The sequence below is a fragment of the Nicotiana tomentosiformis genome, chromosome 5 (assembly GCF_000390325.3).
Source record: "Nicotiana tomentosiformis chromosome 5, ASM39032v3, whole genome shotgun sequence".
Lineage (NCBI taxonomy): Eukaryota > Viridiplantae > Streptophyta > Magnoliopsida > Solanales > Solanaceae > Nicotiana > Nicotiana tomentosiformis.
This window is the reverse complement of record NC_090816.1, coordinates 128,912,668-128,984,756: the sequence shown is the minus strand read 5'-3', so window position 1 is coordinate 128,984,756 and position 72,089 is coordinate 128,912,668. Positions and strand designations below refer to the sequence as shown.

The 72,089-nt window shown below is 38.7% G+C and overlaps 1 protein-coding gene across 2 annotated transcripts; it reads right to left on the bottom strand.

The window, feature by feature from the left end:
• Positions 1–37,878: 37,878 nt before the first annotated feature.
• LOC104116256 (probable glucan 1,3-beta-glucosidase A) lies at positions 37,879–43,268 on the bottom strand. 2 transcript variants are annotated; one of them, XM_009627077.4, is made up of 11 exons: positions 43,013–43,268; positions 42,817–42,836; positions 42,585–42,700; positions 42,369–42,488; positions 41,412–41,597; positions 40,601–40,756; positions 40,120–40,289; positions 39,876–40,031; positions 38,901–39,253; positions 38,554–38,739; positions 37,879–38,180 (listed from the first exon to the last, which is right to left on the bottom strand). In XM_009627077.4, the coding sequence occupies exons 3-11, from the start codon at positions 42,588–42,590 to the stop codon at positions 38,092–38,094; spliced, it is 1,422 nt and encodes a 473-aa protein (XP_009625372.1). In that variant the 5' UTR covers positions 42,591–42,700; positions 42,817–42,836; positions 43,013–43,268; the 3' UTR covers positions 37,879–38,091. The 2 variants fall into 2 exon arrangements, with proteins under 2 accessions (XP_009625372.1, XP_009625369.1); XM_009627074.4 differs by having other exon boundaries at positions 42,817–43,268.
• Between the last annotated feature and the right edge of the window lie 28,821 nt (positions 43,269–72,089).

Sequence of the window (72,089 nt, the reverse complement as noted above, 5' to 3'; positions counted from 1 at the left end):
AAAACTACGATTATCTCAATAAGTATTAGAAATGGGTGTGCTTACCTCATATGAAAATTTAAGTTAATACAAAGGATATACTTCTACAATTTATTTTTGTTTATTATCTTCAACACTTCCACGAAGTTCGTGTATGTGTCTTATTATTTTTCATGGGCCATAATTAACTTTTATTTGCTCCGGCACCTTTCGAAAAGTTTAAACGGTTAGAAAGAGCAAAATTTTACTTGCATAATTATATACATCTTCAACAAGAAAGAATTAAGAAACAAAAAACTGAAGTTGATCCCATATATAGTGAAAAGCTTGTTAGCTGTTGTCCAAGCTGTCGAGATGCATTAATCACATGCAACAAGAAAAGAATATCATCTAATGAATCTACAAAGAGATCAAATATTTTTCATATAGGACATGTACAAAGTTGTATGATCTTTCATTATCGAATTCTTAGTTTCTGATTAGAATCAAAAGAGAATAAAATCTAATTAAGTCACAATTAGTACATATTTCACATTGAAAAGAAATGACTAACTACCAAATCCTCAGATCCTTTCTTATATACGGACCAAAATATATTAGTGGTAGGCTGGTAGCTAAGTTTTGTAGTTGCAATAGAAGAAATTATATACGATTTAGATTTATAGGATCAGAAAAGAATATAGCCATGTTGAGAACAAGATGAAGAACAAAATTCCAATTCATATGGCTGGATATTGGAAACGACTTCTTGAAGGGGAAAGGGAAAAGTGTATAGTCGGTACACGAAGCAGGGAAAGAGTTGCACTCCAAGGGATTATAATGTAGATAACCTTACTCAAGGGTTAGTGACTGATTCCGCGGCTCGAACCCGTAATCTATATTAAAAAAGCGGAGTTAAGATTTTAACTTTATGGGTTCTGAATTCCAAAACGATGACTTAAGTGTTAACAAATGGGTTCTAAACTTAATATTTATACACATTTAATAAATTTCTCAACACAAATATACTATTTGAGTAAAGGTTATTGGGTTCGGCCGAACCCGTAGCCAGGCTTCTAGCTCCGCTTCTAATTATAGCTAGTCAGTACGGAGAAAATTATATTGTTGCTCCAAAATCCCTTTTCTAAGGGAAAAGAAACGAGTGAAAAATGTGATATAATGTTCGGATAGTGCTCTCTTATTTGGATTTTTTTTTTCCATGAGCTGTTTTTATTCCTTGTGTCGTTAAAATGAAGGGAAAAAAGACAACCCAAATAAAAAAGGAAGAAGAAGAGAGTAAGAAAGCTAGATTTGTCATATAGAAGAGGGACGCATATGCTCATATCAATCAGTATCGTCAATAATTATCTCTTTTTTCCTTGTTTAATAATTTGTGTTTCCCATCCTTTTAGTCTTATATACTATCTGCAATACTATTCTTTAGATATTGCATATAACACTATCCTTTTCAATTTATTATCCGTTGAGATCTTGTAAACTAGTACTACCATTGATAGAGAAATTAACATCTAACTTTGGAAGAATAGAAAACTAGTATTTGGGCGAATAAAATTAAAGCCAGAAAAGAAAGGAAAGGGGAGAAGAGAGAAGATATTCATAGCTGTATTTGTACAATGTTTTAGAATATATCATCACGATACGTACGTTTCGCGTGTACTCTATATTAATAAGAATACTTTTTTAAAAATAATTAAATAACATTCAAATCATATATTTGAGTCACAAAATAAATATTAAGTAAAAATTGATGCAAGTTCTTAAAAATCATAAATATTGATCAGAAAATTGACACACATTATATTCATTATTTATGATCTTATCTAATAATATTTATTTAAGTTACAAATTAAAGTCAAGGTGTACAAAATTTTATTATGAGTAATTTGTAATTACAATATCTTTTGGATATTTCTTTTGTTTTAATGACCATATATAATATAAATGTCATTGTTAGATATGTAAGAACCAATAAAGATTGACAATTAAGTTATTTAGTTAGGTATTACTTATAACTGTAATTCCTTGGACGTCCTAGAAATATAATTATGGTACTGAAATTCTAGAAAAAGGTTTATATAAGGTAAAATTTTTATTTAAATTTAAAGTCCTAAAAATTAGGATTTCTTATATATTAAAAATTTAATAAGTAAAAATTTTAATTGATTTTAAAGTCCTAAATATAAAAAAAATAACTTAAATTATAATTTTATCCTATATAAAATCTATTTTTAAAGCGCGTGTAGCCCATTACCAATAAGTATAAATTCTTAAAACTATATAAATATTGTTAAACTATGTATACGTGGCTTGCAATTGTTAAATGTAATTTTAAAAGTGTTTATGTAAGTTGATGTTGAGTTAAAGAGTGTAAAATTTGAGGATATTGAGATAATATATGTCTAATTATTATAGTATTTATTTCTATGACCACCTATACATCTATAATTAAGAAACAGATTACCTAATATAAACCCTTTTTAGAATTTAATTACCATAATTTTACTCTTTCAAGGGATAAAAAATAATTAAGGTGAAATTATTACTTCAACTTTGATCAATTTTTACTTTCATGTTGCTGAGTAATATGTCTAGGTTTAATTTGTCCAGTAGAATTAGGATTTTCTATGTAGTTTAAACTTTAAATAAGAAAGTTTTTAATGCACAAAATTTTATTGATCTAAAACTCCTAATATTACAAAAACTTAAATGAGTACATAAACTAAAAATAATTATTTGTATTCTAGGGGGAAAATAACAAATTCATACTTGATTCAAAATTCTAAATATTATTTTTATTTGTCTTAATCGAACACGCTAGTCTTTTCTTTGCTTTACCTATTGCAGGTAACTAAGAATCCAATGATCACATGGGATTTGTCTTCTGAATTTGACAGTGAAGAGTATCACTTAATTCAAAATTGAATTCTATTGGGAATTAATTGTGTTACTCTTTTTCTAATTGGCTACAAATAAATATTAGGACTTCCTACACATTTAATAAGCAATATAGTCAAGACTAACTCGAAGAATTATCAAAATAAAATCTTAAATTCTTTAACACGATCTCTCCAATCATCAGCTACAAACTCATTTCTACCTTCACTTTGGAAGTATTGGCTTTAGGCATTTTTTCAACTTATAGCTTTGGGGCATAAACAGGAATTTAGGAAGATTTTTAATTTTTTTGTGAATTAATATTCACGCCATCTTCATGAATTCGGGTAACGGGTTCCGAATCACCTAAAATTTTATGGGCCCATAAAAACGACCTAAGGAACAACATTCATTGTTTTGTCATGATTATTCCACCTTTTTGACATTTTAGGGCCATACAACAGGAATTTAGAATGATTTTCGATTTGTGTGCTAATGTCCATGTCATCTTCATGAATGTATAATGGTTTGGGGGACGTCGATTCCTTGGATTTTCTGGCTTCCCTTTCCCTTCAACTACCCACTGCTAGTCCACAGCAATGAAAGTACGATTGATTCCATCGCTTGAACGAAAATCGCTTCTTGTTTTTTTCTCCTTTCTAACTTGTGTGTGCCTATCAAAAACGACCTAATGAACAATAGTCATTTCTTCTCCATGACCGTTTCTCATTTTTTGGTGTTTTAGAGCAATTAAAAAGGAATTCAGGACGTTTTCAATTTTTCATGTGCTAATTTTCACGCCATCTTCATGAACTTGGGCGACGGGCTCTGAATCACCTAAAATTTTGTGGGGCCATAAAAAATGGCCTAATGAACAATAGTCATCGCTTCGCTAAGACTGTTCATCATTTTTTGGCACTTTAGGGTCATAAAACTGGAATTCCGCACGATTCTCAGATTTTCGTGTGCTATAGCCCACGCCATATGCATGTATCCGAGCGACCAGACCCGAATCGCCTAAAAACATTTTGAACAATAAAAAGGGACCTAAGAAACAATATTCATCGCTTCGACATGATCGTTGCTCATTTTTTGGCATTTTAGGGCCAAAAAATTAGAATTTCGCCTGATTTCCATATTTTCGTGTGTTATATAACACATGCCATATGCATGCATCCGGGCAACCAAACTCGAATCGCCTAAAATTTTGTCGGCCCATAAAAAATGACCTAAGAAACAATAGTCATTGATTCGCCATGACCATTCCTTATTTTTTGGCATTTTAGGGACCTAAATCTAGAGTTCCGCCCAATTTTCAGATATTCGTGTGTTATAGCCCATGCCATCTGCATTCATCCGGGCGACCGAACCTCAATCGCCTAAAATTTTGCCGACCCATCAAAAACGACCTAAGAAAATATAGTCATCGTTTCGCCATGACGGTTCTTCGGATTTTCGTGTGTTATAGCCCACGATATTTGCATGCATCGGGAGACTGAACCCCAATCGCCTAAAGTTTTGTCAGCATATAAAAATGGCATTAGGAACAATAGTCGCCGCTTCTCATGAACGTTTCTCGTTTTTGGCATTTTAGGGCCATAAAATTGAAATTCCGCCTGATTCTAAATTCTCGTGTGCTATAGCCCACGCCATCTGCATGCATCCGGGCGACGGGACCTGAATCGCCTAAAATTTTGTCGACCCATCAAAAACCACCTAAAAATAATAGTCATCGCTTCGCCATGACCTTTCCTCGTGTTTTGGCATTTTAGGGCCATAAAATTAAAATTCCGCCCGATTCCTGGATTTTAGTATGATTTAGCCCACTCCATTGGCATGCATCCGGGTGACAAGACCTCAATCACCTAAAAGTTTTTGGCCCATAAAAAATGACCTAAGGAACAATAGTCATCGCTTCGCCATGACCGTTCCTCGTATTTTGGCATTTTAGGAGTCATAAAATTGGAATTTTGCCCGATTTCTAGATTATCGTGTGCTATAGCTCACGCCATCTACATGCATCCGGGCGACCAGACCCGAATCGCTTAAAATTTTGTCGGCCCATCAAAAATAACATAAAGAGCAATAGTCATCGCTTCGCCATGGTCGTTCCTCGTTTTTGACGTTTTTAGGACCAAAAAACTCGAATTCGGCCCGATTTTTAAATTTTCATTTGCTATAACCCACGCCATTTATATGCATCTGGGCGACCAGACCTGAATCGCCTAATCGTTTGTCGGCCCACCTAAGGAACTATAGTCATTGCTTTGCCATGACTTTTTTGGCTTTTTAGGGTCATAAAACTAGAATTCCGTCTGATTTCTAGATTTCGTGTGTTATAGCCCACGCCATCAGCATGCATCTAGGAGACCAGATTCGAATCGCCTAAAACATTATCGGCCATAAGAATGACCTAAGGAACAATAGTAATCGCTTCGCTATGAACGTTCCTCGCTTTTTGGCGTTTTAGGACCATAAAATTAGAATTCCGGCCGATTCCTAAATTTTCGTGTGTTATAGACCACGCCATCTGCATGCATCCAGGCAACCAAACCCGAATCGCCTAAAACATTACCGCCCTATTCCCAGATTTTTATGTGCTATAGCCCACGCCATCTGCATGTATTTAGGCGACCGAACCTGAATCGCCTAAAATTTTGTCGTCCCATCAAAAATAACCTAAGGAACTATAGTCATCCCTTTGCCATGACCGTTTATCGTTTTTCGCGTTTTAAGGCATTAAAATTGGGATCCCACCCAATTCCTAGATTTTCGTATGCTAGCCCACGCCATCTGCATGCAAGCAAGCAATCGGCCCCGAATGGCCTAAAATTTTTGTCGGCCCATCAAAAACGGCCTAAGGAGCAATAGCCATCGCTTCACGATGATCGTTCATCGTTTTTTGGCGTTTTAGGGCAATTAAATTGAAATTCCACCCAATTCTTATATTTTCATGTGCTAGATCCCACACCGTATGCATGCATCCAGGCGACCGATCCCGAATCGCCTAAAAGTTTATCGGCCCATCTAAAACGACCTAAGAAAAAATAGTCATCGTTTCGCTATGACCATTCCTTGTTTTTTGGCATTTTAGGGCCATAAAACTGAAATTCCGCCCGATTTCCAGTTTTTCGTGTGATATAGCCCACACCATCTGCATGCATCGGGGCGACCAAACTTGAATCGTCTAAAATTTTCGGCCCATTAAAAACGACCTAAGGAACAATAGTCATTACTTTACCATGACTGTTCCTCGATTGTTTGCATTTTAGGGCGATAAAATTGAAATGCTATCTGATTCCTAAATTTTCGTGTTCTATAACTCATGCCATCTGCATGCATCCGGGCGACCACATCCGGATTGCCTAAAATTTGTCGGCCCATAAAACACGACCTAAGAAAATATATTCATCGCTTCGCCATAACCGTTCCTCGTTTTTTTGGCATTTTAGGGCTGTAAAACTGGAATTTTGCCTAATTCCTAGATTTTCATGCGCTATAAGCCCAACCCATCTACATGCCTCCTGGAGACCGGACTCGAATCGGCTAAAATTATGCCGGGCCATCAAAAAATAACCTAAGGAACAATAGTCATCGCTTCGCAAGGACCGTTCCTTGGTATTTGGCGTATTAAAGCCATAAAACTGGAATTTTGCCCGATTCTCAAATTTTAGCGTGCTATAGCCCACGCCATCTGTATGCATCCAGGTAGGGGTGTTCGTCGGTTGGTACAACACGGTATTTAGATAGTTCGGTTTAGTATTTTCGGTATTCGATTTCTTAAAATGCTATACAAATACAATACCTAATTAAATTCGGTATGGTTCGATTTTTCTCCTTTCGATTTTGATTTATTCGGTTTTAATACTAACTAGTGCATAAAGCAATAGATTATAATATTCTTAATTAAAGTACTCAAAAGTACAAAACTAAAAATATTTGTTAACAACAGTTTTGTCCAAAGCTAACAAATATCAACCCAGAGCGAGAAAATTGTACATAAAGGAATAAATTTGATTATTAGAAATGTCTTGTTATTTGCTTAGAGTTAATTGATGAACTTAAAGAATAAAGAAAAGTAAAATTTTATATTTTTAGATTTATGTAATACTTAATAATATGTGTATTATATAATATAATATAATATATATTTTGGTACGATATCGGTATTTCGGTATTTTATTTTAAAATACCAAATACCATATCTAATACCATTTTTTTTAAAACTTAAATCAAATACCATACCGAATACCAAAATACTGAATACCAAATACCAAAATTTTCGGTTTCGGTATGATAATTCGATATTTACCAAATTATGCACATCCCTACATCCGGACGACCAGACCCGAATCGTCTCAAAATTTTGGCCCATCAAACACGACCTAAGGAACAATAGTCATCGCTTTACCATGACCGTTCCTCAGGTTTTTGCGTTTTAGGACCATAAAACTAGAATATTGCCCGATTTCTAGATTTTTGTGTTCAATAGCCCACGCCATCTGCACACATTCGGGCAACCGGACCCGAATCGCCTAAAATCTTTTCTACGCTTAAAAAACGACCTAAGGAACTATACTCATCGCTTCGCCATGACCGTTCCTCGATTTTTGGCATTTTAAGTCTATAAAACTAGAAATCCGCCAGATCCTAGATATTCGTGTGCCCACACCATCTACATGCATCCGGGCGACCGGACCCGCATCGCATAATATTTTGTCGGCCAATAACAAATGACCTAAGAAATAATATTCATCGCTTCGCCATGACCGTTTCTTGGTCTTTGGCGTTTAGGGCCATAAAACTAGAATTTTGCCAGATTCCTAGATTTTCGTGTGTTATAACGCATGCCATTTGCATGCATCCGGGCCATAAAACTGAAAGTCCACCCGATTCCTAGATTTTTGTGTGCTATACCCCGCACCTTCTGTATGCATTTGGGCAACTAGACCTAAATCACCTAAAATTTTGTTGGTCCATCAAAAACGATCTAAGGAACAGTAGTCATCACTTTGCCATGATCGTTCTTCGGTTTTTGGCATTTTAGGGCCATAAAACTAGAATTTCAGCTGATTCCCAGATTTTGGTGTGCTATCACGCCATCGGCATGCATCTTGTTGACCGTACCTGAATCACCTAAAATTTTGCAAACTCATCAAAAATGACATAAGGAACTATAGTCATCACTTCACCATGATCATTCCTCATTTTTTGGCATTTCAGGGCCACAAAATAAGAATTTCGCCCGATTCCTAGATTTAAGTATGTTATAGTCCACGCCATCTGCATGCATCCGGGTGACCGGACCTGAAGCGCCTAAAATTTTGTCTGCCCATCGAAAACGACCTTAGGAACAATAGTCATTGCTTCGCCATGACTGTTCCTTATTTTTTGGCATTTTAGGACCATAAAACAGTAATTTTGCTCGATTCCTAGATTTTTGTCTACTATAGCACACGGCATATGCATGCATCCGACATCGCCTAAAATTTTATCGTCCCATAAAAAATGACCTAAGGAACTATAGCCATCGCTTCGCCATGACCGTTCCCCATATTTTGGCATTTAGGGCCATAAAATTGGGATTCCGTTCAATTCCCAAATTTTCGTGTGATATAGCCTACCTCATCTGCATGTATCCAGGCGATAGGACCTTAATCGCCTAAATTTTTGTCGGCCCATCAAAAACAACCTAAGGAACAATAGTTATCGCTTCGCCATGGCCGTTCATCATTTTTTAGCATTTTAAGGCGATAAAACTAGAATTCGACCTGATTTTAAAATTTCCATCTACTATATCCCACTCCATCTGCCTGCATCTGGAGACCAGACCCGAATCGCCTAAAATTTTATCGACCCATCAAAAGCGAACTAAGGAATTAAAGTCACCACTTCGCCATGACTTTTCCTCGTCTTTTGGCGTATTAGGGCTATAAAATTAGAATTCCGCCTGATTCCAAAATTTTTATAGCCCACGCCATCTACATGCATCCGGGTGACCGGACTCGAATCGCTTAATATTTTGTCAGACGATAAAAAATAACCTAAAGAACAATAGTTATCGCTTCGCCTTAGCCATTCTTCATTTTTTTGGTGTTTTAGAGCCATAAAACTGAAATTCGACCCGATTTTCAATTTTTCGAATGTTATACTATACCCAAATTGCCTAAAATTATGCCACCCGAAAGATCGTGTGCAATAACCCATACTATCTACATGCATCCGGGCGACCGGATCCGAATCACCTAAAATTTTTCCATCCCATAAAAAACGATCTAAGGAATAACAATCATCTCTTCGCAATGACCGTTCCTCATTTTTGGCATTTTAGGGCCATAAAACTTAAATTTTGCCTGATTCCCAAATTTTTGTGTGTTATAGCTCACACCATTGTTATGTATTCGGGCTACAAGATTCGAATCGCCTAAACAATTTCCGGCCCATAAAAAATAACCTAAGGAACAATAGTCATTGCTTCGTCATGACCGTTCCTCATTTGTTGGCATTTTAGGGGCCATAAAATTGGAATTCTTCCAGATTTTCAGATTGTCGTGTGCTATGTAGCTAACTTCATCTGTATCCATCCGGGATACCATATCGAAATCGCCTAAAATTTTATCGTCCCATAAAAAATGACCTAAAGAGCCATAGTCATCCCTTCGCCATAGTCGTTCATCGTTTTTTGATGTTTTAGGACCATAAAAATGGAATTCGACCGATTTTCAAAGTCTCATTGCCTATAGCCCACGCCATGTGCATGCATCTAGGTGACTAGACCCGAATCACCTAAAATATTGTCGGCCCATAAAAAATGACCTAAGAAACTATAGTCATCGCTTCGCCGTGACCTTTTTGGCTTTTTAGGGCCATAAAATTAGAATTTCGTCCGATTTCTAAATTTTCGTATGCAGCCCATGCCATTTGCATGCCATTCGGGAGACCGGACGCGAATCGCCTAACATTTTGCCAACCCATACAAATGATTAAGGAACAATAGTCATCGCTTCACCATGGTAGTTCCTCGCTTTTTGGCGTTTTAGGACCATTAAAATGGAATTCCGCCTGATTCTCAAATTTTCGTGTGCTATAGCCCACGTCATATGCATGCATCTGGGCAATCAGACCCGAATCGCCTAAAACTTTACCGCCCTATTCCCAGATTTTCGTGTGCTATAGCCCATGCCATCTGCATGCATATGAGCGACCAAACCCGAATCGCCTAAACTCTTGCCGGTCCATCAAAAAATGACCTAAGGAACTATAGTCATCCCTTCGCTATGATCGTTTTTTTTTGTTTTTTGGTGTTTTGGGGTATTAAAATTAGGATTCCGCTCAATTCCTATATTTTTTATGTGTTATAACCCACGACTTATGCATGCATGCAGGCGATCGACCCCGAATCGCCTAAACGTTTGTCGGTCCATAAAAAATGACCTAAGGAATAATAATCATCGCTTCACCGTGGGCGTTTCTCATTTTTTGGCATTTTACGGCCATTATATAAAAATTTATCCCAGTTTCGATATATTCGTGTGCTAGAGCCCACGCGATCTGCAAACATCCGGGATATAACACTCTATAAATTCGTACTAGGTGTGGACATGTTAAATGAGTATTAAGGTGGAATCTTGGATATATGAAGTCCTATCGGGTTGAGTATGGGTGAAAAGAGTTGTTTTGGAATCCAGATGGAGAGTGAGGTATATAAGATTCTATAGAATCAACTAAGTTTATGGAAGGTCTGTCTTCTAGAAGGATTTCATAAATATCAGTTGGGAATTTGGGAAATGTAATACATGAAAGTGGTAGCCCTTTGAAATAGCTTTCCAACGATATATTATGGAGCCCGAACGGATTTTTAAGAGAAAGGTTGTGTGCATTTTACTGGTCAATGCATAGTATGCGCGCCCAGGTGTGCGCCCGAATGGTCTCGTGCGCGGCCGCACACTTGTGGCAGTGCTATTGCCATGATGCGCGTCCAGGTGCGTGGTTGGGCGTTCAGGTGTGCAGGAGTGCATCCGGGGGGTAATTTCTAAAGCCCTACTTCGTCCCCCACACCCCAAAACACAAAATTTGCTCTAGAAAGGGAAGCTCTCAAGAACCTAACTCCTCAAAGGTCCCTCCACCATCCAAGGTAAGTTCTAATGGTTATTCTAAGTTACTTTCAGTTTCCGAACACCTTATTAACATGGGTAAACCATCCAAATCATTATATAGACATCATGGTTGAGAAAAGAAACCCTAGAACTCGAATTCAAGAGGATCTAACTTCAAAAAGGTAATATCTTCCATCTTTACTTGATTATAATATTGGATTAATGAATATAGACTCTAGTTCATGAGATATGAGTTGATGGGTTTGATAGAAAAGCATAAGGTTATAGGTTTGGGTTGTTGATTATTGGTTAATGGTGTTGTTTATCTTATGGGTGATGAAAAATGGTATTGATTATAACAATTTGAGATTTTAGTATTATCTAGGAGCAAAAGAATGGGTTGTTGGGTTTATAAACACCATTAATAAGGATTATGAAGCTTTATGCCTACCAGGTGTTTGATAAAAGGCCTAAGTGGCCAAAGCATGAGCATTATTGCTAATATGGAATCCCTTTGACTTGTATTGATATAGATTAAAGTTGAAAGGGTTGGCGAATGTTGTATTACGCTCAAGAGCAGGAAGTTAAAGTATGCGAGTCTAACTCTCTATGTTTGGGAATGTTAATGATTCTCCCTACACTATATTTCTTTTACGACGTTACTAATTTCCACAGAAGTATAGTTAAGCCTAGTTCCTTGAATAGTTGCAGAACTTCTATTATCCAGCTCCATAGCTCATTCATGAATTTCATTCTGAACGTTGTGAGCTCAGTGCGTAATCAATATAGACTTGGGTTTGATTCCCATGAGTCTCAGTCTAGATTACTCAGTATGTCATAAGCATTTGAAGTTTCTGTTTTCATAATCAGTTCAACAATACATGTCTCAGTCTAGTCCTATTCAGTATTCCAGTATCATGTAACTCAATATGATTCAGTATTTTAGCATCACATATTGCAGTATGATTCTCAGTTCCTAAATTTAAATCCCTGAATGTTGGACACATGCATTTGGGCTTGAGGTCGTAGTTTATATGCTTTATGCATATTTGGGCATAAGGCTGTAGTTTATGCTTTATGCACGTTTGGGCCAGAGGCCGTATCTTATTCAGATAAACAGGTTGTTCATCATTCAGAAGAGGGAGTATTCATATCCTTACTTCCTTTGTTCAGCTCAGTTATCAGTTATCATTTCAGTTATCAGTTATCATTTCAGTTATCAGTTATCATTTTAGTTATTTGTTATCAGTTCAATTATCAGTTATCAGTTATCATTTCAGTTATTAGTTATTGTTTCAGTTTCAATAGTTATCATTTCAGTTATCAATTATCAATTCTCAGTTATCAGCTTAGTTTCAGTTTCAACATTTATAATTCTTTCTTTCAGGTTCTTTACATACCAGTGCAATTCAAATGTACTAACATCTCTTTTGCCCGGGGCCTACATCTCACGATACAGGTAATGATTTACAGGTTGATGATTTAGAGCGCTAGGATTATCGTACTAGCTTTTTGGTGATCCCCAGTTCTTTTGGGGCATTATCATTACCTTACAGCCTTCAATATTTTCAAACAGTCAGTATTTTCAGTACTTTATTAGAGGCTTCATAGACTAGTAACAGTTAGACAGAGTCACATGCTTGTCATGTTAAGCAATGTTGGCTACAAATATACTTCAGACTTATGTTAGTGTTCCTGCATATTAATTTATATCATTCAAACTTTCAGTGTATCAACATGTATTAGTTTATCTTCCGCTTTCAGTATGATATGATATCACATGTTGATTCAGCCAGTCAGATGGTTCGCTCGGTCACAGTAGTCAAGCACCGGGTGTCGTGTTACGTCCAGCCCAGGTTCGGGGCGTGACAAAACTTGGTATAACAGCACTAGCCTTTATATGTATGTCTCGGCCATGCATATAAACGGTTAACTACCATGACATTCAGGACTGTCTTATTTCCTTCTACTCTAGATCGTGTCATGAAGTTTAGAGAAATAGGCAAGCTTTTCTTCCTATCGAATTCCAGACGTATCGAATGCCCAAGTGACGGGCAAGAAAAACCCAAGGTTCTAGAAAGGATGATTGCCCATTGGGGTATAATTATGGAGTACAAGTTGGTAACAAATGAGACTTGAGAGGATGTTGAAAGTGTGATGCAATGGATAGTAATATAGATTAGAGCATAATCTTATCAGAATGTACAAAAGCAGTTATCATGTTTTATGGTTATCAGTTTACCTCAGTTACCAGTTATACAGTCTTTCAGTTAATAGGTTTATGGTTATTCAGTACACTAATATTCAGTAATTTAGTTACCAGATCTCCAATTTTTAATGTATCCAAATAAATATGACTTGTGAGTATACAGTGATACCTATGGGTACTAAAAGAAAATGTAAGTAACGGTGATTATAGAAAAATCTTCGCATATTTTAGGTCCGCATTAAGACCCAAGACTCACTGGACAGTGCATGAAGTGATTTATCAGATGATAGTATACTCTGAAGGACAAGTTTGTGTATGGTAGTGTATCCATATATATTTTACCTCATGAAATAATTTCAATTTTAATTCTTGGAAATGGAGCCACAGGTTGGATGATGATAGTTCAGATGTCAAACCCCATGGTGTAACAGGTTAAGAATTTAATCGCAGCGGGCATAGAATTGATCACTATAGTTTTGAACAGAAAAGATCCTAAGGGCAAAACACCTAGGAGTCTGAAACATTTGTTACTATCAAATATGTGTTTTTCGCACGACTCATGCATATGACTAGAATAATATGATGTACTAAATGAGAACCAAAAGCAAACGTTATTGAATTTTTGGGAATGATTTTAAGTTGTTTAGATTTATTCAAATCAGAATTAGAAAGTACCACGCTAGTGAATTACTGTAAGAAAATGCTATTATTGTGAGATAAAATATAAGACAGTTCCCCCATAGGTTATGTGACTAAGTGTTTACCCCAGATGTTTATAGTCTGATATGATTTTTAAGTGTATAGAAAGTTTGGGGTTAGATATTCCAATTTCATTTAAGAAAGATGAACTTTCCCTAAGTGTGATCCATGAACATAGATAATAAATAAAAAGATAAGTATGCGACCGTAGAACAGGATCGGATGGTGAGGGAAGTTAGAAATAACCTTATGCTTCACTTTAGTTATTCAAAGCAGAACAAGAAAACATGATGCTAGCTTGTGGTTAGTGAAAGAATAGTAAGTAAGTTATGAGTAGATACAATGAATTAACAATTTCAACAGAGCTAATAAAGTTAGGATTTTATTTGCTTAGTCAGCTTAACACTAGTGAGTGGGTAACAGTTTGAAACATCAAACACATGTTATAAACTAAAGAGTTTAAGTTAAACCCGAAGTACAGTGCCAGTGGAAGAAAAACAATCAGCAAGGCAGCGAGAGAGCAAACTACAAAAGAATAGCCTTTAAGAGTAATCAAAAAGGGGTCTTCCTAAGATTGACAATGTGAGTAGATTTAAATCATTAATATTGTGTATGATAGTTATGAATACATTAGCTTTCCGTTTATGTAAATAATTTAGTTTTTCCTAGTAAGAAAGATTGCTTAGAAATACGTCGGAAGATGAGTCGGCATTGATGTAAAGTGCAAGGAATTAGAGAAGACAAGAAAAGTTGTTCGGATCCCAACAAAAGAGAAGGATCTGCAAGTATATGACCTTAACCTTTGGTCTAAGGGGGAGATGTGAAAACAGTTAGTAATTCCAGATGGAGATTTGAAACTCACATAGTTAACATGGGATATAAAAACTATAAAATCATGCCTAGCAGTGTATCATGAGGGTACTGTCATTGCACGAGACTCTAATCTTCAGAGTATTGGTCAAAGAGTTAGATCGCAACAATACTATAGTGTTTTCAGGAAGTACCTTAAAAGATAATCAAGTATGAGAAGTGTAACGACCCGACAAGCCGTTTTGAGCTCTAGCACGTCGTTTGGTGGTTTGAGTCCTTGAGTAGCTTCCATTCAGTTATTATTACTTATGCATGTGGTCGGAATTGAATTTCGAGGAGTTCAGGATTGATTTGGAAAGAATATTCTAATTTCGAGAGCTTTAAGTTGGAAGGATTGACTAAGATTTGACTTTTGAGTAAACGACCTCAGAATTGGGATTTGAAGGTTCCAACAGGTTCATATGATGATTTTGGTCTTAGTAGCATGTCCGGATATTGAATTGGATGTCCATAGGTCATTTCAGCGTCAATTGGCGAAAGTTGGAAATTGGATAATTTTTGGAAAGATTGACTGGGAGTGAAATTTTTGATATTGGGGTCGGATTTTGATTCCGAAAGTGAGAATGGATCTGTAATGTCAATTATGACTTGTGTGTAAAATTTTAGGTCAATCGGACTTGATTTGATAGGTTTCGGCGTCGAATGTAGAAGTTTGAAGTTTTAAAGTTCATTAAGCTTGAATTGGGGTTCTTTTAAGAAGCGGGACCGCACCTGCGGAGTGGGCAACGCAGAAGAGGGGGTGCAAATGTGCATAAGGGTCGCAGAAGTGGACGACGACCTAGATTTGGGTTCTCGTAGGTGCGAGACTTAGAGCCGCAGAAGCGGCTGTCACAGAAGCGACCTTCTGGACCGCAGAATCGAAATTTTTAGTTGGGCAGTGAGGTTATAAAAATGGGATTTGGCCCATTTTTCCTTCATTCTTCACTTAGGTCTCACGAGTCATGAGCAAGTCTAGTAGAGTCCTGCGAATCAGTACGGAGATGTCTGTATATATCTTCGAGAGGCTATAGAGCTGTTAGGAGCATTTCTCTTCTTGATTTCCTCATCGTGTGGTTTGATTCCATTGAGGCTTGTGCCTTTGTTTCCCTTCTTACTTAATCTTATGCAACGTGAAGCATTTGTTATCAATTGGGCGTTGAGGAATTGTAGTGGTACTGTAGACGTGGTGCATGATGTTTTTCTCTGCGTGTTCGGGCAAGCTACTATCGTCACCTTGTAGAAGGATGTTCTATCATTTCAGTTTGGTATCGGTACTTTCTATGGTTTCGAGACTGTGCATGGATTGCTACGATGTCTATGCGTTGTTATCACACAATATTGGTGTAATAGTAAAGTGCTTGATTAAGTGATGAGGCAGTGAATGACTAGAAAGGAGGATTTCTCAGTGCATAATTTAAAGGTTCAACATTTAATTCCAATACAGGAAAGGCAATCGGACTATTTTGATGTTCAGGTTTTGGTTGATGGAGTAACGAGACTTGACGTTTTCGAGCGTGAAGGAATTTTTATTTTGATGCGGTGTTGTCGTCCTTGTTTGAATGCATTAAGGTTCGCCGGTGGTATGGTCTTCTTGATTTTGCCTTCGGGGCAGGTGTTGTGAGATGGTGCCTGGGGGCGGTTTCCAGAGATAGCGCTATGCAGCGGTTCGGGATCTAAGAGATTCTATTGTTGATGGCTCGATAAGGATGATCTTCCATGAGGTTTAGAATTGGTAGCAATTCCTTAGTTCAGGTGCTACAGATATGGAATTGGTATAAGGCCGTAGTTGGGCATCAAAGTATGAGGGAGGAATGGCGGGAAGTGTCACGCAGTGGTTGAATTTCTAGCAGGTCAAGTATGAAACAACATAGGTCGAGGAATTACTTAAAGTAGATGGTTTAACCGAAGTAAGAGTGGTAGATTAGCATATGGATTCTGTGGTAGGCTAGCCGCGTGCCTTTAGAAAGTGTAGAACGGTTTGGTAGTCGTGATGGAAGGTGATTTGGTCTACATATTTTATTTGGAATGATGGTTACGGTACGAAGAAAGATTGAATATGGCAGAAAGGAGCTTCTTGAAATGAAGAAGAGTGTGAAGATTTGATTATCGTTTCTAATGCGATATGATTTGAGTTGGGAAGGTATAGTTGAACTTTCAGTTGATTTCAATGGGGAAGGAACAAATTTATATGGTTGGTGGGCGAGCATGGGCTCAGGAGAATTTACTGATTACGTGGTAGTTATACCCAGTACAGCGTCGTTGGAAGATGTCGGCATGGAATACCACAGGTGGACTATCTCATATGGACAGGTCAGTGGTGGTGTGGTTTAATGAAGTTTCTACGAAGAGTCCTACGTACTACGAAGCGAAAGATTGAGTATACGATTATGGATAATAATTCGGGATGTTCATGAAAACTTTAGTAACAAACTACAAGAAATTTGACAGGTAAACGGTACGGGATCATGGTAAATGATATGGAGGAATCATTGTGGGCTCTACATTAAGTGATGATAGTTCTAAGTGGGGGAGCCCCACCGTCTACGATTGGATCGCGTGGTTGTCGGCTTGTGCAGCTTCTGGTTATCGGCGCATTGAAGGCGTCATATGAGATCTTAGTCATTGTTTGAGGTAGATTATTTCCTGAGCAGCTTGTACTTGGTGAGATGAGATTATTGGACTTGAATAGTGCAATCAGATTTATACAAGGTACATTAAAGGGAAAATATCATTATTCAGTTCAGAATGAGGTAATGGTTCTTGTCAGGATGAGGTACTCTATGAATTATTGATTCGGTAGGTGGTTATGAGTTTCTACACGTCTTTTTCATCGTGGATGTATTGCGAGAGTTGGAACAAGATTTATATACATCATGAGATGTATTGTGGAATCGGATTCATGAAATTACAGTTATTGTGGTCGGAGGATGTTATTATAGGCAACCGACTTATGTGGTGCATGGTGTGGTGTCAGCAAAGATGTATGATCATGTTTTGGTACAGTGTGTGGTGATTGGCATGGTGTTCGTATGTTAGGATCAAGACTTGTAGAGAAATTCGGAGGTTGGAATTTGGTCCAAATGTTCATTGGCTAAATAAAAGGGAGGATCTTCAGTCTGACTCGAGCTAATGTGTTCAACTGGAATACAGTGGCATGAGGTGTTAAACAGCGATTTTGGACAACTCTGGAGCAATTCTTAGCACGTTCGAGGACGAATGTATATTAAGTGGGGGAGAATGTAACGACCCGGTCGGTCGTTTTAAGCTTTAGCGCGTCGTTCGGCGGTTCGAGGCCTTGAGTAGCTTCACTTCAGGTATTATGACTTGTACGGTTTGGAAAGAATATTCTAATTTCGTAAGTTTTAAGTTGGAAGAATTGACTAAGGTTTGAATTTTGAGCAAACGATCTCAGAATCGGGATTTGAAGGTCCCAACAGGTTCGTATGATGATTTTGGTCTTAGGAGCGTGTCCGGATGTTGATTTGGAAGTTCATAGGTCATTTCAACGTCAATTGGCGAAAGTTGGAAATGGGATGATTTTTGAAAAGTTTGACTGAGAGTGGACTTTTTGATATCGGAGTCGGATTCTGATTTCGGAAATGGGAGTAGGTTCGTAATGTCAATTATAGGTTCGTAATGTCAATTATGACTAGTGTGCAAAATTTGAGGTCAATCGAACTTGATTTGATAGGTTTCGGCGTCGAATGTAGAAGTTTGAAGTTCTAAAGTTTATTAAACTTGAATTGGGGTTTCTTTTAAGAAGCGAGACCACACCTGTGGTGTGGGCAGCACAGAAGTAGGGGCGCAGATGCGTATAGGGGCCGTAGAAGCAGCCAACGACCTGGATTTGGGTTCTCGCAGGTGCGATACTTGGAGCCGCAAAAGCGAAAACTTTGGTTGGGCAGTGAGGTTTTATAAATACGGGATTTGGCCCATTTTCCTTTATTCTTTACTTGGTTGAGGCGGTTTTGGAGAGCTTCAAGGAGGGATTTTCATCAAGCAACACAAGGTAAGTGATTCTCACCTATTAAAAGTTAAATGCATAGTTTGTATATGAATTTAAGCATGAAAATTAGTAGAAATTGGAGGATTTTTTAAAGAAACCTAGAATTTGATATTTTGGATTTTTTACCAGAAAATTGGAAATGAAATTAGGAGTAAATTATATATTTGCGTTTGTGGTATTATGGGTAATGATTATCTTCGAAAAGTTTTGGAATCCGGGCACGTGGGCCCGATGGTGACGTTATCGACTTTTCGAGCGGAGTTGGAAATTGTTATAAATTGATTTATTATGAGTATTGATGTCCCCCAAATTCACACCACTGATTGAGATTGTGAAGCGGTCGATGCAATTATAATTACCCAACGTGAGTGGGGGTCAATTCCAGAGAGAGTTTATATTGGCTTAAGTATATATCTAGACTAGGTGTATGACGTGCCCAAATTGCACTTCCACATAATTGGTTGTTTCTTCCTACTTCTAAAACGTTTACTATTGTTTGTAAATGGAAAGCTAAGGAACGATATTTTTGGTATTGTTGTTTTTCAAGTTGATAAAAGATCTAGGGTTGTGACTTCCACCTAGGTGGTTACCTAACGAATTGTGGGATTTAGGGCAGGTTTGATTGATCGGAGTGTAATATAGCAATCACACGCAATTACCCACTCTATACCTCTCGGTAGTTTGAGTGGTTTTGCCCTATTTGGCTTTCTCAGTCCAAATGGGTAATTCACAAAACTAATGATAGATGCTCAAGTCAGGTCTTACTATCTCTAGATTTGACTCTTTAATTGGGGCTATCAATTTCTTTAGTTCACCCCAATTCCTTGTTAGCCAAGTTTTCCTAGATTTAGCTATCTTTCTCAAGTAGAGACTAGGTCAATTAGGCCTGAATCAATGTTTGCAACCATTAATTCTTAAATTCAAGCAAGAACTAGGCTAAATATCATACACCTAATTACAAACAAGCCCCAAATTAAACACCCATTAGGCAGCCACACTAGGGTTAGGTCACAACCCTAGCTAAGAATTTAGCTACTCATAGGCAAAATTGAAGAAACTAAGATTAAACTCATACTAGATGATTAAGGGAAGAAAATATAATGTTAAAATGATAAACCATTACAAAGTTACCAAAACAGTAAGGAAAAAACGGCTATCAACTTTCAGGTGTTCGAACTTGACCTAAATTTGACAAAAAGATTTATTTATACCTAGCTGAAATTATCAGACAAAATTGCCCCTGCGGAGGTTGTGCGGCCACACAATTTTGTATGCGGTCCGCACTTTGAAGCTGGTTTGATAGGATGGACTTCTGCGGCCGCACAATTCTGGGTTGCAGCCGCACTTCTTTAGATTTTGCGGACCACACATTTCTGAGTATGGCCGCACTCTTGGACTTGAGATGGATATGGGAGATTTCTGCGCACCGCACATTTATGAGTGCGGCCGTACTTTTGCATTCTGCGGCCGCATAATATTAGTGTGGTCCATACTTCTTCAAGGTCCCAAAACACCATCTCTCTGAACCTCGTCTTTTGCGGCCGCACAATAATTGTGCGGTCCGCACTTTAGGAAGGGAATTTGTCAGTGATTCTTCATAGTCTGCGGCCGCACATAGTATTGTGCGGTCCACACTTTGCTCTTTTCTGTTTTGTTTTGGTCCTTTTCCAATTTTACTCCTTCTTGAGTTGATTTTCATCTCTTTGGCTCATTTCCCAATATTCCTGCAAGAAAGCGCATTTCATTAGTTCTCGGGAATACCTTTAAGCATTTTTGAGCTAAAACGAAAGTAAAAGAGTGCAAATAAGTGGTCAAAATCCCTACTTATCAACTCCCCAAACTTAAGTTTTTGCTTGTACTCAAGCAATTAAGGTAATTCCTACCTCCACAAAGAAAGAGCTATTTCAGCTAGCCTAAGTTGAATCAAACACACATCAACTAGGACCAACGATTACCCACACACTCATGAATCATCAACAAGCCTATGTTTTGAATGTTAAAGCACAAATAGCTCTAATGTGACGCTTGAGCATCAAAAGTTGACTTTATTCATCAAGAAAGTTCGCACTTTCATGTAGGCCATTGTGGATCCCAAACTCCTTCTCATATACTCTCTGTAAGCTCATCTCACTTAAGAATGAAGCACATAATGCAATGATTCGAGAAAGTTTCGCTCATCACTCTTAAAAGAATGTTACAAGCCTGGCTCTAAGTACCATATGTTTTCCCCTCCTCATGTAGATCACCACTAATGTAAGCTTACTCGGCCTAAAATCACGTAGGGCTTTTGCGGTATGTAATGAAGGCTTTTGGACTAAGGAGGAAAATATTGGAATGGAACTGGTTCATCTTTCCTTTAGCACTTCATTTTCTCTTTTTGGCTCATACTTTGCCGACTCTTTGAGTCATTTTCTTTTTCCTTAGAGGAACTAGAGAGACTTGATATAACTCTTTCTTGGTCATGCTATTCATATTCTCCTTCTTGTTTTCTCCATGCTTTGCACTTTTGCTTTCTTTTGAATCTTTTCAACCCATTCACATTATTCACTTTCTTGTTGTGTTTTTCTTTTGTTCTTTCTTTCTTTTTCTTTTCCTTTCCTCATCTTCATTTCTTTTCTCTTTTTATGCCTTGATACCATCTTCAAACTCCTCGTCTCTCCCCCAAACTGATGTTTTCGCCATTTGTTTCTCATGAGTGCTAAAGAAAGCTCGGGGTGCCAAGAGAGGGTCATTATAAAAGGGATAAAGGCTTGTAACATGGTTATCGAATGAAAAAGGCTTTAGGCTCAAAAGGGTTGACTGGGAATAATATCATTGGTGGGCTATGGAAGCTTTTAAAACGGGTCAAGGAGATCCTACAATCACTTCTCAAGCCAAGCTAGCTTAGAATTTCTCCTAAAAACACATTTGGGGCAAGTTCTAGACCATTCGCATGGGTACTTGGACTTGTAACAAAATACCTAACCTCTCACACAACCGGTTTGTTAAAGAGAATAGAGTCGAGGGCCAACAACAACTGCATTCAAGATTGAAAATCGCTAATGGTTCAACTAAACTACCCGATGATTGCCCATGTCAACACAAGAGTCACAAGGTCACTAACTCGAGCCATTTCTTTCCAAAAACTTCTTTTTAACCATAAGCGTATAGTTAAGTGTGTTGGTACCAAGTGAAGCATGCTTGACCCTTATTTATTCATTAATACTATTTTTTCTACCTAAACATTAAAAACGGACTCGATCCCTTAAGAAGGTTATCACGCCATCCATCATTGAAAAGAGCCACCTGGTTCACACAAAACCCACCTTTGGAAATAATTGTGGGATTAAGAAAACCAAAGGCCTATTGTTTACTTAAACATAAAAGGAAGCTAACAAATAAAAAAGAAGCTATTAAAGTAAATAAGAAGCTATATTATTAAGAAAAAAAATGAAGAAGCTATGAAAATTACTGAAAGTAAGGAAAATGAATATACAAACCAAGGGGAATAGAATATATACATCAAAAGAGAGGGAGGAATATATACATAATGAAAGAAAAGATAAAGATAAAATAAGAAGAGTATTAAAGTTATTACAGGCCAATGTCATCAAATGTCATCAAATCAAACCAAAATAGACTACCCCCTGAATAAATAAAAAGCATTGTCCTCAATGCTTAGCAAAATAAGAATAATGGGGGATAGAAAGTAAAGAAAACTCCCTATGTGGTCCCAGGGTGACTGACAACATCACCACCCTCGAGCTCCTCCAACTGTATCTCATCATCATCTGGCTGGGGAACAACGGGGTGGCAAACATCTGAAGTATCTCCTCGGCAGTATGGGCAACAAGGTCTGGCTCGTCAGACTGGCCAGCTGGTGCCTCTGCTGATGGTGTTGATGAGTCTGTTGGTACTAATGGATTTGTCTCCATCAGTAGGTCAAATGGAAAATCGCCCACTGCTGCAATCTTTGTCACCTCCTTTCTCAATCTCTGCACTGATTTCTTTAAAACTTGGGACTTCCTCATCTTCTTTACCTGCTTGCCCAACTCCTCAATAGCTCCCCATGAGCCACCAGTGTATCCATAATGGTCTTCTGGTTCTCCAAAAACTTCTTCAATGTTTCCTCTACTGACGGAGGGACCTATGGTGCTACTGGGGTACAAGATTGTGTTGCAACAGCACTGGATATGTCAGACATCTTAGAAGTGGTTGCATGCATCCAGTTGTTGAGACTCGCCAATGTCTGGGAGACTCACATCGTAGTGAGTGGATACGTGGATGAGGCCGGCACTGATACTGATGGTGATGGTCTAGAAGATGAAGGTGGTGGCATGTCAGCTTTCCCGGTGGAAGGCCCGGCTGCTGTGGAAGGCATGGGAATTGTAGATGGATCACCAGCAGACTCTATAACCACCAACGATGGCTCATCAGACTGACCAACGGTGGTACTGGCCTTACCCTTGAACTTTGGGTTGTCCGCACCTTGCAGCGAGTACCATGAGAAGGGCTTTTTGGCCCTCACTTTTGTATCAAAAGTCCTTGGCTCCACCTTTGTATCGTTGAAATATTCTGTGAGGATGTTGGGATATGGGTAGGAGCGTTCACCTTTTCAGACAGCCACTGTCATGTTGGCCGACATGATGGCACCCACATTAATTGGGTACCCGACCATAATAGATGCCACCAGAACTGTTCGGGGAATTGGAAGATTGTTTTCATTCAAGCTTGGGTCAATACGGCTGCATACAAAGGTTTCCCACCCTTTTGCTTCAAAATTTAGGGTGGCCCGTGTGATAGGAATCCATGTTGTGATCCACGGTGGTGGTGGTCCTGGAGCAGCCAAAATCTTTGCTAACCATGGGCGAGCTGCATTACCCATAGCAAGAGTTTCCAGGTACTGGATTGCCTCTGCCTCCTCAAAGCCCAGGCAAGTGTTCAGAGTGCTAGGGTCGAATCTGACTTTCAAATTTCACACTTTGGTTATTTTAGTACCCTTCTTGATGTGAGCCACATTGGCATAGAACTCCCATACCAAGTGCTCATTTGCATCTATGACACTTTTGGTGAACCACTTCCACCCATTTCGCTCCCGAAACTGTCTAAGGATATTTGGATTGTATTTATCCAAATCCTTCATTAAGAACTGTCGCTCAAGTGTGAGCGATCTCTGGGGCCACCACTCTCTGAACCTTGTGAAGGCCGTCAAACACAGAAATCTATCCTCCCACGCTTCCTTCTTCTTCGACCTCTCTAGGCCGCCCACTCGAGTGTCACCTCATCTACCATCATCCGGGACATTATCATCATCGTCTACTACAACTGGTGCAGAAGGAGTTGGTGTAGAGGAGGGCTCTGAACCCTGGCTACCGGCATCGGAACCCTTAGAAGAACTTGTTGTAGTGGAGGGTTCGTTGCGCAATTGATATTTCCCTGTGGTTTGTGGTGGTTGGGACTGGGCCTCAGGCTGTACCTCCACTGAGTGACCCTCGGAGGCTTTCCTAGACAGGGCATATGAACTAGATTCTAAGGGCTCTGCGGCCCTACCTCTCCCAGTAGTTGACTTTTTGGCGATGGCTTTTGATTACACTCCTAGTGGGTGAGTGCCCTTTCCTCTGCCTCGGGAGGGTTCACCTCTCCCTTTAAATGTATCACCTCTGCCTCGTGACCGAACCATTGTCTGCAATACAAGGCAAATAAGTCAGTTAGAGTTCAAAACAGTGTAAACAGTTGCATTACAGTTGCAGGAAAACAGTCTATAGAAGAAACAGTGCGGAACGCACAATTTTGAGTGCGATAACAGACTGCCATGTGCGGACCGCACAATTTCAAAGTGCGGTCGCACATCCTGAAGTGTGGACCGCATAATTTTGAGTGCGGTCGCACATTCCCAAGTTCATAACACTAATTCTTTGAAGTTCCAAAGTGCGGTCGCACACATATTTCTACGGCCGCATAATTTTTCTGCGGACCGCACAATTTTGAGTGCGGTCCGCACTTTTCATGCAACACATTTGCCCTAATTTAGGATCTACGAACCGCATAATTTTGTGTGCGGTTGCACAATTTGAAATTAAGCGGCACTGACTTTAGGTTTTGCAATTTTTGCACAATTTAGACATGGTATTTGCAAATAAACATGATTAATGATCTACCCAGTTCCCAATGAACACACATGATATAACCCACATGATTTTAAGCACACATGAATAACATTTGACATTTTAGGCCTACAATTAACTATACTAATCAAGAACAAAAATTAAGAAAAATGAAAAAATCTAACATGGATGGAACATACCAGTGATGAAGGATGCGTGTGAGAATCTAAACATGATGAAATGAGTATGGAGTGTGAGCTATTTTGTGGTGCACTCTGTTTGCTTAGGTATCAAGAACTCAGAGTGCAACCTATTTATAGGTTGACCAAGTCGATCAAAAGTTGAGCTGAGTGCGGCCGCACAATTTTGAGTGTGGTCCGCACTCTTTACCTGGACCTATGCTGAGATTCTGCGGTCCGCACAAAAGTGAGTGCGGCCGCAGAAATTTGTGCGGTCCGCACAGTTTTGTGTGCGGACGCAGAATGGCCTATTCTATGCAACTAAAAACTTCAAAGAGTTCATATTTTTGGGTCTCCAGTTGTGCGGCCAAACAAAGAATTGTGCGGCCGCAGACTCCTTTCTATGGTTGCATTCATTATTGTGCGGTCCGCACTTTGTTCAACACTTGGCCAAATTTTTTGAACACAGTCCCTGCAATGCGCACGCATTCTTGCAATTCACTTCAAAACCAATTAGCTCAAAACAAAACCTATCTAACAAAGAAAATGAAAAATGAAAGGAAACATGGGTTGCCTCTCAAGAAGCGCCTAATTTAACGTCCCAGCACGACGCAAATTACCATCAATCACTTGAAATGAATCAATGCCATGACGTGGCCATCATCAACTTTGCCAAGATAATGCTTCACCCGATGACCATTGACTATAAACACTTCATCATTTTTATTTTTCAAGTTCAATGCACTAAAGGGTGTCACATGCACAACCTCAAATGGACCACTCCACTTAGACTTCAACTTTCACGAAAACATTCGTAAGCGAGAATTGAACAATAACACAAGATCACCTTCTTTGAACTCCTTGTTCCAGATGTACTTGTCATGGAGGCACTTCATCTTTTCCTTATATAAGGACGAGCTTGAATATGCATGGTACCGGAATTCATCAAGCTCGTTCAGTTGTGCCACCCTCAAGTTGGTGGCGACATCCCATTCAATAATAAGCTTCTTCAATGCCCACATAGCTTTGCGCTCAAGTTCCATCATAAGGTGACAAGCTTTCCCAAACACTAACCGATACGGAGACATACCAATCGGTGTTTTGTAAGCCGTCCTATAAGCCCAAAGAGCATCATCAAGTTTCTTTGACTAATCTGTCTGGTTGGCATTCATTGTCTTTGATAAAATACTCTTGATATCCCGGTTGGAGACTTCCATTTTCCCGCTTGCTTGAGGATGATAGGGGGTCGACACTTTGTGAGTGACACCATACTTTGTGAGTAAGGTATCAAATCTTTGTTGCAAAAGTGCGATCACCCATCACTAATAATGGCCCTTGGAGTACCGAATCTTGTGAAAATGTTCTTTTTCAAAAATGCCACCACACTTCGAGTTTCATTATTGGGTAAAGTCACGGCTTCAACCCATTTTGACACATAATCCACCGCTACCAAAATGTAGGTGTTCCCACAAGAGCTCACGAACGGACCCATAAAATCAATGCCCCACACATCAAATATGTCAATCTCCAAGATGGTGGTGAGGGGCATCTCATTTTTTTTTGAACTCCCACCGGCCCTTTGACATTCATCACAACGCTTGACGAGATCGCTATCGTCCTTGTAAAGAGTAGGCCAATATAATCCACAACTCAATACTTTTGTTGACATTCTAGCTCCCCCATGGCGACCACCATATGGTGAAGAGTGGCAAGCCTCAAGAATTTCCACTTGTTCCTCCTCCGGTACACATCGTCGAATCACACCATCGGTACAAATCCGGAAGAGATACGGCTCATCCAAATAATAGTCAAGGCAATCCTGTTTGAGCTTCTTCCTTTGGTTTGAAGAAAACTCATTCGGTACAATACCACTCATAAGATAATTGGCTATGTCGGCGAACCATGGCATCCCGGTCATTGAAATGGATAGAAGCTTCTCGTCAGGGAAGGAATAATTTATCTCAAGGTCGTCATGTGGCCTCCCCTCCTCCTCCAAATGACACAAGTGGTCCGCCACTTCATTTTCACTACTCTTGCAGTCTTGAATCTCTAGATCAAACTCTTGCAATAGAAGCACCCACCGCATTAACCTTGTCTTTGAATCTTTCTTGCTCATCAATTATCGAAACGCCGCATGATCGGTGTGGAGAATCATCTTAGTACCCATCAAGTACGGGCAGAACTTCTCTATAGCAAAGATAATAGCAAGGAGCTCTTTTTCGGTCACTGTGTAGTTGACTTGGGCATCATTCGTGGTATTACTAGCATAGTAGACCGGATGGAAGATTTTGTTGATACGTTGCCCCAAGACTGCTCCAACCGCCACATCACTTGCATCACACATGAGCTTAAAAGGCAAGCTCCAATCTGGTGCGGTGATAATAGGAATAGTAGTCAATTTGAACTTGAGTAATTCGAATGCCTTCATACAATCCTCGTTGAAATGGAACTTGCCATCCATCTCCAAACATTTACACAAGGGATTTACCACCTTAAAAAAATCCTTGATGAATCGACGATAGAACCCTGCATGACCCAAGAAACTTCTCACTCCCTTTACGGATGTAGGAGTGGGAGTTTAGAGATCACCTCTATTTAAGCCTTGTCGACCTCAATACCATGCTTTGAAATTTTGTGGTCGGGGACAATGCATTCCTCGACCATGAAGTGACACTTCTCCCAATTCAAAATCAAGTTTGTTTCCTCACATCTTGCCAAGACCTTATCCAAGTTGTTCAAGCAATCATCAAAAGAATTCCCGACCACGGAAAAGTCATCCATGAAGACCTCAAGAAGGTCCTCCACCGTATCGGTGAAGATGGCCACCATACACCGTTGAAAAATTATCGGTGCATTGCATAACCCAAATAGCATCCGCAAGAATGTGAAAGTACCATAGGGACAAGTGAAAGTAGTTTTCTCTTGGTCCTCCGGAGCAATAAGAATTTGATTGTAGCTTGAATATCCATCAAGGAAACAATAGAAATCTCGACCGGCCAACCTATCAAGCATTTGATTAAGGAATGGAATCGGAAAATGATCTTTCCAAGTGACTTTGTTGAGCTTCCGGTAGTCTATACACACTCTCCACCCGGTGACCGTTCTTATAGGGATCAATCCGTTCTTGTCATTTGTTACCACAGTCATACCTCCTTTATTTGGGACACATTACACCGGAGAGGTCCACGAGCTATCGAAAATGGGGTAAACAACCCCAACATCCAACCATTTTATGATCTCCTTCTTTACCACCTCCTGCATTGCTTTATTTAATCTTATTTGATGTTCAACGGAGGGTTTGGCATCCTCCTCCAAAATAATTTTGTTCATGCAAAAGGCGGGGCTTATACACCGAATATCTGCCAATGTCCATCCTATAGCTTTCTTCCTCTTTTGGAGCACCGCTAAAGTAGAATCTACTTGCACGTTAGTCAAGCAAAAGGAAAGAATAACCGGTAAAGTATAACACGGGCCAAGAAACTCATACCTGAGATGTGGAGGCAATGGCTTTAACTCCAAAGTGGGAGGCTCCTCGATTGAGGGCTTTGTTGGAGGAGTTCTCCGGTTCTTAAAATCTAAGGACAATTTTCGGGGTTCATAAGTGTACGACCCCATTCCTTGCAATGCATTTACACATTCCACATAGCCTTCATTCTCGTCGTCATCATGATTAAGCAATACGGCTTCCAAAGTATCATCAACATTCATCACGACACTAGCATCATAAACAATCACTTCGTTCACTAAGTCCACAAACGAACAAACTTCATTGCTATTCGGTTGCCTCATAGATTTGCACACATAGAAAATCACCTTTTCATCGCCCACCCGGAAGGTGAGCTCACCGGCTTCCACATCAACAAGAGCCTTCTCCGTAGCAAGGAAAGGTCTACCCAAGATAATAGGCACCTCATAGTCCACTTTGCAATCAAGAATCACAAAGTCTGCCGGAAGAAAGAACTTATCAACACGAACCAACACATCATCAATAATACCCAATGGTCTCTTCATAGTACGATCCGCCATTTGTAGCCTCATAGATGTGGGTTTTGGTTGCCCAATTTCCAAAGTTTTGAATACCGAGTAGGGCATCAATTTGATACTCACCCCCAGATCACATAGAGCTTTGGCAAAGTCGGCACTCCCAATAGTGCAAGGGATTGTGAAAGCACCGGGATCTTCCAATTTTGGAGGCATTGAGTGCATAATGGCACTCACTTGATGTGTCATCTTGATAGTCTCACAATTCATTGATCTTTTATTTGTCACCAAATCCTTCGTGAACTTTGCATAGCCGGGCATTTGTTCCAACACATCAACCAATGGCACATTAATGGATAAGCTCTTAATCATTTCAATAAACTTCTTGAATTGGTTCTCGCTATTTTTCTTGGCGAGCCTTTGAGGGTATGGAGGAGGAGGCCTTGGCATTGGTTCCTTGGGCTTTGGCACTACCGGTTCCGGTATGTCAATCACGTGTTCCCTAGACGGGTTTACTTCTTCTTGGGTCTCCTCCATATTTTCATCAATCTCAATTCTCACTTCTTCATTAGCTTGAACCACATTTGTTGGAATTTCATCTTCTTGAACCACTACATCATCATCCACAACTCTTCTTTGGTTTGAGGCTATTGCCTCCCCACCTTTTCCACTCTGTGTGGTTACGGCCATGGCATGTTCCGTGTTGTTCCCACCCTTCGGGTTCACCACCGTGTCACTAGGTAGTGCCCTCTTAGGACGAGTGTTTAAAGCTTGCAAGATTTGCCCTAATTAAACCTCCAAATTTCGGATTGAAGTGTTGTGAGAGGCTAGTTGAGCATCGGAGTCGGCATTTTTCTCCATCATCTGTTTGAACATACTTTCAATCCGTCCCATCTCATTATTGAAAGAGCTATAACTATGGAACAGATAAGGAGGCGGGTTGCTTGGTTGTTGATACATCGAGATACATCGAGGGCCTTTGAAAGCCCGACCCCCGATTCCATTAGTTATTATTCCAACCCCATTAGTTGTTGCCTCCAAAGTATCCTTGATTGTTGCCCCCCAATTGCCTGGGTTGCCTTGATTATTCCAATTGCCTTGATTATTGTTATTGTTCCAATTACCTTGATTGTTGTTAACACCGCTCCAATTGCCTTGGTGGTTTTGATTTTTCCAATTTCCTTGGCTTCCTTGAGAATGCCATTATTATTGACTCGGGCCTTGAGAATTGTTTCTTTGCCCTTGATAGTTGTTCACATATTGGGCCTGAGGCCGTAGCTTGCCCTATTCAGTTATCATTTCAATTATCAGTTATCAGTTATCATTTCAGTTTCAATAGTTAGCATTTCAGTTATCAATTATCAATTCTCAGTTATCAGCTTAGTTTCAGTTTCAGTATTTATAATTCTTTCTTTCAGTTGCTTTACATATCAGTGCAATTCAAATGTACTGACGTCCCTTTTTCCCGGAGACTGCATCTCACGATGCAGGTAATGATTTACAAGTTGACGACTCAGAGCGCTAGGATTCTCGTACCAGCTATTTGGTGATCCCCAATATTTTTGGGGCATTATCATTACCTTACAGTCTTTAGTATTTTCAGACAGTCAGTTTTTTCAGTACTTCATTAGAGGCTTCATAGACTAGAGTAACAGTAAGACAGAGTCACATGCTTTTCATGTTAAGAAATGTTGGCTACAAATATACTTCAGATTTATGTTAGTGTTCCCGCACATTAATTTATATCATTTAGACTTTCAGTATATCAATATGTGTTAGTTTATCTTCCGCTTTCAGTATGTTTTGATATCACAGGTTGATTCAGCCAGTTAGTTGGTTCGCTCGATCACCGGGTATCGTGTTACGTCCAGGCCCGGGTATCGTGGCGTGACACGGACGACCGATCCTGAATCACCTAAAAGTTTATCGGTACATAGAAAATGAACTAAGAAAAAATAGTCATCGTTTCACCATGATCATTCCTTCTTTCTTGGCGTTTTAGCGCCATAAAACTGAAATTTCGCTCAATTTCCAGTTTTTCGTGTGACATAGCCCACGCTATTTGCATGCATTCGGGCGACGGGACCCGAATCACCTAAGAATTTTCTGACCCAACAAAAATGACCTAAGGAACAATAGTCATCGCTTTGCCATGCCCGTTCCTTGTATTTTGGCATTTTAGGGCCATAAAACTGGAATTCTACTAGTTTCGAAAAAACCTAAATAGCCTAAATTTTGCCGGCCTATAAAAAATGACCTAAGGAACTATTGTCATCGTTTCTCTATGACCGTTTCTCGTTTTTTGCATTTTAGGGCCATATAACTAAAATTTTGTTTGATTCCAAGATTTTCGTGTGTTATAGCTCACGCCATCTGCAAGCATCCGGGCGACTTGACCTTTAATTGCCTAAACGGTTGCTGTCTGATTCCTAGATTTTTGTATGTTATAGCTCACGCTATCTGCATGTATCCGAGTGACCAGAGCAGAATCGCCTAAAATTTTACCATCCCATAAAAAATGACCTAAGAAACTATAGTCATTCTTCGCCATGATCATTCCTCATTTTTTGGTGTTTTAGAGTCATATAAACTAGAATTCCGTCTAATTCCCTAATTTTCGTGTGTTATACCCCACGCCATTTGTATGCATCCGGGAGTTCGGGCCGGGATCGCCTAAAATTTTTCGGCCCATCAAAAAAGTCCTAAGAAACTATAGTCATCGCTTCGCCATGACCGTTCCTCGTTTTATGGCTATTTAGGGCCATAAAACTGGAATTTCGCCTAATTTTTAAATTTTCGTATGCTATAAACCACGTTATTTGCATGCATCCGGGCACCCGGACTCGAATCGCGTTAACTTTTATGGCACATTGGAATTCCGTCTAATTTCCAAATTTTTGTGTGTTATAAACCACGTCATTTGGATGCATCTAGGCAACCGGACTCGAATCTCCTAAAATTTTGTCGGCCCATCAAAAATAACCTAAAGAACAATAGTCATCGCTTCACCATGACCGTTCCTCATTTTTTGGTATTTTAGGGCCATAAAACTGATATTCCATACGATTCCTAGATTTTCGTGTGTTATAGCCCACATCATACGTATGCCTCCGGGCGACCAGACCCGAATCGCCTAAAATTTTGCCCGCCCATCGAAAATGACCTAAGGAACAATAGTCATCATTTCTCCATAACCGTTTCTCATTTCATATCAATTTAGGGCCAAAAAAAATTAGAATTTCACTCAATTCCCAAATTTTGGTGTTATATAGCTCACGCCATCTACATGCCTCCGGAAGACCATACCCGAATCGCCTAAAATCTTACCGGCTCATTGCATTAGGGAGGCTTCTAGAGAGATATTGGGGGTCTTGAATTGCTCATATGGTGGCCGCAAAAGGGATTGGTGGTGGAGTACTAAGGTCCAACGCAAAGTGGAAGACAAGAAAGCGACATATCTTAAACTTCTGGAGAGCGTGGACAGGAGGGAGAAGAGGACGAATAGGGAGAGGTATAAGATGGCTAATAATGAAGCGAAGTTAGCGGTTACAACGGCCAAGACTACCGTGTTTGAACGCCTATATGAAGAGCTTGGAGGCAAATGAGGTGATAAGAAGTTGTACAGGCAAGCCAAGGTACGAGAAAAAAAGGCTCGTGACTTACACCAAATAAAGTGCATCATGGACGAGGAAGGCAGAGTTTTGTTGGATGAGGCACTTAATCAATGAATATGGCAGACTCACTTCCATAAACTCTTAAACGAAGAGGGGGATAGGAACTTTGAGCTAGGTGACTTAGAGCACTCTGACAGTCGTCGGACTATAGGTATTGTAGGCGTATAAGGGTTGAAGAGGTTGAGGGGGCTATGCATAAGATGATCAGGAGGGAGAAACTGGTCCAGACGAGATCCTGGTGGAAATTTAGATGAGCTTGGGTAGGGCGGGCTTAGAGTGGCTCACTGTGTTATTTAATGTCATTTTTACGTTGAAGAAGATGCACGGAGAATGGAAATGGAGTTTGATGATCTTGTTGTATAAAAACAAGGGTGATATCCAAAGCTGCAACAACTACTGAGGCATCAAATTACTAAGCAATACTATGAAGGTCTGGGAGAGGGTGGTGGAGTTGAGGTTGAGGAGGATTGTGACTATTTCTGAAAATTAGTTCGGATTTATGCCGGGATGTTCGACTACGGAAGCTATTCATCTTGGTAGGAGGTTGATGGAGCAATATAGGGAGAGAAAGAGGGATTTACATATGTTGTTCATCGACTTAGAAAATGCTTACAATAAAGTGCCACGAGAGGTTTTGTAGAGATGTTAGCTTACGATAAGTTCCACAGGAGGTTTTGTAGAGATGTTTGGAGGCTAGAAGTATTCATTTTACATACATTAGGGTTATTAAGGACATGTATGATGGAGCTAAGCCTCGAGTGAGAATAGTGGGAGGGGCCTCGAAATACTTTCAGTTATTATGGGGTTGCACCAGGGGTCAGTCCTCAACCATTTCTATTTTCCTTGACGATCGACGCCTGATGTGACACATTTAAGGGGAGGTGTCATGGTGCATGTTATTTGAAGATAACATTGTACTGATTGACGAGACGTGAGGCAGGGGTTAGAGGCAGACCTTGGAGTTTAAAGGTTTCAAGTTGAGCAGGACCAAGAGAGAGTAGTTAGACTGCAAGTTTAGTGGTGCGACTCAGGTAGTGGTCGGAGACGTGAGGCCTGATTCTCAATTCATCCCTAGGATAGAAAGTTTTAAATACATTGGGTTAGTTATACAAGGGAATGGAGAGATCGACGAGGATATCACACATCGTATTGGGGTGGGGTGGATGAAATGGAAGCTCGTGTATGGTGTTTTGTATGATAAGAATATGTCACCAAAACTTAAAGGTAAGTTCTATAGAGCAGTGGTTAGACCGACTATGCTATATGGGGCGGAGTGTTGGCCAGTTAAGAACTCCCATGTACAAAAGATGAAAGTAGCTGAAATGAGGATGTTGAGATGGATGTGCGGGCATACCAGATTAGATAGAACTAGAAATGAAGTTATTCAGGACAAGGTGGGTATTGTCCCCTGTGGAAGACAAGATGCGGGAGGCGAGACTTAGATGGTTCGGGCATGTGAAGATGAGAAGCACAGATGCACCGGTGAGGAGGTGCGAGAGGTTGTTTGAGGTAGAGGCAGGTCGAAGAAGTATTGGGGAGAGATGATTAGGCAAGATATAGCGTTGTTCCAAACTAAGGACATGACCATGGATATGAAGGTATGGAGGTTGAGAATAAAGGTAAAGAGTTAGGTACACTAGCGTGTCCGTGTCTATAACAGTAGCTTTAGGACTTGACTTAGTGTCATTTGTGTATTCTCGCATTTCCTTGACTTCTGTTATTATTTGTTGCTTTCGTTTTGGCTTCCTAATTGCAGTACCTATTGTTTGTTTGGTATCTTTGCTTCGGATTTTTGATTGGTGTGCCTGTTGTTGCCCTTCCTTTTACCTTTTCTAAGCCGAAGGTCTATCAGAAATAGCCTTTCTACCTTCTTGAAAGTAGGGGTAATGCATACACACTACCCTTCCCAGACCCCACTTGTGGGGTTACATTGGGTTTGTTATAGTTGTATATATATATTGGTAGTAGTTACCTAGTAGTTAAATAGAAGTTCAGGCAGTTATTTTGTGTTATATTGTATTAGGAAGAAGGCAAGGCAGGCTTGGAGTGGCTCATTAGGTTATTTAATGTCATTTTTAGAACGAAGAAGATGCCCGAAGAGTGAACGTGGAGCATGATGGTTCCTCTATACAAGAACAAGGGTGATATCCAAAATTGCAATAACTATCGGGGTATCAAGCTGCTTAGCCATACTATGAAAGTGTGGGAGAGAATGGTAGAGCTAATTGTGAGGAAGAGTGTCTATTTTTGAGAACCAGTTTGGGTTTATGCCGGGGCATTCAACTACAGAAGCCATCCACCTTGTTAGGAGATAGACGGAGCAGTGTAGGGAGAGAAAGAAGGACTTGCATATGGTGTTCATCGACTTAGAAAAGGCGTACGATAAAGCTTAGAGGGAGGTTTTATGGAGATGTTTGGAGGCTAGAGGTGTACATGTTGCCTACGTTAGGTTGATTAAGGACATGTATGATGGAGTAAAGACCCGAATGAGAACGGTGGGAGGGGACTCTGACCATTTTTCGGTTATGATGGGGTTGTATCAGGGGTCGTCACTCAGCCCTTTTTTGTTTGCTCTGGTGATTAACGTACTGACGCGCCACATCCAAATGAGGTGTCGTGGTGTATGCTATTTGCAGATGATATTGCATTGATTGACGAGACGCGATACGGTGTGAACACGTAATTAGAGGTATGGAGGCAGACCCTGGAATCTAAAGGTTTCAAGTTGAGCAGGACCAAGACAGAATACTTGGAGTAGAAGTTCAGTGGCGAGACTCAAGGAGGAGAAAGAGAGGGGAGGCTGGACTCGCAGGTCATCCCTAGAAGAGGGAGTTTTAAGTACCTTGGGTCTATTATTCAGGGGGGAGATTGATGAAGATGTCACACATCGTATTGGGGAGGGATGGATGAAATGGCGACTCGCTTTCGGTATTTTGTATGACAAGAAGGTGCCACCGAAACTTAAGGGTAAATTCTACGGAGTGGTGGTCAGACCAACGATGTTGTATGGGGCTGAGTGTTGGCCAGTTAAGATCGCTCATGTCCAGAAGATGAAAAGGTAGCAGAGATGAGAATGTTGAGATGGATGTGCGGGCACACCAGGTTAGATAGGATCAGAAATTAGGTTATTCGCGACAAGGTAGGTGTGGCCCCTATTGAGGACAATATGCGAGAAGTGTGGCTTAGGTGGTTTGGTCATGTTAGGAGGAGCACAGACGCCCTGGTGAGGATGTGTGAGAGATTGACATTGGAGGGCCTACGGAGAGGTAGAGGTAGGCCAAAGAAAAGGTGGGGAGAGGTGATTAGGCAAGACATGGCGCAACTTCAGCTCGTTTTATGGTAGTAGAGTAGGTAGTATAGAGTGTTCATAACAGTAGTATTGGCACGCAGTCTCGCTTTATGTTGGTAGTAGGTTTTTATGACTAACCGTTGTTTTCTTTCATTGTTGATTACCTTACTGTCTTGTTATTTTTATTCTGCTTTTATATGGCTTTTTGGTACTGTTTCTTCTTGTCTATATTATCATTAATGTGGTGCTTATGCTTTTCTGAGCCGAGGGTTTATTGAAAACAGTCTCTCTATCCTCACAAGGTAGGGGTAATGTTTGCGTACACACTACCCTCTCCAGACCCCATGGTGTGGGATACTACTGGGTATATTGTTGTTGCAGTTGGAAGACAGGAGTTTATTCTGCAGCATTTTCTCTGGCAGATTTGGAGGTTAAGGTTCCTCAAAATACCTTGCTCGTTAGGTTTATTAATATTCTAATTGCCGTTTGTTTCTCTGCAGAACTTATTCTATTTGTTGGTGGCAATAAAGAATAGCTGAAGTGTTGTTCTGTATTAGAAATTCACTATTAAAGTCGGGAAAAATTCTGGCTTCCTAACACTTCAAAAAAATAGTAAATACTGAAGCGACTGATAAGGGAAAGAATCAACTGGAAATATGTATATAAGTATATCGTTTACATTGTCTAACAGCTGTCGTTAGAGCTTTCTAAAATCATCGACGCTTCGTGAGAAGAAACAGAAACAATAGAGAACGACTGACTTAACAATTCAACCACTTGGTGTTCACAAAAAATGTGGGTAAGGACCTTATAGTTAGCTTCTTTTTTGACTTCTTGGAAATGAGTTTTTTTTTTGCAACTATACATGTTTGTTGTTTGCTCGTTGGAAATAGAGGAGTTTTTTTATGCTAAGTTGTACTGGTTTTGTATAAATGGTTGGTAGTTTCAGATTTGGAGTGATGTGAATAATGGAGAATGGAGGAAAAGGTGTGTGTTTTCACCGTCAGTTTTAACCCTAAGTTAGTCCCATTCTATTAAGCCAGACTAAAAGTGCTCTACTTTACCAAACTCAAGGGATTAAAGATGCTCAAAGGTATATTTAAAGGATAAAAATAGGCATACTCCAAAACATAAGGGACAATTTTGGTTTTAAACTCCTTTATTTTCAGTTATCCTGTGAAAAGTTAAAAACTTTTTGCTGCTTCTTCAGCTTCATGTGTTATCTGTTTACATGCACCTTCTTAGAATAAAGATAAGTAATTGCCTAAGGGTGGTCAACTGACCGCCCTTCGCCGAAAAATTATACGACGTATAAGGTAAAATATTACTTGTTATTGATTAAAAATAGACTTTGAACACCCTTGCATAGTCCACTGGCAAAGGGTGTTTAAATTTTGAACACCCTTATTGAATTTTCTGGTTTCGCCACTGACTTATGGCAACACAGTTATTCAAGAAAAGTACTTTTAGTCAAGAAAAGTACTTGTTTACTTTCTTTCTTTTTTAATAATTTAACTTTTGACAATGCAAAAATATTTTCCACGATAAGGTCATCTAAAAGATAAGTACATATAACTATACGCCGAATAAACTTAAGTGAGATTGTCAACCTGGAAAATTAGGTAGATTACCTGATACAATAGGTTAAAATACACGGATAGTCTAAAAATTATTTATTTTCTCAGTGTATATAACATTAGTATTAATATTACATTGAAACTTCACTGCTTTGGTCACTCAAAGGCTTCTTAATGTTCACATTCTGGAAATGGACCATTTTGTTGTCCACACATTTCACTCCTCTTGCTATATTACAAAGTTTCGAGGTTATTTTCACTTGGAACGGTGACAGATTCAGAATTTAGACGTTGTGAGTTTTGAGTTCAGACAATGGATTCGAAAACTTTAAGTCTATAGATGGCTGTAGATGTCAAGTCATATCGAAGTAACACATGAACACTGAAAGAACTATACGATATCTTTTCTCATTTTGCAAATGAATGAAGATTATCATCAGAGTTTTACAATATCATATGTGTTATGTGTGCGTGCTTACCTCCATATCTGCAAAATATTTGGAGCTGAAGGCAGACTACACAATACAAAGAATGGTTGTTTTCCAATCCCATCATTCATGCCGGAAATCAAAACGCTTCTTTGGCAGTATCAACTTCTAATGCAGAAATATCCAAATGCATGCCACCCCAAGCAATAGTATAACTCTAGATATCATCTTCCCTCGTGATTTACCTACATACACACCTTCACGAAAAAGTAAAACCGGTGAAATTATGACGATATAGGCACTAAATTATCTAACTACAAACATGAACTAGCAAAATTGTAAATGGAATAAGCAGAAAACAAAGGGCAGCCTGATGCACTAAGCTCCCGCTATGTGCGGGGTTCGGGAAAGGACCGGAGCACAAGGATCTATTGTACACAGCCTTACCCTGCATTTCTGCAAGAGGCTGTTTCCACAGTTGGAACCCGTGGCAGCAACTTTACCGGTTACGCCAAGGCTCCCCTTCAGAATAAGCAGAAAACAATTCTTGAAATTCTAGTTGTGCTTCCTTAAGCATTCAGAAGTTTGATGTTTTTAATTAGGCTGAGGTGAGTAAGCTTAGTTCTATACCTGGTTGTAGTTGAAGATAATTGTTCCGAACACTCCATTCAAAATCCCAGTGCTTTTTTTCACACTTAAGTGTCCAATAAGACCATCCAAAAGAGGCTGCATTATATACGTCTAACTGAACTCTTCCAAAATCCTGGTAATCTGCTAAGGAACCGTTAGTTACATTCCATTCGTTCACCCACTCACCTGCGATCAATTAAATTCATGCCAAATGTCACAATTCCAAAATGTTATATTTGAAAATTTGTCCTAATTCAGCAACGCACAAGTAGTTTTCAGATGCTTCATAATATGGTTAGGTTCCAGAAATATAACATCAAATAAATGCAAAGGGAAGAGAGTATTACCAACAAACACCAGTGGCCCGTTTGCGCTATTCAAAGCTTGAATCTGGGATTGTCTACTCTTGTATATAAATTGAATATTCTCCAAAGAGGTTAGTTTATCAAAGTATCTGTCAAATAGATTGTAGTAGTGCAAATCAACTACTGTGTTTAATGAGCCTATGTTAGCCTGATAAAGTTCAAATGGATCTGCATTGCCAATTCTTTGGCAAAATATCACGTAAGCTGTTGTCGAATATTTTCGAACAATCTTGTACCCCTGCTTATAAAATGGAACCAGAACATCCAGTGGAACGTCTGCAGCCGATGGCTCATTTAGAAGCTCGATTCCAAGCAAGGCAGGATGTAAGGCATACCTGCAAATGCTAATGAGTTATACTAACAAACAACAAACAAACAACAACCACCCAATATAATCCCACTAGTGGGGTCTGGGGAGGGTAGTGTGTACGCAGACCTTACCCCTACCCTGGGGTAGAGAGGCTGTTTCCGATAGACCCTCGACTCCCTCCCTCCAAGAACTCCCCACCTTGCTCTTGGGGTGACTCGAACTCACAACCTCTTGGTTGGAAGTGGAGGGTGCTAACCACTAGAGCAACCCACTCATGAGTTATACTCATTTATATATTTGATCTTTTAGGTCACGGGTTCGAGCCGTGGATGTAGCCACTAATGCTTTCACTAGGGTAGGTTGTCTACATTACACCCCTTGGGGTGCAGCCCTTCCTCGGACCCTGCGTGAACACGGGATACCTTGTGCACCGAGTTGCCTTCTTAGATATACTTAAAAGATCAGAAAACGGCAGACATGTGAACCATCAAACACAAATAAATTTAAGGAGAATATTGAGAGAGAGTATGTCTGAAAACTACTTTTATATGGCCAAAGGACACCATGTTGAATCTGAAAATTCAAGCATCGGCAACCATTGCAAAGAACGGTTGATAGATTTGTAAAGAATTTGTTAAAAGTTTTACCTGGAAGCTAAAAAATCTATAGCATCCAATGTTTGTGATATGTATTCAGGAGATGTCGGCCAATTTACTGTGCCATCTCTACTGGCGCTATGTTCCATCCCATTTTGGGAACCTGGGCCCGCATGAAGGTCGATTATGCACTTTATGTTATAAGATCTGTAGAAAAGAAAGAAATTAAATGGCTGAAAGAAGGAAAGATAGAAAAATGTCAAAGACAAAAGCAATAGTAGAATTCAAGACCTACTGCGCCCACGAGAATGCATTATCAAGAGCTTCTAAACTTCCACCAATAAAAGGAGCGGGAGGAATTGAATCAGAAGCTATCCACCAGCCAACAGGAATCCTAACAGTATCTATTCCGTGTCTGTACAGGAAATCGAAGTCATCGGCTGTGATAAAACTATTCCTATGCTTCTGCAACATACAAAAAAGACGAGAAATACTATGAGCTTGAAATAGGTTAAAGATCCACTAATCTAAAATCAGATTATCAGCAAACAACCCCATCTTCCAAGAAAGACAGACAAAGGAAAAAATGGAAAAAAAGTGTAGGAATCACGACACGATAAACTCAGCAGAGTATATAAAGTGGCTAGTTGGTCTTGTTGCCATAAAAATGCTTTTGTTGATATTGCAATCTACCCTGGTTTGTGAATTCCGAAGGATGGTGTCTTACTTACCTCCAGTAAATAACTGAACTAAAAGCAATAACATGATTGATTTACCTTAAGAACTTCTTTTGCTTTGTCATGCCCATATCCATTAGCGAGCTGGAAGTCACCTTGCATCTTTCCCACAATCGTCATCTCAAATGTGGCTGCATTATCATCCCAACCTGGAGTCCCCGGAAAGTCTGCTCTGAGAATATTGTCACTTGAGGCCTAAGTGAACAAGGTCGAATACTATAACATTGATCCAGAGAGATTATACAGCAGTTCTAGTAGAACTTTTGATAGACTTGAATGTCATAACATAATGCTAAAGCTAGTGCACAAGAATATATACTAGCTCAAATAAAAACAACTCAAAAGAACAAGATCACAACTTCTCGACCATCCATAGGATTGACCTCCAAGGGTAGGAAAAAGAAATCTTGCTTTACACCGTAAAAGCACAATGTCAATGTTACTAGGACTTACAGAGAGAGCTGAAGAAATTTCAAAAAATATTTGCGGCACACTGCAAAATTTTTATTTGGAATTCAGTACTAAAGAAGTATACACACTACAAGTTCGCCCAAGATGAAATTAATCAACATGTCCAAAATAAGTAGAATAGAAATAGGGGATGAGCCTTATCATGTCATCTAACCTGACAAAATACTACCATAGCTCCTAAAACCTAGAGCATAAACAAGAATTTTCTGTATTTGCAGTTATTCTATACATATATTATTTAAACCACAAGAAATGGATAGAATTGTATAAACACAAAAATGCTGATAGCTTCAACACAAGAAGATGCATTATCAGATGAACTCTATAGTTGCAAGAAGAGCTTTTGCCCTATGCAAAAGTAAAACAAATGAGAAATTACCTGTATATAAGTTCCACCTTTAAGTTTGATGTGAACTCTATTGTTGAAGTTCCTTTCAAGATAGAATGTTTCTGAATCAGAGGGAGACTCCGCTGTTGCAGTCACAATACTACCGTCGCCGCTGCATGTCAGAAATTGCCCTTCAGAAGTTCGAAACTGAAATACTGAATCAGAAACTCTCCACAACTGCTAAGAGAAAGCAAATTAATCAGATTCTTTTCTCAGAATGAACAATTTCTAGCTTAAGGCTTACTTGATGTCAGAATAAGCTTCATAAGCAACTTTACAGATGTAAAAGGAATCATGCTTTAATTTTCCAAAATATAACTGAAAAAATGAAATAGATTTTCAAAATAGTAAAGATTAGATTTTGTGATGTGAAAGATAATGCATGGCTAAAAGGAGAAAGACAACTTTGAAACAGGTAAATAAGAATTATCAATTCAATCATTAAAATTGAAATATGGAGTTTCAATTGAAATCAACTAAAAGTTCACTGCTTGCAAAACATTCCCTCCGTTACAACAACAACAACAATAACAACAATAACTACGCCTCAGTCCCAAACAAGTTGGGTCGACTATATGAATCCTCACTGACCACGTTAGTTCATTTAAATCATCTCATACCAATACTATGCAAATATAAATAAAAAGTATTAGAAAGTTCTATCCATTTTCTAATGGTATAAATCTCTGAAAGGTTAACTACTCCTCTAAAGCATAAGACTTACAGTAGAACTGCTAACATATCACATATTCTCAACTAATACATTCCCTTCATTCTAAATGTTAAAACCAATTGGAAATCTAACTGAAATAAAAACAAAATCATATAGGAGGTCAAATAGATGGAACAGATTACATAGAATATCTTTAGCTAACCATAAATTTAGGACATAAAAGGGATACTATCAACAATAAGAAATACAATGAGCAATTTGATAATGCATTTCACCTTGAATATTTCCCATTCTAAAGGATTATCTCTATCCACAGTGACATTCAAGCCTCCACCATTCTGTGCAGAAAAATATTTTTGCAATGTCACAGATTTGAATTGAACCTGTGTTCCATCCTACATTGCCAAATTACAATCATCTCCCAAAAAATTTCAAAACTTTTCAATCTAAATAGTAATTAAAAAAAATTCTGAAGCATAAAAAAAACATACAAGCATATCTCCATTGGGAATATTGTCAAAAAGTGAAGGCTTTATCCACCCTTCTATAACCAACCATCCACCTAAACTCACTGCTCTTACTCTTGCATTTCCATGTAACCCCTCCACTACAAATTACAAAAAAGAATGGAAAAAAAAAAAAACACATTTTTTTAGTGTCGCAAAACACATTATTTCAGAATCTTGAAAAAACAGAAAGCAAGAAAAGAGAAAAGGACTAAACCTGAATGCCCAACAGAGGAACTAAGCCAACAGCAGAGTAGAAAAGCAGAGACCCATTTGGAGAAAAGGAGTTCCATGGTTAAACACAGGCATAAATCACATTAAATCATTAAACCCCAGAAAGTAAAAGAACAATCTTGAAAAACCCCAGCTTGAAACGAATGACAGAAAGAGAAAGAGAAGAATCTAAGTAATACCTTCCTTTTTACTCAATCAATTCCAAAAAGAGGAACCTTTAATTTTTAATTACATTATTAATTAATTGGATGAGAAAATCTGTATTCAGATAAGGACAAAACAAGTTAGTTTTAAAAAGGATTGAAATAAATGTACAGCAGAAGGAAAGAACTTAAGTTCTTTATAGTTTGGATCAAGAAAAGGTCTTAACATGTAATGACTTGCAAAAGAGAAGGACAAAAAGGGAAGGAAAAAGTGTGAATAAGAGAGAAATGCAAGGAAAAAGGCAAATTGTACTGTATTCTGGTTAGGAGTATTAAGAAGGGAAGGAATTTTAGTGAATACTTAACTTCCGGCCCTATGTTTATATTTAACTGCACTAATTTATTATGATTAAGTCATAAATTAATTATACTTTAGTACTCCCTTTAGTTCATAATAACTGATTTTTTTTTGTCTTTGACACATCTCTTAATAAAATACTAATTTCTGAAAAATAAATAAATATTTTGACTAAATCACCCTTAATTAAAGCTTGCATATTGTTAACTTGACACATTGTGATATGTAAATAGGGGCAAATTTAAAAAACTACAGTTAATTCATTCTGGATTATCTAAAAAGAATATTTATTTTGGACCAAAATAAAAAAATCAAAAAATCACTTATTATGGACCGGGGGAGTAATACGAATATATTTAAAGAAACAGATTATGTATTTATTAGATTGATATAAATATATTTTGCAATCATACGAGTAAATTTTTATTCTGAATCATGTTTAGTTATGAAATGCTTAAACCCCTCTTTTTCTCATAGATAAATGCTTAGAGATACATTTGCAATTTTGCACACAAAATATTATTATTAGCAAGAGAGAGAGAAACAAATTAAAGGCAAGAAAGGGCGACCAAACTCCAGTAGTTTTCAAATTTTCCATATAAGAACCATAAAGCCATGACTAACAAAGATTTTAATCCTAATCTTCACAATTTTGGAGATAGAAGAATTATACACTAATTATATACGCTTAAATTATGTACATATATTATACATCTGCTATTTATTAGTTTAAGCATTAGCTAGGGCCTATTTAGATTAATTCTTCAAAGAGAGAACAACTTGAACTGGAATAGAAATGATATAGATTAGGCAGATACTTTTTGGGGACCCAAGTCCAGTAACCAAATATATGGGCTTGAGTATTACTCTCATAGAAATGACATCATATAGCCATTCTAAATGGTTGCTATTTAGTAATTAGTCAGTGCGTCCTGAATTTCAGTTTTTCAGTTTAAATTTAAATTGTCCTGAAGTTAAGTTTAGTTTAAACTTTTATGTCAAAATAAATACTGGCTAATCTATAAATAGCATCCCCGAAAATGACTATATGTGCACTTGCCCCATTACCCTCCCTACCTTTGTTCCATATTATCTGAACTATCTTTTGAGATTGAGAGTAATTAGAACTGTAAAGGTAAACTGGGTAATAAAAATAATAATAACAAGTAACTTCTTATTTTTCAAAAATGTCAAATAATTTTAAAATATAATTCAATTCGCCAAAAATAATTAATATTTAAAATGGAAGAAAATAATATCTTATTGTTCAACAAGTTTTTGGTTACTGTGAATGCTGATTATATAGGCTTTTCAAACTCGCCTGTTAATTACGTAAAAAGAAACAAAAGAAAAATCAGTTGAGCTAGTTGAATAAATAGTCCTTTGAGAGTCATGAGAAGAACAAAATAAAAATCTAAAGATCATACGTTTATACGTTTATTTTCATTATAAACTGATTCAATAGGGCTCATTAGTAAAATGTATAGTTGATAATTCCATGACAACTTGTTTGACAAATAATTAACTAGACCATAATTTATCAATTTTTAAACATTAAATAAGAAGGTGCATGTCTCCTTTTCCTCTTCAGACTTTCTAAACAAAACATTAGAGTCAATTTCTCATGTATTCCCCCATCCTGGCCAAAAGAAGAAAAAAACATCTTTTGATAGTCTTTACGTGCCAAAAATTTTAAATTTTAATTAATGATATTATTTTAGACAACTTTTAGTAAGATCAAATTTTTATGTGATGTTATCATAAAAATTTATTTTCATCTCCTATTTTGATATTTTCTGTTACAGTGTACTCCTATACGTCGAAGACAGCAGAAAAAAGAAAATAAAAGATTAAACAAATTGATCTAATTGCTTTAATATTCAAACAATTATTTGAAAGCTCCTTTCTAAATTCTATTATGAATGTTAATTAAAATTCTTAAACTGCAAGTTGGAGACAAGTGGGGAGACACCCTTGTACATAAAGCTAAAATAATGGTCAATCACTTATTTTAGTTGATATTTCAATTCATGCATGCATGTATTTACTCATTTTCTTTCAATTCTACTGAGACAACATCAGTTTGTAAACTTTTCTAAGGTTTTATTAACAATGAATTTAGTCAAGAATGGTAGTAAAATGCACCAAAAAGAAAAAAGACAGAGAAACAAATCTATGATCAGACGATAAGGTGTATATATTGTTAATTAAATATTAAAGTTGTACCACCGAGGGTTATCGTGAAATGAATAAGGCCTCTTTACCTTTAAATAAAAATCTTGGGTTTGAGCTCTGAATTGAAGTGAAAAATTTTCTATTAATGAGCATTTTTCCTTTTTAATGGATTTTATGCCGCGCGAATCCGAATTAATTAGTTAAGCCTAATGCAATCGAACACCGGATGAGAAATCAGAAAAATGATGGGGAAAATCAGAAATAGCCAGATTTAGAACTGGTAATTGAAAAATAGCCACAATTTTCAAAAGTAATCAAAATTTAGTCATTTTTTCATGCAAAGATAAAATCTGAACAAAATCACTCTTAAAATCCGGCTAAATTCCAACATAATATGTTGGAGTTCGAATTTTTTACATATGAGATTTCAGCATAATGTGCTGGAATTCCAACATAATATGCTGGAAGTTAATACGCAGAAGCTCCATAATCCAGTTTATTACACTGGAACTTTTCATGTGCTGGAGTTCCAACATAATATACTAGAATTTATATATAAGAGCTCCATAATCCAGCATATTATGTTAGGACTTTCCGTATTTCAACAAAATAGTGACTATTTTTCAATAACTTTACAAACGCTGGTTATTTTTCAATTAACATTCCAAAATCTTGCTAGCCGGTGCTATTTTTACCAAAAATATTACTGAGTTTATGTCATTACATACTTTTAGAAGCAAAATACAAATATAAACATCCAACTATCCAAGCAGTTCAATAGTGCAGGGGCCAGGACTTGAAGTGACACTCTCATTCTCTTTAACCGTTCGATTATTAAACTGAATTATCAGTACCTTGCAAGGGACAAAAAATTAAACAAATAGTACCAAATTAAAATAAAGGGGAAAATTTACATTTCTGGCCTAAGAAACAGATTCAGATCAACTGGGGTAAATACATGTGCACTTCTCTACCAACTTTTTTTTTTTTTTTTGGTTTGAACCAATCTTCTTATGTCATGTGTGATAGGTAATTCTTGGCCGAATGTATTTTCTTTTTTCCTTATTTCAGCTTTTTAGATTGCTTTGCCTCAGCATATTTTAATTATATATTGACATTCTCAGCATATCTTAGAGTTCCTTTAATAACGTGCGCAATGCAAATTCAAATTAATCAAATAATATTAAATATAAATTCAAGAAAAATATAGTACTATGTTTAAACTTTGAAATGCTCAAACTATGTAACATCATTTAAGTAAAACTACTAATTTGTATACGGGTAAAACTGAACTCATGATGCATCTTAACCTCCGACAAGATAAGCCAAAGCTCGAGACATGGCAATAAGGGACCAAAATCGAGCTGAAGTCTCACCGGACTAGAAGCCGCGGGCATGACGCATGCCTTCGAGATATCGACGCCATGATACTGGAATCGGTCCTAGCCTCAAGCGACTTCGAAGAACATTGTCAGACAATCCAGCACAGCCAACAGAAGGCCAAAATATCCGGGATCAACCGAATATTATGGCGTAGATCTCAACGCGTATCGATAAGGAGCCGGCAATCGGTGAATCAGAAGATTTTTTACCTTTTATAGAGTTGTACCTAAAATAGGACTCCCCTATTATATAAAGGGGATCTAATAATTCATTTGAGACATTGTAATACGCACTCATACATTATTATTTTTGCTATATTTAAGCTCTTGTTCTTCTGTTTATCGACACCGGTCGTGGTGAGCTCGGCTCGAGGGTAATTATTCTATCAATGCTGAAATTATCCAACTAGCATGGTTTGAATTTATCTTATCTTTATTTACTCAATAACAACTTAATTTATCGCTTTGTGTCAAGTTAATCCGCGTATCCTTAAAACCACTTATAAATTTAATTGTTATCCAATTTTGAGGGTAAACAGTTTGGCGCTCACCGTGGGGCTAAGGATAATAGCGGCAATTTGATATAAATTCTCGTAACACACCCTATTTTACACTTGTTCTTTGAAGTATCTTTGATTCCAGGTTAAAATCAAAATGTCAAACCCATCTCAGCGGAGTTCCGGTGGCAGACCCCATCGATGCAAGTTTGCATTTGGCCATCAACACAAATTTGCCTACCGATAGCGAGAACAGCGTACACGGGGGAGTCCGGTCAATTGCCCAGAATAGGCACAACGATGAAAACAACAGGATCAACTTGCGAGTGATCTTCGAAATGTTACAGGGTTAATAGGCAATGATAGCCTAGTTGCAGAACCAAAGACGAGCGCTGAGCAGGGTTAAGCCCGAGCCATCCAGGGAAGTCACCCGTAGAAATGAACCGATCACGGAGAGGTTAAATGAAAATGAATCGGGGACTAACCCCGATATCTTAAAAATCCTCGAGGAATTGACAAAATGGATAGAATCGGGGGAGAAGAAAATCGATGCAAATGACAAAAAGGTGGAAACCTACAATTCTAGGGTCGACCAAATCTCACGAGCATATATGATATTGAAGGGCCTAGATTCCAAGAAGTTTATTCAAAAACCTTTTCCTCCGAGCGGAGTGCCGAAGTCGATCCCAAAAAAGATCTACATGCCCGAGATTCCTAAGTACAATGGACCGACCGACCCAAATAAACATGTGACCTTATATGCATGCGCCATCAAAAGGAACGACTTGGAGGATGACGAGATCGAGTCTGTCCTACTAAAAAAGTTTGGGGAAACTCTATACAAGAGAGCTATGATATGGTATCATAACCTACCTCCTAATTCTATTGACTCGTTTGCTATGCTTGCAGACTAATTCGTAAAGGTACATGCCGGGGCTATCAAGGTTGAGACCAGGAAGTCGGACCTTTTCAAGTGAAGCAGAGGGATAATGAGATGCTCGGGGAATTCGTGTCTCAGTTTCAAATGGAACGAATGGACTTGCCTCCGGTCGCAGACGATTGGGCCATTCAAGCCTTTACTTAGGGACTCAATGCACTGCTTGTTGGCTTCACAGCAGTTGAAGAAAAATCTGGTGGAATACACGGCTGTCACCCGGGCCAACGTGCATAATCGATATCAATCAAAATTCAGGGTCGAAGATGATCAACTCGGGAACCCTTCCGGGTCCGTTTATCCCGTTAGATCAATTGACAGAGTCAGGAGAGACATTGATCATGAACTAAGGTCGAACAAGGATCGGTATCAGCCATACAATGGAGACCGAAGAGGTAGTGGATTTGGGCGAAACCCCATGAAAAGTGAAAGAAGAAGTGATCAAGGTTAAAATAACTAGGGACTCATAAGCAAAAACAGTTTTGATAGGCCCATAGGGCCGAAAGAAGCGCCATGGCTATCGGAGTACAATTTTAATGTTGTCGCCGCCGCCATCGTATCCGCCATTGGACGTATCAAAGACACCAAATGGCCTCGACCTCTACAATCCAATCCAGCCTAAAGGGATCCTAACCTAATATGAAAATATCATGGCACTCACTGTCACATGACGGAAGATTGCCGATAGTTAAGAGAGGAAGTAGCATGGCTATTCAATAACGGTCATCTCCAAGAATTCCTGAGTGATTGAGCCAAGACCACTTTAGGAACAGAGATTCTGGTAAACAGGTTGGACATGAGGAACCTCAGAACGTCATTAACATGATCATCGGTGAGGTCAATATTCCCCAGGGGCCGATGCTAAAGCGCACCAAAGTATCTATCACAAGGAAAAAATAGACTCAGGATTACGTTCCGGAGTGAACCTTATCTTTCAACGATGAAGACACTGACGGGATGATGCAAACACACAATGATGCACTAGTAATATCAGTACTCATAAATAAATCTCGAGTTAAACGTGTGTTAATTGTTCTAGGTAGCTCGGCCAACATCATCAGATCGAGAGTCGTGGAACAACTCAGCTTACAGGATCAAATCGTGCCCGTGGTCTGAGTCCTAAACGGGTTCAACATGGCATGTGAGGCCACTAAAGGGGAGATAACGCTATAGGTGAACACCTCCGGGACCTTTCAAGAAACAAACTTCTATGTGATCGAAGGGGACATGAGGTACAATGCTCTCTTTAGAAGACCATGGATTCACAACATGAGGACGGTACTGTCAACTCTGTAAAAAGTGTTGAAGTTCCCGACGCCAAGAGGAAAAAAAATGGTTTACGGAGAACAACCTTCCGCCAAAGAGATATTCGCAGTCGACGAGGTGGTTCCGATATCAACACTTTCAACACCTAAGGAGCTGGGTCCGGTCAATAAGGGAGAAACCAAATAGCAACTATTGACACCGGCTCCGTCCCAACCGGAGAAGCAGGAAATGGGTGAGGACGACGATTACGGGGTTCCCAAGTCTTTCGTAGCTCCCGATAATTCCGACACTACCAAATTGACGATCGAGGAACTGAAGCAAGTCGTACTGATCGAACACTTGCCCGATCAAAAGGTATACTTGGGCACGTGGTTGAATCCCGAGCTCAGGAAAAAACTCATTCAATTTCTTATAGCTAACGAAGATTATTTCACTTGGTCCCACCTTGACATGACAGGGATCTCGCCGGAAATAACCATTCATAGGCTAAGCTTGGACCCAAAGTTCCACTCGGTCTAGCAAAAGAGGAGACCCAGTCCGAGGTCAAACATACTTTTATCAAGGACGAGGTACCTAAACCCCTTAAAATAGGGTCCATCCGAGAGGTAAAATACCCGGAATGGTTAGCAAACGTCGTAGTAATCCCCAAAAGGGGAACAAATTAAGAATGTGTGTGGATTATAAAGATTTGAATAAAGTGTGTCCTAAGGATTCTTTCCCTTTGCCTAACATCGATCACATGATCGATGCGACGGCCGACCATGAGATCCTCAGTTTTCTCGACTCTTATTCTGGGTGATCAGGAAAAAACTTTCTTCATCACCAAGTACGACACCTACTGTTATAACGTGATGACGTTCAGACTAAAAAACTGTCGGCGCCACTTACCAATGCCTAGTAAATCGGATGTTCGAAGAACAAATAGGAAAATCAATAGAGGTTTACATTGACGATATGTTGGTTAAGTCCCTGCGAGCAGAGGACCATTTGAAATATTTGTAGTAAACCTTTAGTATATTGAAGATATATAATATGAAGCTGAACCCGGAGAAATGTGCGTTTGGAGTCGGGTCCGATAAATTCTTCGGATTCATGGTATCTAACCGGGGGATAGAGATCAACCTCGATAAGATCAAAGCCATCAAAGATATCACTGTTGTGGACAACGTGAAGGCCTTACAAAGGTTAACCGGACTCATAGCATCCTTGGGTCGATTTATCTCGAGGTCATCCGACAAGAACCACCATTTCTTTTCACTGTTGAAGAAAAAGAATAACTTCTCATGGACCCCGCAGTGCCAACGGGCCTTGGAGAGCTTAAGCTATATCTATCGAGCCCGCCGCTGCTTTACATGCCGAAGACAGACAAACAACTATACCTATACTTAGCAGTATTGGAGATAGCGTTAAGTGGAGTCCTGGTCCGGGAGGAGAAAGGTACACAATTTCCAATTTACTATGTTAGTAGGACTCTCGGCGAGGCCAAAACTAGGTACCCTCACCTAGAAAAGTTGACGCTCGCTTTGCTAAGCACCTCTTGGAAGTTAAACCGTACTTCCAATGTCACCCCATATGTGTTGTAACCACTTACCCATTGAGGAATGTAATGCATAAAACCGAGCTCTCGGGACAGTTGGCCAAATGGTCCGTAGATATCAGTGGGTACGACATCGAATATCGACCTCGGACCGCAATTAAGTCTTAAATTGTGGCAGAATTTGTGGCCGACTTTACACCGGCTATAATACCCGAGGTTGAAAGAGAGTTTTTATTGAACTCGGGGACCTCTTCGAGAATCTGGACCCTCTTTACGGACAATGCCTCGAACGCGAAGGGGTCCGGACTTGGAATTGTATTGAAACTGCCCGCAGGTAATATAGTTAGACAATCTATCAGGACTGTAAAATTAACTAACAATTAAGCCGAGTATGAGGCCATAATTGTAGGTCTCGAACTAGCCAAAAGCTTGGGGGCAGAGGTGGTCAAAGCAAAGTGTGATTCTATCCTCGTGGTGAACCAAGTTAATGGGACCTTCGAAGTGAGAGAAGAACGAATGCAAAGGTACTTGGATAAACTACAGGTAATGTTACATCGGTTCAAAGAATGGACTCTACAACACGTGCCACGGGATCAAAACAATGAGGTTGATGCCCTTGCTAACTTGGGATCGTCGATCAATGATGACGAGTTCAACTCGGGGGCGGTCGTGCAACTCATGAGGTCGGTAGTAGAAGAAGGTCACGCCAAGATAAACGCAACGATCCTGAATTGGGACTGGAGAAACAAATATGTGGAATATGTGGAGATCGGAAAACTTCCTTCGAACCCAAAGCAATCGAGGACTCTACGTACGAAGGCAGCCCGGTTGAGCCTGTCCGAAGATGGTACATTGTTCCGGAGAACATTCGATGGCCCACTCACAATATGTCTAGGACCCGGAGACACCGACTATGTTCTGTGGGAAATCCACGAAGGCACCTGCGAAAATCATTCGGGCGCCGAATCATTAGTTCAAAAAATAATCAGAGCTAGCTACTATTGGATCGATATGGAAAAGGACACGAAGGAGTTCGTACGAAAATGCGACAGTTGTCAAAGGCATGCTTCGTTGATTCATCAGCCCGAAGAGCTACTACATTCGGTCTTGTCCCCCTAGCCGTTCATGAAATGCGGAATGGACATCGTCGACCCCCTTCCATGGGCACCCGGTAAGGCTCAATTTATATTGTTTATGACTGACTATTTTTTTAAATGGGTAAAAGCCCGGGCGTTCGAGAAAGTCAGGGAGAAGGAAGTCATTGATTTCATTTGGGACCACATAATATATCGGTTTGTAATATCGACTGAGATCGTGTGTGATAATGGGAAACAGTTCATCAGCAGCAAAGTAAGCAACCTTCTCGAAGATCATAATATCAAAAGAATCATGTCAACACCATATCACCAATGTGGGAATGGGCAAGCAAAGTCCACGAACAAAACCGTACTCCAAAACCGCAAAATGAAATTGAACGAGGCTAAAGGAAAATGGAAAGAAATCTTGCCCGAAGTCCTATGGGCTTACCGTACGACCTCAATGTCCAGTACCGGAGCTACCCCATTTTCGTTGGTTTAAAGTACCGAAGCTCTAATACCGATTGAAGTCAGAGAACCGAGTCTCAGTTTTTGATATACAACCGAAGAATTAAACAACGAGACCATGAACACGAGCCTGAAACGGTTAGATGAAAGGCTTGAAGATGCCCTCGTCCGGATGGCAGCCCAAAAATAACGGATCGAGAGGTATTACAATCGAAGAGCCAACCTTCGACACTTCAATGTTAGGGACTTAGTGCTGAGAAAAGTCATATTGAACACCCGAAACCCGAACGAAGGAAATCTAGGACCAAACTGGAAATGTCCGTATCAAATTGTCGAGATTACCGAAAAAGGGTCTTACAAACTCGGAGCAATGAACGGTGAATGACTACCGAACAATTGAAATGTGACTCACTTAAAATGATATTACTGCTAAGGTATGGCCCCGTTCACTTCTTTTATTTATCTATATTTTGGACTAACACTTGCAGGTAGTCACCAAAGAACGACATAATTTTTCAAGCCTGAAAGCAGGCGTTGCACTTTTTTTCCCTTGAATCGGTTTTGTCCCAAATGGATTTTCCGGTAAGGTTTTTAACAAGGCAACAGTGTATCGTGCTAACTTAGAATCGACGACCGGTAGTCAACAGTATTAGAGGCTTCTCTATAATCGACCTCAAACACTGGGGGGTATCACTATTGGAAAAAGATTTTGGCAAGAAAAGAAACTTTGCGCTCGAATAGTCTACGCTTGATCGATAGGATTTACTGTAAGTTCCAAATAGTTGAATGAATCGTGCCCACATAGACCACTCGAGCCTGTACACAAAGCTTGAACACATGTGTAACTTTGTATATTACGCACAAAATTGAAAGGAAGTTCCTACCTTGCGGATAAATATTTTGCCCTTTGAAAAATTTTCTTTGTTACATTTGATCCCCGAAGACATCGAGCCCAAGGTCCACCTCACTCGGGGACTGCCGCTCAAGGCAGGTTCGGACATCCCGGGATAATAAAGTCCAGGGGCACAAAGCTTTTTGGCAGTACTCAAATTAAAAAGGCTACGACCATATTAAAACGGCTTGGAGACATCCGAGACTCGTAACAAAAAATAAGGCCTTCGAAATTTCTAAACTAGTTCAAAAGTCTACCCTCAACAAATTATAATCTAAAAAGTTCTAAGTATTTTGGGGAAAGTTTTCAGTCATACCGAGACCCCACGAATCGTAAACAAAATAATATCGAAAGAAAGACATGTTTGAACCTCTGGGCAAGACCTAAATATTACATGCTAAGTCATTTCAACATCTTTCCAATCATAAAGAACAAAGCAAAAGGAAACAAGCTTAAAAATTGTCGAAGGGCCTTGAATAAAAAAAAGTACAAAAGTACAAAAATACAAAAATGAAGAAACATATACAAGGCACTTAAACGGCATGGTCTCCATCGGAGCCCGCCTCGTTAACAGCACCATCAGAGTCTTCTCTGCCCCTGGATCCATCCGATCCCTCAGAGTCTTCTTCATCCTCGGGATACGCCAGTTTCTTGGCCTCGGCTTCGAACCCCTTATCATTTTCGACCTCGATCAATAAATCAAAACCCCGAGCATGAATTTCTTCGAGGGCCTCCTTTCGGGACTGCCACTTTATGTATTCGATGGTATCTTTCACTCGGTCCTAGGATGCCTCGGCATCGGCCTTATACTGGGCCACCATCTCGTCGGCATCAACTTTGGTCACTCCAACCACCGACTTGGACGCTTTAAGCTCCTTGGCAAGAGTCTCTCGATCGAAAATGGCCGAGCTTAGCTAAGACTGAAGCTCCTCAACTTTTTGGGACCGAGCCTCAGCCTTCTCCTTTGTAGCCCAAAGCTGGGCTTCTGCCGTGGCCAACTATCCCGGGGCATTCTCCTTTTTCGAGGCCAGACGGTCCATCCTGCCTCTCCACTCTTCGGCCTTGAGCTTGACTGCATCCATCTCGGCTCGGAGTTGCTCAGTCTGATTAATCTTCTGTTGGACATACGGGTTCTGACCATTAGTCACCGAGTCTAGCTCATCGTCACTAACTTCAAAAAAATTTACCTGTTTAACCAGGTCGGCGTGTTCTTTCCGAGCCACTTCCAATTCAGCTCAAAGGCTCTTAGCCTCTCCTTCACGCTGCTCGCTGTGAAGTTTGTAGGTATCTCTTTTCTCAGTAAGTCCTCTAAATTCGTCTTCGAGATGGTTCGATTAATCCCAATACCGGAGAAAAGTTTCATGATAAAGCACCGAAGCCTAAAAATACAAAAACTAATATTAGGATTATCAATGAATTAGTTCAAGTATAAGAGGAGAAATTGAAATCACCAAGAGTTGTTTAAAGTTACCTAGTTCAGCGCTTGTTGTGCTTCGTTGAATAGGCAGGGCCCGTCTACCTCGTTCATTTTGGCTTGGTCTTCCTTGGTCACCAAGCACCAAAGGTAACTGGACACTCCTACGAGGGCGGAAAAACCCAGGCATCCTCCGAAACGGAGATGATGATGGATCGCTTCCGCTCAGGATCCACGCTCGGGGCAGGGAACCAGTTATTACAGTTTTGGCTCGAGATAGGCCCACTTTCTCCCGAAGACGGACTCTTCTTCGGTACCTCTAAGTCACCCAATTAGTGACGCCCTCCATGGCAGTGGAATCCACGCCATCAAAAAAGTCGCGGAAAGGGTCATCCGCCCCATCGGCCCCCTCATTGGGGCGTTCTTTCGCTGTTTGGGCCTCGTTGTACATAGACTTAATAAACGAGGGTGACTCAGTGATGTATATCATATCGAGTACCTCCTTCGAAGCATTGCGCGTATCCCGGGAAGTCTCGTCATGGACCTCCTCATCGACCTCTTTAGCTTGAGGCGCATCGGCCTCGCGGTTCTCTAGTTTCGAGGACCCCTGACCTTCATGTTGTGAAGGAATGCGGGCCACCAAAACAAAGGGTTCTTTTTCTTCTTTGGATTTGTCTCTCAGCCGATAAAGCGAATCCGAAGATGGTGCTCGTGCACTGGTGCTTTCTTTTGACTTGCGCACCAGTCTTCTTCTTCTTTTCATTTTCTCCGAGCTCGGGGAACTCGGAGCCCTTTTTCTTTTTTTCTCTTCGGCCTATCTCGGAACAGGGGACTCGGTAGGTAATTCCTCACCACCGGCTGGAGGCCTCAACTCAGCGTCCTTAGATAATCCCACAAAAAGAAGTGAAGGAAGTAAAGGCTTAATATTAAAAGAGGAATCCTAATACTACTTACTCGGGAAAGAAGTCTCACCATGGTAACGAGCCTCCAGACGACCCTTTGAGAGCTTGCGCCACAAGAACTCAGAATATGGCATCTGTGATACGATACCATCGACCCATTCCTTGAGTCGAGGGACAACGTTCGGAACCCGAGCAACGGCTGCACCACCACAAAGCACCAATAAGAAAAAGCGAAGTAAGTGTAAAATCGACATTCGAAAGTAAATCGTACTTACGCGAGGTATTACCCTTCTCAGGGAATGGCCTGAACTCGGCTGGGATTAAGTCTGAAATCCTCACTCGGACAAAACGGCCTTGCCGGCCCTGATCTCGGCCCTTATCAATACTTGAGAACGGGGCTTTACTTGCCCGGCGCATAAGCTTTATCAATCCCTCCCCCCTCCCCCAAAAGATTCGAGGACCATATAAGCGTAGAAGATGGTAGATGGTGAACGAGCACCCATCGAATTTGTTAACGAAGAATCGGAGGAGGATAACGATCCTCTAGAGCGATGGGTGAATCTGGCTTAGACACACATTGTACCTTCTGCAAAAATCCAAAATGATTGGATCCACCAGTCCCAATATAAAGGGATAAGTGTAAACACTTAGGTATCCTTCGACAAGGGTGGTAATGGATTCATCGGGGTCGGGGATCACTTTGTCCTTATCGGCCCACTTGTAGTCTTTTCGGACTGTAGGGAGGACTTATTCAGTGATTGAGCAGATGTATCTCGAGAACTCCTCACACCGGCCTTGTACCAAGGAAGGTTTTTTAACCTTGAAATCGACGTTGATCGAGCATCCCCTGGGGATGAACATTTTCAAAGGGGGTTCAGGTACTGGTTCGTCGACGGCGGCGCGCGAATTGTTTTTGAAGTCTTTGCCATTTTGAAAAAAATAGAGGAAAATATGAGAAAGGTGGAGAAAGAAATAAAGTTGAAAGATTAGACTTGATGGCTTAAGATGAAGACGGGTAAAAATGCTTGCGAAGGATCTCAAAAAATCGGAGTAAAAGTGCTAGAAAGTATTGAAATCTTAAAGGTACGAGGGTAAATGGTTTGGATGTAAAGTTAAAATGAACAAAAAAGTGGGTATTTATAGTATTTCAGCGGCGTTTCGCATCCAGGGACAATTGACCGGCGACTGACATGCATTTAATGCCATTAAGACTTGACTGACGGGACGTTTCAGTTGTTTTGTCATTTCTGTCACGGTGCATCGAAGCAAGAATTAGAAGCTCATATCGTTTATCGTCATTTACTCTCCAAAAAATGAGGGGACTAACTGTATACGGGTGAAACCAAGCTCATTATGCATCCTAGCCTCCTACGAAATAAGCCAAAGCTCGAGACATGGCAATAAGGGACCGAAATCGAGCCAAAGTCCCACCATACTAGAACCTGGGGGCATGGCGCCTGCATTTGAGAATATTGAGGCCATGATCCCGGAATTGGTTCTAGACTTGAGTGACTTCAAAGAATATTGTCAGATAATCCAGCATAGTCAACAGAAGGCCAAAATATCCAGGATCGGCCGAATATTATGGCGAGGATCTTGGCGCCTATCGATAAGGAGCCGGCAATCAGTGAATCAGAAGATTTTTTACCTTTTATAGAGTTGTATCTAAATGACTCCCCTACTATATAAAGGGGATCTAATAATTCATTTGAGATATTATAATACACACTCAAAAGCAATACATTATTATTTTCTCTATCTTTAAGCTCTTGTTTTTTTGTTTATCGACAACGGTTGTGGTGAGCTCGGCTTGAGGGCAATTATTCTATCAAGGCTGAAATTATCCAACTCGTGTGGTTTGAATTTATCTTATCTTTATTTACTCAATAGCAACTTAATTTATCGCTTTGTGTCAAGTTAATCCGCGAATCCTTAAAACCACTTACAAATTTAATTGTTATATGATTTTGAGGATAAACATAATTATATATGACTCTTGAGTTTTTTAAAGATTAAATTCATTTAGCTATGCAAATTTTAAATTTAGGTTTTGAAAGAAAACATCTATTAAGAATCTCTTGAATTATACCTACTGTATACGGGTAAAATTCGAGCTCATGATATACTCCGACCTCCAATAGGTAAATGGAGCTCGAGATATGATTGCGAAGGATCGGAAAAGCAAAGGTCTCATCGAGTCAGAATCTGGGGGCACGTTGTGTCGCGACCCCAAATTTTCCTCCGTGGGATGTCGTGATGGCACCTAGTCTTAGAGACTAAGTAAGCCTAACACTTATGAATTAGTGGTAACTCAACCAACAATTTTTTTAAATATGAAATAAAAAATTTTTACAATCCCAAATCTGGTAGTACAAGTCATAAGCTCTACAGAGTTTACTAGAAAATCTCAAAATGCAAATGTTCCAGAATAGAATCAAACCGTGCAAAAGAAATATTAGAAGGTGACTCTGAGGCCTGCGAACACGACAATAGGTGTACCTTGAGTCTCCACAGAGATGCACGATCAAATAATAGGAATATCAACAACTCTGGGGTACCTGGATCTGCACAAAAATGTGCAGAAGAGTAGCATAAGTATACCACTGCGGTACCCAGTAAGTATCAAGCCTAACCTCAGTAGAGTAGTGACGAGACCAGATCAAGACACCTACCGGGCAAATAAATCGGTACAAAATATTACATAAAGCTAATAAGGAAAGCATATCAATGTAAGGCCAATAACAGAAGAATTTCCAATTCAAATCAACAATGAGAACAATGAGAACACAGACGGCAACACGAAAACAATCAAATGATTAAGCAACAACATAGTCAGAGTACAAATGACATATGAAGGGGTTCAAGTAAGGAATCATGTAACAAATCAATTAATTAAATTATTTATAATGCATGTATTTCAACATAAATTACCCGAGGTATCACTCCTCTAAATCTCAATTCATGATTCACAACTTTCAATTCTTACACATGTGGCATCTTGTGCCCATATCTTTCCGAATCACTTTTGCACGGCAAAATTCTCGTGCTACCATGTGTATAGTTTCCGTATCAATATCAACCAGGATGACCAATGAATAATTTAAATACAATTAAATACAATTTTCAAATTAAATACAATGAAGCATCAAATGAGTCATTAAGCCAATTTAGGATTTAAATAAGGTAAAATAGTGGAGGGGTTGTACCAATAGAATTTTCACGATCCAAAATTCGACTAGTCGTGATGGCACCTAACCCAACCTGCTAGGTAAGCCAATTATCAACTATCCAATTCCAATGAATTTAATAAGATAATTAATTAAAATAAAATATATAAAACCAATACATTTCCCCAAGAACTGATAGTACAAATCATGAGCTTCTAAGAATAGAGTTTACAAAGCTGGTACGAAATAAATACATCATTTGTTTGAAAAGTACATAAACAGAGTTTTATGAATCTAAGGCTACCATAAACAAGAGGCAGCTACAACTGGAACGCAGGTACACCTTCAGATCCAGCTCCCAACGATCACAACAACATCAACAGCCAACATCTGCATGCAAGGTGCAGAAGTGTAGTATGAGTACAACCGACCCCATATACTCAATAAGTAACAAACCTAACCTTAGGTTGAATGTAGGGACGAGTTTGTACCAAGATCAGAGTCCAACTCCAATCACCAACAACAGTTCATAACAACATAAGGCGAGTAATAAAAGAAGTAACTCAAAAAAATAAATGCTCAGCTATATCATGATTTTTGAAAATAATTATGCCTTTCCAGTGTATCAGTGAAAATCCAAATCGTTTAACAAAAATATAAGTAAGTTTGAAAACAGTAATTAATCCTTTCAACAATAAATAATATGTCTCATTTTCTTTCCAGATAACCAGTGGAAAATGCATCATTATGTCCACATGCCAAAATGTGTGAGAAATCATGAATGACGTGATACTGTACAACATAAGAAAAATACATCTCTATGCCTATATGTCAAATGTGCATGTCAATGCGATGCAACTCAATGATAAAATCATATGTATACTCTCAGAGTATCATTTTACTCAGTCCTCTCAATCACCCAGTCCTCTCAGTCACTCAATCCTCACAGTCACTCAGTCCTCCCAATCGCTCGGCAGTCGCACTCAGTAGGTACCTGCGCTCACTGGGGGTATGTACAGACTCCGGAGGGGCTCCTTCAGCCCAAACGCTTTAATCTGCGCGGACAACTCACGTGCTATAGTATCAATATCTGTATCCGCACGGACAACTTACGTGCTATAATAAAGCCTATAGGCCTACTTTAGGCGGGCAGCCCCGATCCACATAATAATAAAGTATATAAAGCCAAAATGGCCTGCTGCGGCGTGTAGCCCGATCCCATAATTATCCTCACAATCAGGTCCTTGACCTCACTCAGTCATCAATCTCTCCAGTCTCTCGGGCTCACAATGTCATGAAACTAACCCAAAATGATGATATGATGAATTCATAAATATCAACAGAGACTGCGATATGATATGCAATGAAATGAATACAACTGAGCATGAAATTTCAATTTAAACAAATAATTCACAGCAATATGACCTCAGTGGGTCCCAATAATACTGGTACATAGCCTCAACATAATTTTTAATATGATTCTCAGCTCAATTGTTTTAACACATAAAACTGCATAGAAAATGCCAAGATTATTTGACTACAAAATTCCACGAAAATAATTATGTCACAATTTCTATGGTGTACGCCCACATACCTGTCACCTAACATGTGTGTCACCTCTCAATAATTCACATAATACATATATTCAGGGTTCATACCCTCAGCTCCAAGATTTGAAGAGTTACATACCTCGAACAAGACGAATCCAATGTCGAGCAAGCTAAACAATGCTCCAGAAATTTCATTATGCGCACATCAACTTCCGAACGGCTCGAATCTAGCCATAATTAATTTGATTCAGTCCAAAAAATTATAAGAATTAATTTCATATCAAAATACTAATATTTTTCACAAAATCCGAAATTACACCCCAAAACTCACATGTAGGGCCCAGGTCTCGGAACCCGACAAAAGTTACAAAATTCGAAAGCCCATTCAACCACGAGTCTAGCCATACCAATTTTACCAAAATCCGACCTTAGCTCAATCCTCAAATCTTCAAATTATACCAAGAGAATTTTCTAAAATTTTTAACTTAATTCACCCATTAAATGATGGATTCAAAGGCATAATCATGGAAATTAATTAAAATTGGATAAGAATCACTTATCCCAAACACCTACGCAAGAGTCTCTCCAAAAATCGCCTTCTACCGAACTCCCAATTTGATATTTGTGCTATGAACTCAAAACCCCCCATTTTGGAACTTTTAATTCTGCCCAGAAATGCCTTCATCGTGATCACGACCATAGCTTCGCGTTCGCGAAGAGCCAAGATTCCTTCTTCGCGTTCGTGATGCCTTCCGACCTCTGTCCTTCGCGTTCACAACATACGAGCCGCGTTCGCGAAGGCTTAACGCCAGGCAGGCCCCTAGCTCCCTTTCCTCTTCGCGTTCGCGTCTGCCCACTAGCGTTCGCGTAGGCTTCCCCGCTCCCTTCTTCGCGTCCGCGTCTCCTTCATCACGTTTGCGATGGGAAAATCCCAGCAGTCTAAAATCCTTCTTCGCGAACGCGTGAGACCCTTCGCGTTCGCGAAGAACAACACCAGACACCAATTCCAGCAGTTGCAAAACAAGGAAAAATGATCTGAAACCATCCCAGAACTCACCCGAGCCCCCCGGGACCTCAACCAAACATATCATCAAGTCCCAAAATATCATACGAACTTAGTTGAACCCTCAAATCACCTCAAACAACACTTAAACAACGAATCATACCCCAATTCAAGCATAATGAACTTTGAAATTTTAAATTTCAACAAACAACGTCGAAACCTATCAAATCAAGTCTGATTGACCTTAAATTTTGCACACAAGTCATAAATGACATAACAGACCTATCAAAATTTTCAAAACTGAATTTTGATCCCGATATCAAAAAGTCAACCCCCGGTCAAACTTCCCAAAAAATCCAACTTTCAGCATTTCAAGCTTAACTCCACTACGGGCCTCCAAATAATTTTTCTGACACGCTCCTAAGTCCAAAATCACCATACGGAGCTATTGGAATCATCGGAATTCAATTCCGAGGTCGTTTACATATAACTCAATATCCGGTCAACTTTTCCAACTTAAATTTTTAATTATGAGACTATGTGTCTCATTTCACAACAACAACAACCCATTATAATCCCACAAGTGGGGTCTGGGGAGGGTAGGAAATGCGCAGCCTTACCCCTACCCTGGAAGGCTAGAGAGACTGTTTGCGATAGACCCTCAGCTAAATGGGGGAACAGGGCTGTAATGCTCAAAACTATCGGCTGTGTCCTTACAAGAATATCAATTGAGTTTAGTTTAGAAGTATATGAGATCCGATAAAATATTGTATTTATACAAAATAAGACATTCAATCAAGTTTTAACGAGATAAATATGGGATTTATTAAGGTAAAACAAAATAACATTTTTTAACACAAATTACACGACAATAAGATAATGAGAAGGTTGAGGTATCAATTAGAGTAAAAATATAATCACTATTTAATTTAGTAAATCTCCGAATAAGATATGAGTTTTATTTTTGAAAGACACACAAGTGGAACAACTTGAAAATTCTTTCATTTACCTCTGCTAAATTCTCAGCAACTTAACATATCACATAGGATACATGACTCACACAAGAAGTCCATATTATTCTATTTTTAATATATTGACAGTTAATTAATTATAATCAAAATACAATGAGGTGATTTAAGAAACCACAGTAATCGTCCTAGCATGAAATCCATCATGAGAATCACAATCGGAATCAACCTTAATATCACAATAATTTCATATTTGTACATTTGTTACGACGTGCAACCCGATCCCACGCAATAATAATCATATCTGTTGCGGCGTGCAACCCAATCCCTCACAATAATAATCATATCCTTTGCGGCGTGCAACCCGATTTCTCTCAATAATAAATCATATCTATTGCGGCGTGCAACCCGATCCCTCTCAATAATAAATCATATATGTTGCAGCGTGCAACCCGATCCCTCTCAATAATAAATCATATCTATTGCGACGTGTAACCCGCTCCTCAAGCAACACAAATTAATCAACCAATTTAGAATCAACTACGGTGTACCACAAAATCAAAAGGAATAACGAGGCTATACAAAGAAGTCACAACTAATGAAAAAAGGCTACACGATAGCTCACGAAATCAAATAGCTAGAAAATGAAAATCAGTAAGCCAAAGCATAATTTTTGAGCATCAATTAACAATTAAGGCATGTAGCATGTAAAGCATGAATTCAACAAGTGATTACAATCAACAATTGACATATACGTGTGAACTTGACAACAAAGATGAAATATATGCTAACATGTTCCAGTAAAGCACGTACAAATAACTCTAACAACAAAAAATATAGTCATGAAACAATAACTACAATTAATTGCATGAAGGAAGCCTAACAGTCTAAACCGATCAAATACCACATATAGGTCGTATACCCATTCGTCACCTCGCGTACACAACCTTCACATAACATGAATGACACAATCATCTCAAATCCTAAGGGGTGGTTTTTCCCATACAAAGTTAGACAAGACACTTACCTTAATTAAGTTAGGCCGACATTCCAAAATAGCCTTCTTGAGCGAAACAACCCTCGGACGGCTTAAATCTGGTCAAAATATTTTTATAAAATAATTATAATATATAAAAAATAATTACGGATAATAATACATTGATTTCCAATTTTTATTCTAAAAGTCAGCCCTGGGGCTGCAATTTCGGAACCCGACAAAAAATTGACGAAATCCGAATACCCATTCCGATACGAGTTCAACCATACCGATTTTATCAAATTTCGATAACGAATCCAACTCCAAATCTTCAAATTAAAGTATAAAATATTTCTACCAATTTCAACCCAATTCTCTAATTTCATGATAAAAACAACAATAGATTCATGTATTTTAATCAAAATCGAATTAGGAATTCTTACCCCAATGTTTTCCTTGAATAATTCTCGAAAACTCACCTCACTCGAGATTTCTTCATCCAAAAATGGAAGAATGAGATGAAATCTCATTTTTTGACTTTATTCTGCTGCCGAGGGGTTTGTTCTTCGCATTCGCGTCCCTCCCCTCGCATTCGCGATGAAAACTGTAGTATAATAGTCATAACATTTTGTACAAAACCCCAAAGGATAAATGGTTTAACTTTCTGAAAACTAGATATCAAGGGCTACAACTTTCATTTTTCGATTATCTTCAAATTCCTTATATATTTCAAGATATAAGCTTCCAAAGTCAGACGACGGACAATAGGAATTCCTTCTTAGCGAACGCGAAAAACAAAATCCTAAAAGCCAAATCCTTCTTCGCGAACGCAAGAGGCTCCTCAAGAACGCGAAGAACAAAACCAGTCATCAGAAAACCAGTATCCAAAGTAGCCCAAAATGATCTGATAACACTCGAAACACACCCGAGACCCCCGGAATCCCAACCTAATATACCAACAAGTTCTAAAACACGATACAAACTTAGTCGAGACCTCAAATCACATCAAACAATACCGAAACTACGAATCACACCTCGAATCAAACTTATGAGTTTATGAAATTTTCAAATTTTATAAGTTGTGCCGAAACATATCAAATCAATCCGGAATAACTTCAAATTTTGCACTCGAGTCTTAAATGGCATAATGGAGTTGTTCCAATTTTCAAAATCAAAATCCGACCTCGATATCAACCAATCAACTCACGGGCAAATTTATGAATATTTTAAAACTTTAACTTTTTTAATTTTTGCCAAAATACGCCGAATTGTCCTACGGACTTCCAAATCCAAATCCGAACATACGCCTAAGTCCGAAATCACCATACGAAACTATTGAAATCATCAAAATTTCACTACGGAGTCGTTTGCTCAAAAGTCAAACTCGGGTCAACTCTTTTCATTTAAGCTTCAAAATTAAGAAATGTTCTTTCAATTTAATTCTGAATCTTCCGAAAACCAAACTCGACCGCACACGTACGTTATAATACGCATTACAAAGCTGCTCGAGATCTTAAACCGCTGAACGGGACGCTAATTCTCAAAATAACAAGTCGGGTCGTTGCACGTTGTCTGCCTTCGAGAATATCGGGGTCATGATTCGAGATCGATCCAAATCCTGAAAGATTTCGGAGGTCATTGTCGGACAATCAAGCACGACCAAAAAAAGACCGTAATATCCGTGACCGACTGATTATCACGGCGTGGATCTCGGCACGTATCGATGAAGAACCGGTAATCAGTTAAACAGAATTTTTTTTACCTTTTATAAGTTGTACTTAGAGTAGGATTCCCCTATTATACAAAGGGGGGTCTGATAATTCATTAAGCATAATGTAACACGCATTCCAAAAAAATATACCATTATTTTCACTGCTATTGCAAGCTCTTTCTCTCGTTCATCAATATTGTTCACTGTGCGGCCGGTTCGAGGGTGAAAAAGCCACTAAGGCTGGAATCATCCTCCTCGCATGGTTTGAATTTACTGTATCTTTACTTGTCCATTCTAACTCAATTTATCGTTTTGTATCAAATTAATCTGCATATCCTTAAAATCACTAACAAATTTAATTGTTATTCGATTTTGAGGGTAAACACTTACGATGTTTTACAAATCTCCACACATGAACATAAATAATAGCATTCCTATTTATAATAGTGTTAAATTTATTTTGACTAGAAATTTGAAATATATTCCTATATAATTCTAATATATATCCTATTTCGATATGAATTAAATAAATCATCTAATACCAAACCCTAAATAATTTTGGCTTCCTACTCCAACTTTAAGTTACTCTTCTAATATGTTTTAATTTTCTACTTTACTAAATTGGCACAAATTAGTTTATTATTTTATTTTATACCATTATTAAATACAAAAACCAGATGAATAGGAGATAATCTTTACAAAACTGAAGTTGTCTTTTCTTTAATTCTAACAAATCCAAAGATGAGGTTTTGAATATTCATCATTGTAACACGGAATTATGAACAAAAAATTAAATCGAATTCAGAATTTAGCAATGATGCGGATTGGTGAATAAATATAAGCAATCGACAAGAAAAAAATAATTATTGCTTATGTCATTTGCTACAGATATTTTGGAAGTTTCTTGAAAAGGAATAATTAGATTAATGCTAAATGATTGTACGTAATGTTAGGGAAAAAGTTGATTATACGTACGTAATTACTTACCAGACGCTAAACTAAGAGTCTTAAGGAATAATCATAATTTAATAAAGGATTTAGTTGGCATCGAATCTCTTAAACGATGATTAATTTCGATACGTTCAAAGTGTTGCCAGTTAAGCTTGGTCTTTTTTACCTTCAAATTGTTTTATAAAAGGTTCTATGAATAGTATTACGTGGGCCGTTGGGGGCACAGCTCGAACGTTGAATTGGCTTAGGGTTTTGTTTAAACCCCTAATTAATAACTAGTTAATCGATCTTGTTCTTAAACCCCTAATTAATAACTGGTTAATCAATCTTGATTTGGACCACGGTTAAACACGAAGATGGTCATGTCATAGCTATCTAATGATCTTAACTTCAGTTATAGGCTAAAATCTCACGATTATGATATAAGATTATGTTAATATTGTTGTTATAGGACATAACTCTCCCCGGTAAAGTAGCAATGTAACAATTCAGTCCAATAGTGATATTGTCCGTATTGGGCCTAAGTACTTTAAAACGAGTCACTAGGGTCTAAGGCATGTTTACTTATATACCCAGCATTTCTCCAGTGTTTTGTCGATGTGGAATTTGCCTAGGGTGTCACATACACCCCCCTAAGGGACTCAGCGTTCTCGTTGAGGTTTGCCCCACCACCGTTGAAGGTTGCACGCGGAGTGATTCTGATACCATATGTAACATCCCAGCTCACTAGTGATATTGTCCGCTTTGGGCTTAGGCCGCACGACTTTAAAATACGTCACTAGGGTCTAAGGTTGTTTACTTATATACCCAACATCTCTCCCGTATTGTGTCGATGTGAGATTTGCATAGCTAGGGTGTCACATACACCCCCCTTAGGGACGCAACGTCCTCGCTGAGGTTTGCCCCACCACCATTCAAGGTTTCACGTGGAGTAGCTCTGATACCATATGTAATAGTCCAACCCACTAGTGATATTGTCCACTTTAGGCATAGGCCCGCACGGACAATATCACTAGTATGCTGGTGTGACACCCTAGGCAAATCCTAATTCGAAAAACATAAGAGGGATGCTATGTATGTAAGTAAACACCCCTTAGACCCTAGTGACACATTTTAAAGTTGTGCGGGCCTAGGCACAAGGCGAATAATATCACTAATGGGTTGAGTTGTTACATGCAATTGAGGACCGTTTGGTTAACCTATGATATTTAACAATTATCAAATAGATAAAAGATTTGAAAAACTCCAAATTTTTATGAATGTTTAATTATCAAAACTATTAAAAGATGGACTACTGTTTTGGTTTGCTTACTTAAAAAAAAAAAGCTAATCAATAATGTTCCTAATTATTGTTACTTGTGAAAAGATACTTCATCTCATATTCTAAGTTGCAAATCCATTAATTTGTTAGTATAAGCCAAAACAAAAGATATGATTAGTCCTCAGTCCACGGCCTAATTTCTGACTAAGTTATAGAGTCGTGCAAAATCTTTGAAAGAAGCTTTAAACTCCTAATATTCCTCTGAATATCTAATTTTAAAATGATATATAGACACCAATTTTTCAATTTAATAAATGAGTGGTCCTTCAAATTTCTCCCAAACTACAGGAATGATCTTTTAATTTGGTCCACATGTATACAGTTCATTTTAGTGATTTAGTCTACTGAATGATACAATTAGTTTATTATCCTACTAGGTAACTAAACAAACTAACACATAGAGTTGTTTGGTTTTTAAATTAAGATATGACAGAAACTAGATGAATGGGGAAAAAGTGGAATTATTTTAATTTTCTCCTTTCATTTTTTATTCTTTTAGCATCTCTTCTGCATTCAAAATTCTCAAATTACTTGAATATTAGTTAAGTTATATTGGTGCTAGCTGCTTGTCCATAGCTATTTGCCTATCTACCGACAACAACAACAACAATAACATATTCATGTGATTTCACAAGTGAAGTTTGAATAGGGTAGTGTGTAGGGGTGTTCATAAAAACTCGAAAAATCGAACCAAACCGAAAACCAAACCAAACCGATCAAAAAAATCGATACTTTTTAGGTTTGGTTTGGTTTTGGTTTTGAATTTTAAAAACCGATCAAATTTGATTTGGTTTTGGTTTTAATAAAAAAATAACCAAAAAAACCAGAACCAAACCGACTATAGAAGTAGCTATTTAAATTTATTATTACATCTATATATATGTATATTTTTATATAAAGTTTCTAAAATTTCATGTTATATATTAGTCGTTTGTATTTTTAGTCTAGTTCTTTGCTATTATAATAATCTAATTCTTTACTTTTACATTCTAGTTTGATTGGTATTTTTATTTTGCTAAGTACAAGATTTATTTCATGTTAAAAATAATTAATTTTTAATTGAGTAATTAAATTATTCATCACTATTTAATTCAATTATCATCAATATATCTTGGTAAATGATATATTTCTCAAAGATCAATTGGTTTGATTGTGTTACGTTGAAAAGTAGTCACCAGAATATGTGTTTGATAGTGTATGTCTCATATTTAAGAAAAAAAAACCAAAAAATAAAAAAACCGACAAAAACCGAATCGATAAAAAACTGACTTAATTGGATTTGTTTGGTTCCAATATTTGAAAAACTGACTTACTTTATTTGGTTTCTTTTTAGGGAATAACCGATCCTAACCGATTCATAAACACCCCTAGTTGTGTGTATGCAAACCTTACCCCTACCTTGTGAATGTAGAAAGATTATTTTCGATAGACCATCGACTCAAGGAAAAATGCCATGAAAATAAAGCAGTAACAACAACACGATAATAAAAAAATTAAAGTAAAAGAAACATCAGGTAGTAATAGAAAGGTAGTAATAGTAATCTAAGAATAAGGAAATACAAGAATAATACTAGTATACTATTGCTAAGAAAGGAAATGCGCTCAACTACCTACTAACCTTCTACCATAATTCTATTGTTGGGATTAAAGGCTGGTGAATAGGAAATGGAGAGAAGAAATATGAAGGGAAAGTGAGCTCTCTTATGCTTTAGAAAGAGCAATGTCCCTCATTGGTGGTGAAACAAAGAGGGAATGTGCTTATATTGAGAAAGCACTTTTCTTGGTGTTAAATGGGTTGGAAAGAAGGTAAGCCTCGCGTCGCCGTCGCCGTCGCTCGCTCGGCTTCGGCTTCGATCAACGATTGATTGATTAATCTTTTTGGACAAAATTTCTTAACATTCCAGCCTGTTTCAATAGCCATGGCTGTTTCTGAAAGGTTGCAAACTTTTCAGAAACATTGCTAGAAAATGGCTATAAATATGTCTTGATCCCAGAATCTTTCCTTACGAAAGTTTCTGAACTTCTTCTCCTTCTTCTGCACAAGTAAATTCTAGTGTGTTTACAACCATTTAGTAGTTCGCCGTTCACCAGCGATTTTAGTACCGATACTCCGGTAAGTTAAATTATTCCATCTTGGGAGGATAATATTCCAACACCTTGGTTACTTGAGGAGAATAATTTCCTTATGGATACATTATGCATTCAGTGGGCTCGATTTTATTCTAGAATTTATCTTCAGATTATATTTTATTATTTCGAGATTCAACTTTACATCTGATTTTCTGTTTCTATTTTCTGTTACAGAAATATTACTGTTTCATTATATTGTAGCATTACAGTTTAACTAACAATGGGGTCTGAAGAGGGTAGTGTGTATGCAAACCTTACCCCTACCTTGTGAATGTAGAGAGATTGTTTTCGATAGACCATCGGCTCAAGAAAAAATACCATGAAAAAAAAGACAGTAACAACAACAAGATAATAAAAAATTAAAGTGGAAGAAACATCATGTAGTAATAGAAAGGTAGTAATAGAAATCTAAGAATACGAAAATACAAGAATAATACTAGTATACTATTTCTAAGGAAAGGAAATACGTTCAACTACCTACTAACCTCCTACCCTAATTTTATTGTTGGGATTAAAAGTTGGTGAATGGGAAATGGAGAGAAGAAATGTGAAGGAAAAGTGAGCTCTCATTTTCTTTGGAAAGAGCAACTGTCCCTTATTGGTGGTGGAAAAAAAGAAAAAGTGCTTATATTTTTAAAAGCACTTTCCGTGGTGTTAAATGGGTTGGAAAGAAGGTAAGACTCGCGCCGTCGTCGTCGTCGTCGTCGCATGGTCGGCTCGGCTCGGCTTCGGCTTCGGTCAATGATTGATTCATTAATCTTTTTGGACAAAATTTCTTAACGTTCCCGCCTGTTCCAACAACCATGGTTGTTTATGAAAGGTTGTAAATTTTTCAGAAACAGTGCAAGAAAATGGCTATAAATATGCCTTGATGCCAAAAAATTTCCTTGCGAAATTTTCTGAACTTCTTCTCCTTCTTCTGCACAAGTAAATTCCAGTGTGATTTACAACCATTAAGTGGTTCACCGTTCACCAGTGTTTTTGGTACCGATACTCTGGTGAGTTAAATTATTCTATCCTGGGAGGATAATATTCCAATACCTCGGGTACTTGAGGAGAATAATTTCCTTAAGGACACACTGTGTATTCAGTGGGATCGATTTCATTCCGAAATTTATTTTCAGATTACATTTTATTATTTCGAGATTCAGCTTTACTTCTGATTTTCTGTTTCTGTTTTCTGTTACAGAAATATTACCGTTTCATTATATTATAGTATTACAATTTGAATAACAATCTTAAGAAAATTATTTTACACTGTAATCTATATTCTGTTTTGGAGATTAAAACTTTTGTGATTTTCTACTCATTATGAATTTTTCTATTTCTGATTTGAAGATATAAAATCTTCATCGGAGTATTAAAATTCAGAAATGATTTGAAGAACATAAAAACCTCATCGTTTTCTTGTGAAACAGTATATAAAAACTCTGGTTTTTATTTATTAAACGTAATATTTATTATTAATTACAATACTGTTTACTGTTTTATTTTTTCTATTAATTGAACTCTTATATTGTTGACAGTGAGAAATGGAAATTGAAAATGGAAATCTTTCTACGACTGTTGTGGCAACGACGATAGCCTCGTCAAGCCGAACTACTGTGCCACCGGCCAAAAAATCGGGAAAATTTTCTGGAGCCAACTTCAAAAGATGGCATCAAAGGGTGTTCTTTTCGCTTACCATGCTTGGTATGCAGAAATTCACCATTGAAGACCCTCCAGTGCCTGCCGCCGCCATGCCAGACAATGAGAAGTTTATGATTGTTGAGGCGCGGAAACAAGCAGATTTTCTTTGCAAATGCTACATTCTAAGTGCTTTGGAGGATGATTTGTACAATGTCTACAATGCTATGAATACTTAGAAATAATTATGGGATGCACTTGAGAAGAAGTACAAAACTGAAGATGCGTGCTTGAAAAAGTTTGTGGTTGCCAAGTTTCTAGACTATAAAATAATAGACAGCAAAACCGTTGGAACCCAAGTTCAAGAGCTTCAACTTATTTTTCACGACCTTATTGCTGAAGGTATGGTAGTGAATGAAGCATTTCAAGTGGCTGAAATGATTGAAAAGCTGCCTCCTTCATGGAGAGAGTTCAAAAATTATCTAAAGCACAAGCGCAAAGAAATAAAGTTGGAAGATCTTGTGATTCGTCTCAAGATTGAGGAAGATAACAAAACAGTCGAGAAGAAGTCTCGTGGAAATTCAACAATTATGGGAGCTAATATCGTTGAGGAGACAGCTCCAAAAAGTAAGAAAAGGAAGAGGTCTTCTGGACAGATGAAGGAGCAGAACAAGAAAGAATTAAAGGGCAACTACTACAATTGTGAAAAAGCTGGTCATAAAGCCCCTGATTGTTGTCTACCGAAAAAGGACAAGAAAAAAGGAAAGGTCAATATAGTGGAGAAGAATGATAACATTGATGATCTAGGT

Bases quoted from the DNA above. Each gene is read 5' to 3' on its own strand.
- LOC104116256 (XM_009627074.4), bottom strand. From the start codon at position 42,892: ATGGAACTCCTTTTCTCCAAATGGGTCTCTGCTTTTCTACTCTGCTGT. The intron at 41,598-42,368 runs GTGAAATGCATT...TTCTCTTAGCAG, and splicing joins TAGAATGGGAAATATTCAAG to TTGTGGAGAGTTTCTGATTC. The intron at 38,181-38,553 runs GTATAGAACTAA...TTTTTCGTGAAG, and splicing joins TTATCTTCAACTACAACCAG to GTGTGTATGTAGGTAAATCA.